We start from the raw sequence: 62,011 nt of genomic DNA on the forward strand, positions 1-62,011 counted from the left end.
CTTCTCTGCACTCTTTCTAGAGCTTCAACATCTTTTTTTTTTAATATCATGACGACCAAAGCTGAATGCAATCTTCTGAGTGGGGTCTTGCCAAGGCTTCCCTCTTCTTCCACCCCACAACGGAGAAATTTCAGAGGTTTCTCTACGTGGGTTTTCAAAGTCTCTTTGCTCTCCTCTGAAATGGCTTCCTTACACCGCCGCTGCAAGCAACTGAGCACATTTCGAGTTGTTACACAATCACATCTTACCGGAAAAATAAAAGAGGTTGCTCAGGAAATCCACTTTCGGGAATCAAGCGAGAAACGGTGGCTGTTCCTGCCCCTGGAAGGCAACTTCGTGGGCGAATGGAAAACAGCCAGTACACCTCCCCCCTGAGCTTAACCTGAATTCATTAATCGGGCGAACAGGATGATAATTACGTGTCCACCAAGCGTCGGTTAGGTGCTTGTTTTCACAGTGGTGCTCGGAAAATAATTTTATCCACCTGGATACCATCTATTAAACCTTCACACCTCTTGACAGCCAGCAAGGAGACAAAGCTGGACTTCAGCATCGGAGTTGGCTCCAAGCTCTTGGATTGGTCGAGGGGGTTAAGGAAGAGGAAGGCTCCATCCGCAAACCATCAACCTGTCGCTCCGAATGCTGGTGTGGGAGATCTACTGCATATCTTCTATGGGAGAAGGAGTCACACGCAATCTCATTTCTCCCTCCTGAAGGTGAAACGGGTAAGAGAGGAACTTTTACAAGGCAGCCAGGAACAGAAGGAAAACTAAGGAGGTCTTCTAGTCCAACCCCCTGCTCAGGCAGGAAACCCTCTACCCTTTCAGACAAATGGCTGTCCAGTCTCTTCTTAAAAACTTCCAGTGTTGGAGCATTCACCGCTTCTGGAGGCAAGGAGTTCCACTGGTTAATTGTTCTGTCAGTAAATTTCTCCTTAGTTCCAGGTTGCTTCTCTCCTCTATTAGTTTCCATCCGTTGCTTCTTGTCCTGCCTTCAGGTGCTTTGGAGAACAGCTTGACTCTCTCTTCTTTGGGGCAGCCCCTGAGATATTGGAAGACTGCTATCATGTCCCCCCTCATCCTTCTCTTCATTAGACTAGACATCCCCAATTCCAGCCACCGTTCCTTATATGTTTTAGCCTCCAGTCCCCAGATCATCTTTGCTGCTCTTCTCTGCCCTCTTTCTAAAGTCTAGAAAGTTGAGTTTTGTTTAATTTGAAGATCACTATCAACACATGGACAAAGCTAAGATAGAACATGCAACTGATCCAATAGTCACAAAACACCAAGCTGGGTTTCTTACAGTGTCCTCAGCCTACAGCTCTTCTAGGCTGGGCTGGCCCCACCAGAATTAAGCCACTCCGGTTGTTCTCCCCAGCGCTGGAAGCTGGTTTTTCAAGTCACCAAAAAGATTTCGCTGCCATTGAAGTTCAGAATCTGAATCTACATGAAAAAAAGGTCCCTGTGGGAGAAAGTTGGGCCTTTTCTCCATCCTGGTTTGTTTGGGGTTTTTTTTGTGCTCAGCAGCCCAGGCAGAAGAAAGAAAAATCAAGTGGTATGAAGCGTTCTCTTCCCGGTTATCAGTTCTCACCAATCCAGTGATTTGACTCTCACTCTGTTGTCCTGAAGGGACGCGGTGGCTCAGTGGGTTAGGACGCTGAGCTTGTCGATCAGAAGGTCGGCAGTTTGGCGGGTCGAATCCCGAGTGCCGCGTAACAGAGTAAGTGCCTGTTACTCGTCCCAGCTCCTGCCAACCTAGCAGTTCGAAAGCACGTAAAAATGCAAGTAGAAAAATAGGGACCGCTACGGTGGGAAGGTAACAGCATTCCGTGCGCCTTTGGCGTCTAGTCATGCCGGCCACATGACCACGGAGACGTCCTCGGACAAGCGCTGGCTCTTCGGCTATGAAACGGAGACGAGCACCGGCCCCTAGAGTCGGAAACGACTAGCACGCGTGTGCGGGGGAACCTTTACCTTTTTACCTTTTACTGTTGTCCTATTAGAAGCCAAGCTCATTGAATGTCCTTGATAAGAGATCTCACAGCGGTCAGGCTATTTCATAATCCTTTCACGGTCCTTCCTAAATCCACCCACGAAGCTTACCAAACTCCACTTTTATTATCTCCAGGCTATCCATCTGCCCTGTATCAAGTTCCCTAATCACAGAACACCCCGTGGAATTCGAACCGCGGTTACCAAGATTAGCCCGGAAAAAACCTACCTTACTTTCCTGTCTTCACCCTCGCTCCAGATTGCAGCAATGAAGTTATTCAAATATTTACCTTTGATTTTTAGCCTATTATGCACTACCCATCTCTCCATTAGCCTTTTCAGAAACCAGGCACTGTCCTAGCTCTGCTGCAAAGCCAGATTGCAGCTTCTAGAGAGGAGGGGAGGGGTGGGGGCAGGAAGAAACATCTGGCCCCACCACCGAATAGAGCAGGGGTGTCAAACTCAATTTCATTGAGGGCTGCATCAGCATTGCGGTTGCCCTCAAGGGGCCGGGTGGGTATGGCCAGGATGGGCGTGGCCTACTGGGTGGGCGTGGCTAGAGTGCCTATGGCCTACTGGGTGGGCATGGCCTACATCGTTCGCATCAAGGGTGCCTATGGGGGCCCGGGCAGGAGTGGGACAGATCTGAGGGTCTCTGGTGAAAGGAGGGTCTCTGGGCCAGAGCCAAGGTAGTGGGGGCTGTTCCCTCACTGTTTCCAGGATGGCTTCGCGGGCCACATGAAACCACTTCGCGGGCCAGATCCGGCCCCCAGGCCTTGTGTTTGACATGTCTGGAATAGAGGGAAGTGTAAAGGAAAGGTGATGTTTGCAAGCGATCCATCGTTGTTCAACTTACATTGTGGTTCCCTGGGATGCTTGTTCCTGGAATCTGAATTCTGCGGCATATTGAGGGACTATCCAAAGTCTAATGGCTCCTGGTGACCCAAACAATGAATGGTGGAGCACAGAAATGGATAAGTAGGGAGGGAAGAAGGGGAACAAGATTGCACCTCACCATCAATGCTTTGCCATACGTTCTCATCAAAGAACTGCCAGCCTAAACGTAGAGGAAGATTAAACCAAAGGATCAACAAAACACTGTGTTTTCCTTACATTTTATTGCTGAGGGTGAACTTCTGGTGTGGGAGAGGAAGTGTAGGAGATGACCAGGCTGAGCCCGAAGGAGGGATCAAACGCGTCATCAGTCTTGAGTCCCTTCATGCCCACAAGAGATCTAAGTCCCACTCACCTTGAATTCCACTGACTCTTATCTAGCATCAATTTGCTTTGACCATTAGTAGTTCAGATTCTCGTAGAGAGCTTAAGCTGGCAATCAACCCTTATATTCATTTGAATTGTCTGGATTTCCTGATTTCTCACACATGACAGGAAGGCAACACTTGCAGCAATGAACAATGGACATTTGTAGCACAGATGATGTTACCTAGTTGAGTAATGAAACATCTACAAGAACACAGCCAAACTCAGACAACACTAAGAACTCCACACTGACACCACCAATCTCCAGACTTTCTGAAGACATAGATATGGTGGTTCTGTCTTAAAATGATGCATGAAAAACTCACCGGTGAATTTTATCTCCTTTGCCTTCAACATTTCCTCCAAAGACTTGAACATCTGAGTTCAAGGCTATAAAATATCCACCACTGATAACTGATTTTTCTCCTCAGCTGCTCAGAAAAAGAACACAACTAGGAGATTTGGAGGGGAGAAGCAGAGATCCCATTTCATCTGAAGTCCAGCTGGAGAAGCAACAGAACCAGTGGAGGAATAGCCATTTCCAGTGGTGGCTTCAAGGGCAGAACCTGGACAGAAACCCAGAGTCCCCAGCCACAGAAGGACTAGGAGAGCCCCAGAATTGCAGGGTTGGCTTAACAGATCTTGAAGTAAGAGAAGACCAGACATTATAATACCTCCATGCAATTATCTGAATGGGTTCCCATTACATTATTAAATTCAATCCTAAATGAACTTAATATCCTTGTAAACCTTGGCTAATATGGTGCCCTCCAAAGAGTTTGGAACTACAACTCCCAGAATTCCAGAATTTCAGCTTAGCAAAAGTAAAGGAATACATTTCTATCAGCTTCTCTTGAGAGTAACCAGTGTAAATAGATTCAGGTAAACCCATCAGTGTTCAATATATTCTGCCTTAGAACGGACACCTGGTCATTCACACCCTTCCTTTTTGCTCTTCTCACCTACTTCATCTTTACTTACCTCTTCCCATTGATGAATGTACCGTATGAGCCTAGACAGTCTCAGGAGTCTCAAGAGGCTGAGGATTTTGGTAAAACGGACAATCCGCAGAGCTCGGGCTGTCTTATAGACCTCCGAATCGATGCGGGTCTCCACAATCAGGAAAATATAGTCTACTGGGATGGATGAGATAAAATCCACCACAAACCAGCTTTTGAGATACTTCATCTTAATCCTCTGGGGGTCAAGGATGATCTCCGTGTTGTCTTCCACCACAATCCCCGTGCGGAAATTGAGGACCAAGTCAATGAGGAAGAAGGTGTCTGAGACCACGTTGAAGACAATCCATGGGGTGGTGTTCTCATCCTTGAAGAAGGTGATGCCTACCGGGATGATGATCAGATTTCCAACCATGAGGAGCAACATGGTGAGGTCCCAATAGAATCTAAAGAGGAAGATAGAGATCTGGGTCAAACGGAAAGAAATGGTTGCATTGCTAATATCTCTGCACTGAAAGTCAGAAGACACTTTTGTTATATTTGTTTGATGTATATTTTTGTCATTTTTAACTTGTTTTGTCATTCCATTTCCTTTTTTCCCTTTATGTTGGTTTGTATTTTAATGTTTGATGATGAAATCTAATAATGAGATTCTTTTAATAAATGCATATAAGCTATATCTAAGCTATAGAGCAATATGGGTCAAAACAAACATTTCCTATTGAGTTATCGGGGCCTGCTAGATATTTTTTGTGTGTTCATCTACAAAGGATCTGTGTAGCTGCAAATGAAAGAATAATGCAGGACATTATTCAGAACATTTTGTCCCAATTTTTAACATTGCTTTTCCATTGTTTTGCTTGCTTACTTCCCCAGATAAAAACCCACAGACATTTACATCATTCCTTAATATTGAAAAAGGAGATTAAAATTGGAATATTTCTTCCAAATAAAAAGAAATTACAAACGGCGATTTAACTTTTAATGCAACAAAAAGGCTCCTTATTTTTTTTTTAGAAAAAGGACTTTTGTTTCTTAATTTGCTCCCAATTTATAATTATCTCTATATAAATCTTTGTTAGCAAGTATTTCTTCAATGTTTTACAACCAGTGAGAGCTCTACAGATTTATCTTCGGCCATGTCAAAAGGCAACACTCTGAAATGTTAATTAACAGTCACAAAAGCCACATTAATTCCAGGTAATCTGGAGTGTGCAGCTGGATGATTTTTATTATTATTATTATTATTATTATTATTATTATTATTATTATTATTATTATTATTATTATTATTATTATTATTATTATTATTATTATTATTATTATTTTGGTAGGGCTGAAATGGAGTCTCTGGGGAAGCTAAAAAGTCTTTCTTTCCCCCCGGAATCAACCTCTTCATGCACTTTTCTTTCATCATTTACTGAAGTTTCTTCTGCTTATTTTGGACTGAATTTTAATGCAACATCATAGAGCCAAATTTGGTTACAATCATACCAGTAACCAATTTAGTATGAGATTAATTCTCTCTCTTGCTCTTTTTCGCTCCTTCCTTCCTTCCTTCCTTCCTTCCTTCCTTCCTTCCTTCCTTCCTTCCTTCCTTCCTTCCCTCCCTCCCTCCTTCTTTCTATCTTTCCTTCTTTCCTTTCCCCTCTTTCTCCCTCCCTCCCTTCTTCCCTTTCTCTCTTCTCCATTTTCCTTCCTTCCTTCCTTCCTTCCTTCCCTCCCTCCTTCTTTCTATCTTTCCTTCTTTCCTTTCCCCTCTTTCTCCCTCCCTCCCTTCTTCCCTTTCTCTCTTCTCCATTTTCCTTCCTTCCTTCCTTCCTTCCTTCCTTCCTTCCTTCCTTCCTTCCTTCCTTCCTTCCTTCCTTCCCTGCTTGTATTCATGGTGGCGGTTTCTATCTTATGGTTCTCGCGGGGTCCTTTGTCCAGCCCAACTGGTCAAATTTTTTTAAAAAAAAAACAACCAGTCTTGAAAGCTACATGGGAAAAGTGATATTCTCTCTTTTCTTCTCATTAATAATCTCTCGACTTGTTAGAGCATGACCATATTCCCAGGAGCTTTGCCCAGAGACATTCTTACATAAATGTACAGTAAATAGTCCAGAAGGTTTGGGAAACCACATTTCTGACATCAAAGCAAGAGCTGGTGTGATGGGCTACAGTGCAGTGGCAGTTTTCCCAGCACCCGCCAAGGTGGGGGATGAGACAAGAGACGGCCCAGCCCAGACCTGGATAGGAGAAAGAGGAAGGAAAGGAACCACTCTGTAGAATCTCCAGAAATCTATCTTTTAGAGTGAGAATTTGTTGTTGTTGTTGTTAGTTGTGAAGTCTCATCTGACCCATTGCAACCCCATGGGCAACATGTGAGAATAACAAAGGTTTAGTCCAGCAAGAATCGGTCTGTTGTTTGTAAGCCAAGAACGGAGCTTTGGATTGTTTTTAGGCCATTCTTGGGCTACGCCTGACACACATTTCCCAATTCAGAGAGAAATACCATCCAGCAACTCAATTCTCAGGTTTAAATGCCAACAGGAAGCCAGTTTCCAAGGATCATTAAAGCCCTACCGACATTTTTCTCCTTAACTTCTTGTAGACGCTTTCTCTGACACCTTCCAAGTCACTTAGGCCCAATCATTCCCACCCAGCGTGGATGATGGTTGCTGCTGTCCATCCCCCAGAAATCAAGATGGGAGACCAGTGGGGGCCCTTCATAGCTACTCGTCCTCCACTCTTAAAGGAAACCCGGGAGCTGTAAGTGCACAAACATCCGAAGGACCACAGACGGTGGTCCCTTCACCGGAAGAGCATCGTCGTGTCCTGAAAGACGCACTCAACTCCCTTTCACTTTCGGCTCATCTGCTTTAATGCTCTAGGACAGATAGGAGCTGCATTAAATCCCTGGGCTCGGCTATCAATTAGTCATGGACCACATTTGGCAACATCGCCTTCAATTCTTTCCGAAGCCGTTCTCATCATAAAAGAGAAAGCCTCTTCAAAGAGATGGTCCTTTTGTATTCTTTTGGTTTTTGTGCCAAGAAAGAAAACAAAAAACCCACAGAGCAACTGCTAGGCTTCTTTCTAAGGAATTCCAGACCGGACTTGCGGGATTGTTTGTGGTTTTTTTTTCCACTTGACTAGATTTAATTCCATCCTCACAACTTTTAAGAACAACCTTCTTCATCTCCCCCCTGCACTTACTCAAACACTAAGGAAGGCCAAGAAAGTGTAGCTAGTTAGTTAGTTAGTCCTTAACTCTCTCCATGCACGGTATATTTCATTAACACTTTGTCTTTGATGATAGATCTCCTCTGTACAGAAAAGCACCTGATTTTTCTAGAACTAAGAAGAAACCTCTTGACAGTTAGCACAATTAATCGGTGGAACTACTTGCCTCCAGAAGTTGTGGATGCTCCAACATCAGAGATTTTAAAGAAGAGATTGGATCTGAAATGGGATAGGGTCTCCTGCCTGAGCAGGGGGTTGGACTAGAAGACCTCCAAGGTCCCTTCCAACTCTGTAATTCTGTTATCCTTCCTTCCTTCCTTCCTTCCTTCCTTCCTTCCTTCCTTCCTTCCTTCCCTCCCTCCCTCCTTTCTTCCTTCCTTCCCTCCTCCCTCCCTCCCTCCCTCCCTCCCTCCCAGATTGGACAGCCATTCATCCAAAATGGCATAGGGTCTCCTTCCTGAGCAGGGGGTTAGACTAGAAGACCTCCAAGGTCCCTTCCAACTCTGTGATTCTGTTATTCTGTTAATGCCAGCCTTCTCATATAACCTGATGAGTTAATTCTATTTTATTGTAGGTCTACATTAAGGGAATCTTAATTTTATTGTTAAGTCTGAACATTGTTAAGTCTGAACACCTTTCCCCCCCCCCATCTCCTATACAGCTTGAGAAGCTAGGGAGGGTCCCTCCTCCATCTCTTTCTCCACCCTTTATGCAAGCTGTCTCTTCTCTGACCATCCCCTAGACAGCATCTAATCTCCTGCATCTCCCAAATTCATTCCCACCTGCCACGACATCTAAAACATACACATCTGGATAATTATGGATCACCTCTTCAGCTGCTTTAATATAATTCTGCTCAAAAACTAGATCCCGTGCTTAGTTCCAGTGAAGGGGCCGGCTGGGAGGAGAGGCCCAAGTCAGCAAAAAAGAGTGACGCACGCTACAGATTTTGCAGTCCGCTGGAAATTTTTGCAACCGTAGGAAGGTTTTAACCGAAATAAAGCCTTGCAAACATTTCACAAAATTCATCCTGGATTGCTTTCTTCAGCATTTGATGATACTGTAATCCTTTCATGGAAGCACGCCTAGTATATCTTCCTCCATTGCAAGGAACCACGGACAATGTCAACCAGAGCCTGTCACGTCAAGCCATCATTTCCGTAAAGCCAACCACAGCTGGAGTTTGAGGATTATCAGATCAACGAGCCGTTGCACTTTCTTGCGTTCCTAACCTCAGGTCTTCTGAAAATGCTGACCGTAGGACACATGTAGTCCTCAGCTTACGACCAGAATTGGGCCCAAAATTTACGTTCTTAAGTGAGACATTTGTTCAGTGAGTTTCCCCCCATCTTCCAACCTTTCTTCCCACGGTTGCTTAAGCGAATCACTGCTGCAGTGGTTACATTAGTGGCCCGGTTGTTCAGTGAATCTGGCTTTCTCCATTGACACTGCTTGTCATGAGGTCACAGAACAAAGGGGATCGGATGACAACACACACACACACACCTGGGACAATGCAACCATCATAAATATGAATCAGTTGCCAAGCGACCGAATTTTGATCAGGTGACCACGAGGATGCCACAACGGTCGTAAGTGTGAGCCACATTTTTTTTCCAGTGCCGTTGTAACTTTGAACAGTCAGTAAACGAGTTGTAATTCAAGGACTACCTGTGTAACCACAGAATCTTAAAAGCCTGTTCAGGTTTATTTCTGGCTCATCTTACTCTTTAATAAAATCAAGGTGGGTTATTTTGAGTTCCCATTTCATGCTCCTGTAATTCAAGAGAGGTTGCTCTTCACGTCCTACCTTCACGTCTTTTCCATACCAAGCTGCTCTTTCTTTCTTTTCCCCCAAAATTACCTTTTAGGAACACTTTTCCCCAGAGGTCCAATTCCCCAACACCACACAACTTGCTGATTTTGCTAAAAAAAAACAAAAACCAACCAGCGCTGTTCTGCCAAGCTTTTCAAAATTAAGTGGCATTCGAAATGCTTCCTATTGGATTTTGGTGCCTTGCTTTAATATTAGTATTGGAGAAGTACAGTCATTTTTAATTAGTAGAGTTTGAATTTTTTAGGAGGTTGAGACCTTTTCATTGCATGCTTTATGCACTAGAGGTTCGGGGCTGGCGGAATGCACCTTTAGGGAATAAATAAAGGAATAAATCAATTTCCCCCCCCCCCTTTTCCCCCTTCTTAATCTGTGTTGCTTCCTATTCTGCAATCACATTGCATGTCACATTTGCAGCAGAGATGGGAGTTTGACGAAAAGCAGCTGTGCATCTTTGATTCCTATCACAAAGACTTCCAAGTTCTGGACAACGGTGAGGGCTCCCCTTCTAAATGACACAATTAAACCCACCGCAATGCAAAACAAACACTTGGAAACAACAACAACTGCATGAGCAAAGCGGGAGCTTGACGCTGAGACATGTGTAGGCGGTATTGTATCTTGGCAATTGTTGCCCAAATATTGAGTAATGCATGTGGGACTGGTTTGCTGAACTATTCCTGGAGAAGTCTGGAGAAGCTGTCTCCAGATTCGTTCAAGATTGCCAAGTTGGGTTAGTTTAGCGGCCATTATTTGTGGTGTTAGTCAACCTAGCAACACATTTTCTTTCATGGATCATCTTTTTTTGAAGCATCCTACATAGCATCAAGGGATGCGGTGGCTCAGTGGGTTAGGACACTGAGCTTGTCAATCAAAAGGTCAGCAGTTTGGCAGGTCGAATCCCGAGTGCCGCATAACAGAGTGAGCGCCTGTTACTCGTCCCAGCTTCTGCCAACCTAGCAGTTCGAAAGCACGTAAAAATGCAAGTAGAAAAATAGGGACCACTGCGGTGGGAAGGTAACAGCGTTCCGTGTGCCTTTGGCATCTAGTCATGCCGGCCACATGACCACGGAGACGTCCTCAGACAAGCGCTGGCTCTTCGGCTTTGAAATGGAGATGAGCACCGGCCCCTAGAGTCGGAAACAACTAGCACGCATGTGCGGGGGAACCTTTACCTTTACCTTTAGATAGCATCAGGCCAATATGCTTCATCCCAGTTTCTTCGATCTCAATCTCGCAAACTTCTCAAAGCTTTTCTGAGGGACAGATGGAAAACGTGATTGAAGGGCAGAAGGACAACTTGCAAAATGAAGAAGTCTTCGGGAGGAAGAATCACTATGATCTCTGGCTGAAGTAGAGAAGCTTTCACAACTAACACCACAGGGCGTCTTACAGAAAGTCGACCAGCATGGAATGGAGGTGCCAAATACGACACCGTTGGATTCTATTTTATTAAGACTTTAAAAATGACTCCCACCGTCAATGTTGGAGATAAAGGACCACAGGTTCAAATTTAGTTAAACGTGAGGAAGTAGACCAAATCAATGGCGAGATGAGGTGAACATCAACGCATTTGAGAATCCACCTTTCTTTGAAGCTGGAAGTTTTCCTCTGCCAACATCCTAAACCAGGGTCCCCAACCCCCGGTCTTTGGACCAGTACCAGCCTGCGGCATGCCAGCAACCGGTCTGCACAAACAAGCAAAGGCCCATCTGTGGGATGCAGGCAGCACACAAAACCATGCACACTCCGGTCCACAGAAAAACCTCTCTCCACAGAACCAGTCCCCGGTGCCCAAAAGGTTGGGGACCTCTGGGCTAAACCTTTTTAAGCTAGCTAGCAGGGGGTTTTCCTTGTGGCCTTCATGTTTCCAGAGACACATCAACGGAAAGCCCAAAATAAGACTGAGGCAAGATGTCAAGGTAGCTATAATTCACAACTGGGGATTGGATTAACAGGCAGATTTACATGAGTTTGCTTAGGAAAACATAGGGCTGGATTCACTGAGGCTTACTCTCCAGTAAGTCAGTAAAGAATGACTGCCTTTGCAATCTTTTAAGGAGAAAACAAATAAAACTTTGATCTTTCTGGATAACCACGATCGGGATGCTTCCCCAACCTTCTGCCCTTGGCTTGTATCTTTGATAAGCCAGCTTTTCCATGGCAGCTTGTTCCCAGCCAGGTTTCCATGCCCCACCTTGTTTAATGGGATTCCTCACAGCAGATTCGCTCACAAAGGCAACGTGCGGCCGCCGACAGAAACATTTCGACGTGAAATGCAACAGCTGCCAGTTCTGTAGGTTGTACTGCCACCCGGCTGGCACCAGATTGACAGGCAAATCTGTATTTTCCACTGGCCAAATTAGGAAGAAATAGGACAGTTTCAGCCAAAGGAAGAGATTGATGGGGGACAAATCGAAAAGCAGAGATTAGGAACCCACAGTTTGAATTCCTACCAAGAGAGATGCTAGCATTTCCTTTACCCATTCGTGGCTTTTCTTTGCCTTGGGGCCAATGTGCATTTAAATCACATTTTAAAGCGTGCTGAGGTTGGTAGGAAAAGAACAGAAAAGGAGGGAATTTAGCTTTAGATCGAAGGCAGAAGTTAACTCTACATTCTTCTCGGAAGCTTTTACTACTGCTTCTCCTTGGCTTCTCTCAACCCACAGAAGGCCGCTTGTGTTGCACGATTGGGAAGGCCTCATCTGGGCAAACAGAAGCCACAGAAGGACAGCTAGGCCAAGCCAGAAGGAAACACATGGCTACGTTTGTGAAAGCTGGCACGGGGAAAAATATGTCTCCTCATTAACATCAGGGCACATGGTGGGTTCCTCCGCAGTCAACAAACATCCTTTGTTTAGCCATTCGGAAGCCAAAGAAAGGCAGAAACAAAAGCCAGTAAGATCTGGAAGTTCTTCTCCAGCTTGGAGGTTTTAGAGAATAAGGAAGATGACCTCGCTGTTGACTGGACAAAGAGTGTCTCAAGTCCAGAATGTCCAGAGAGCACGTTGAGAAGCATCTCAGGCAGATAACTTCCTAATTCAATCATCGAGAAGGAAACCCAAAAATTATTTTTGCAAGAGACAACTGGACTTTTTGGGGGGGTTTTGCCTTGAAGATGTTTTACTCCTCATCCAAGAAGGTTCTTCAATTCTGACTGAATAGTGGGAAATGGATTCCATTCCCCAGTCAAAATCAATCCTTCCTTCCTTCCCTCTTTCCCTCCCTCCCTCCCTCCTTCCTTCATTCCTCTCCCTCTCCTTCCCCTCCCTCCCCTCTTTTCTTCGTTCCTTCCTTCCCTTCTCTCTATCTCCCTCCATCTTCCATCTTTCCTTCCTCCCTCCCTTCCCTTCTTTCTCCCTCCCTCCCTCCCTCCCTTCCTTCCTTCCTTCCTTCCCTCTTTCCCTCCCTCCCTCCCTCCTTCCTTCATTCCTCTCCCTCCTTCCCCTCCCTCCCCTCTTTTCTTCGTTCCTTCCTTCCCTTCTCTCTATCTCCCTCCATCTTCCGCTTTCCTTCCTCCCTCCCTTCCCTTCTTTCTCCCTCCCTCCCTTCCTCCCTTCCTTCCTTCCTTCCTTCCTTCCTTCCTTCCTTCCTTCCTTCCTTCCTTCCTTCCCCTCTCTCTGTCTCCCTCCATCTTCCATCTTTCCTTCCTTCCCTTGCTAAAGTCTCTACATCCCTCAATTTAAGAAAATAAAAATTGTGGGCAATCCCAACGACATGAGCTATTAAATTATTTGAAGTCAAATATCGGGGGCTGCCAAGTGCAATCCCAACCGCCAGCCAGGTCAGGGCGGCAAGGAGAGAAGTCACCTTGCTAGGGAACTGGGAGTGCTAAGAAATCAGGGCTGTTAGGAGGGAGACAACAAGTCTTGAGAATGTGGCTTTATCAGCTGGCGGAAGATAAAGCTTTCCCCATTTAGAGGATCTGGGAAGCATTCCGGGACCACCTCGGCAGAGGCTATCAGGACGTGTGAGTGTATTGACCAAATATGCAGAGTGTGAAAATTTAAAGAGCAGATATGAGGTCTGAAGAACAGCCCCGTCTAAGCTCTGCCTACCAGCAGGGTCTCCGAGGGTGGGGGAGGGCTTTGTGACTCCCATTGTGCCCAGACAAACATAGTTATGGAAGAGAGCTGGAATCTGGCCCGGCGTGGCTTCGGTTCCCAACATAGATGGTGGGCCCCCAATTGCATATTTAAGCCTGCTGTCTGGAGATCAGGGCCTCTACAGTAGGAAGCAGGGAATTTCTTTCACCTTGGGGTCCACACTGCGACTTGGGCTGAACTGTGAGCAGCCTTCCAATATCTCAGGGTCTGCCCCAAAGAAGAGGGAGTCAAGCTATTCTCCAAAGCGCCTGAAGGCAGGACAAGAAGCAACGGAGGGAAAGTAACCCAAGAGAGAAGCCACCTAGAACTAAGGAGAAATTTCCTGACAGTGAGAACAATTCACCAGTGGAACGACTTGCTTCCAGAAGCTGTGAATGCTCCAACACTGGATGTTTTTTAAAGAGGAGACTGGGCAACAACTTATCTGAAATGGTATAGAGTTTCCTGCCTGAGCAGGGGGTTGAACTAGATGACCTCCAAGGTCCCTTCCAACTCTGTTGTTCTGTTATCCTATGGTTCCACTCTCCATAACATCTAGGCTTCGATTTTCATTTTGGAGGGCCTGGGTGGGTTTAAGGACTCAATATAATCTAGGTTCCTATTTTCTCCACCTGTCCATTAGAAACCAAGAAAAGCTATCCTAGATTTTAAAGGGGTGCAGCGAAGGCCTTCAGCTCCTGAGAAGCTTAAGTTCTTCCTTTTTATTCAAACGCTCGCCAGCCCTTCAACCCTGACAATACCTAGCTGACTTTAGCTGATCTCCAAAATCTAAGCAAGGTCTGACCTGGTTAGTACTTAGATGGGAGACTGCCAGAAAAATTCCAAACTTGAAAAACACTCTGGGAAAAGTTAGCCGCAAAACATCTCCTTGCTGCTGCCAAGAAAACCACATCAAAGTGTCCCTGAAGTCATCCAGAATCAAATCCCTCAAAGATGTTAACACCGTCAATCAGTGCAACATATTGTCTACTCAAACTTCCTTCCTTCCCTCCCCTTCCTTCCTTCCTTCCTTCCTTCCCTACCCTCTCTACATCCCTCCACTCTCTTCTCCACCTCCTTCCTTCCTTCCTTCCTTCCTTCCTTCCTTCCTTCCTTCCTTCCCTCCTTCCTTCCTTCCCTCCCTCTCTCCCTCCCTCCTTTCTTCCCCTTCCTTCCTTCCCTTCCCTCCTTCCTTCCCTCCGTCCCTCCTTTCTTTTCCTTCCTTCCTTCCTTCCTTCCTTCCTTCCTTCCTTCCTTCCTTCCTTCCTTCCTTCCTTCCTTCCTTCCTCCCTCCCTCCCTCCCTCCCTCCCTCCCTTCCTTCCTTCCTTCCTTCCTCCCTCCCTCCCTTCCCTCCCCTCCCTCCCTCCCTCCCTCCCTTCCTTCCTTCCTTCCTTCCTTGCATGGATAAGGAGGCCCTTGAAGTCAGAGTCTCCCACTTTCTAGCCCGCTGCCTTCCCCGTCTCCACCTGCTGTGACATTTTGAACACGACTCTTTCCCCAAAGGAAAGCGGATGATCCGATGCAACTTGGCTGTGTGAGAGAGAAGGCATGCCCAAGAGCTGTATCCCAAATGCGAAAAACAGAGAGATTAATTTCAATTCAATTTAAACTAGATAAATGATATATACTTTCCAAAATTCTCCACGGGGACACTCAGTTAATGAAAGCAACTCTAACTGCCGATTTAAAGCGTCAACTTGGGAGTCTCCTAAAAATAATAAGAAGAATAACAATAATCTACCCAGAAACGTTGCATACACTCCATTCTGGATCACATGAGCCAACAGAAGGGAGGGGGCTGGGATGGAGCGGCCACTCGTATTCCAAGCTCACGGGTCCCCTCAATCCTAGAGATACAGGGGGTGGAGGGGTGGAGGACATCTGACCCACTTTCAGATCTGAACTTTCATCTCTGTCTTCTTCTACAGTACCAATTTTAGTCTCATCCCATTCAGCTTCCAGAATTGATCGCGCTGATGGAGAGACACCGATTGTTGAGGGATCCTGATCTTCAGGACTTCCAACAGTTCTTCATCATTGCTGTCGCTGGGTCCCTCCACATGCTACAGGTTGTCCTCTTCTTCTCTCCTCCCCCCCCCACGGTCCACAACCTTAGAGTCTTCTCCAGAGAGGTAGAACTAGAAGGAGACAAGGTCGACCTGCTTTGCCCCACAGACACCCTTCCAGTGTTGTAGGTAGAGAGCTGGGTGAATCTAGGGTAACCCCAAATGGAGAGTCTAGGAGGCATCTTTTCCAGCTAACCCATTTTATTAAAACACATAAGCTTCCTTGAGCTTTTAATACAACTTCTGAGTTGAAAAATGTGCTAGTAGACTTCCGATTATGGGCTGTCCTTCCAGGGGGTCACAGAGATTACTCCTAGGGCATAGCTATGGGTCCTATTAGTATTGGGCACTCTGGGTTGCTTCCAATACGTCTCAAGTTGGGGTTACATCTTTGATCCTTTTGGTCCGTCAAAACGGAGGAGGAAAGCTTTGCAATATTAAGATGTTCTGTCATTCTCAGTAACTAACTAGACATTTCCAGGAGGACTTCAAAGGCTCCCTGTTAGGCAACTAGCAACATTCAGAGACCTGCTGAATATGCATGATCTTTTTTGCTCTGGGGCTGCTAACAACTGATGGTGATTAATATCCCTTATGAATGTGACCTATTTGCCTTTTAAATTCTCACCAAATGACTGTGGGAAGTAAGTAAAGGACGGAGGGAGGGAAGAAAGAAGGAAGGAAGGAAGAAAGGAAAGATAGAAGGAAGGGAGGGAGGGAAGGAGGGAGGGAGGGAGGAAGGATGGCAGGGGAGGAAGGGAGGGAGGGAGGAAAGAAGGAAGGAAGGAAAAATAGAAGGAAGGAAGGGAGGGAAGGAGGGAGGGAGGGAGGATGGCAGGGGAGGGAGGGAGGGAGGGAGGAAAGAAGGAAGAAAGGAAAGGAAAGGAAAGGAAAAGAAAGGAAAGGAGAGGAGAGAGGAAGGAGGGGGAAGGAAGGAAAGAAAGGAAAGGAAAGGAAAAGAAAGGAAAGGAGGGAGGAAGGATGGGAGGGGAGGGGAGGGGAGGAAGGGAGGAAGGAAAGGAGGAAGGAAGGAAGGAAGGAAGGAAGGAAGGAAGGAAGGAAGATGGAAGGAAGGAAGGAGATGAAAGATGGAAGGAAGAAGAGGCATTTTATTCACTTCTGACAGAGCAACCCAGAAAAGCAGCCCAGGTTCATAGCTGACCACTCCACAGTCCAGCTTCAGAATTTTTCCCACGGTAGTGGTCACACCCTGACCCAGAACAAGGCAATGAGAAAACTTTCAAGTTTCGTTTTACTACTGTTTGGGACAGGTTGCACCCAGGAAGTGAGACAAGGAAGGCTGCGGAACAAAGGGGATTGTCTCTTCCTACACAACTCACGCCGGTTGTGGAGACGGTTGGTGGGAAAAAGAATATTAAATGGCCTTTGCAGATAAGGGGAGTTGTCCAATTTGATGGGCATTACAGATTAAGGCATTTATAATCACTCCTGGAAGAACAGGAGAGCAAGCCACATCATCCTCATGAATTTCCCAGGTGGAAAAGACAATCCTCCTCCGTGACTAGCTTCCCCGGGACAAATATTTTAAGGTACACTGCTGCAGAAGATGGAGGCTTTGCTTAACTACAGTCATGTGCCTACTAATACAGGCGTCTTCCATCGTTTTCGTCATCCTTCCAAAAACCCACGGCAACTTTGAGCCCCTCCCAGTCCAGAGGAGAGCAGAAACTCCTCAATTCTTTCTGCCTGACCTAACCGATTCCATCGTTCCCACATTTCTGACACACACTTATGACTGTTATGGAGGGGCTGGGGGTGGGGGGCAGAATGCCCATTGCTAAGCAAGGTGCCCGCTTTTATGACCTTTTCGCCACGGTTGTTATACGAATCACTGCAGCTGTTAAGCAAATGACCCAAGGGCAGTTGTAAGTCAAAGATGACCTGTCTGAAATGGGCAATCCTGGTTGAAAGCAAGCGAGCAGCAAAGCTGAAGGAATCCATCAAATACTTTCCCTAATACGTGCTTCGCTTCGTTTCTTAAACCTGAAAAGCATCTCCCCCTCCTCCAGCCGATATATTAAAAGCCCCAGACGCCCGCCTCTTTAATTTCTACAAAGTTGTGGCATAAGCCGATTGTAATTAAAATCAACACCACAGGGCTCTTGATTGCACGCTAAACCATCTCTTAAGGCCTGGAAAGTTGGACTGCACAGCAAAGATTGCTTTGCAACCAATTAATTCTACTTTTTTTTTAACCTAACCCCTCCTAGGTGTCCTGGGGTTCAAACAATGAATGGGGGGGGGGAAGGAGAGGGGGAAAAACCACACCAAAGTTAATTTTGCCCACTACTTTCCCTTTAACTTCTCATCTCGTAGAATTCTGACAGTCTGTTGAGCAAAAAAAAACCTGCCTTAAATACAGATAGCCCTTGGCTTACAACAAGAACTGGGGGGCAGTGTTTCCATTGTTAAGAAAGGCAGTTACGTGGATCTTGACCTCTTTGTCACAGTTGTGAGGTGAGCTGTGTGGTAGTCAAGCAAATCCAGCAGGAGAGCTGAATTTTTATACTTGAAGGAACCAAATATATTGGGCAAGTGGAAGGAAGGAAGATTCACTAGGTCTTATTGGATGTGTGGATGTCAACTCCCAGAGTTCCCCAGCCACCGCGGGGCATTTCCCTCCCAGGAATTCTGGGAGTTGAAGTCCACGCGTCTCAAAGTTGCCAAGATTGAGAAACATTGATGGATAAAGGTAAAGGTAAAGGTTCCCCCGCACATGCGTGCTAGTCGTTTCCGACTCTAGGGGCCGGTGCTCATCTCCGTTTCAAAGCCGAAGAGCCAGCGCTTGTCCGAGGACGTCTCCGTGGTCATGTGGCCGGCATGACTAGACGCCAAAGGCACACGGAACGCTGTTACCTTCCCACCGTAGTGGTCCCTATTTTTCTACTTGCGTTTTTACGTGCTTTCAAACTGCTAGGTTGGCAGAAGCTGGGATGAGTAACAGGCGCTCACTCTGTTACGCAGCACTTGGGATTCGACCCACCAAACTGCCGACCTTCTGATTGACAAGCTCAGTGTCCTGCCTTGCATAAAAGAATCGCACCCCACCGTTGTCGCCATCCCTCTGGTTTATCCCTCTGGCTGTCTTTCTTCTCCTCCCCAAGGCCTTTTTCCTTGTCCCCCAACCACCCACTTTTCACTAGAGGAACCCAGAGGCGACCCTCCTGCACCGAATTCAGTTTTCCACTGGGATTAAAGGATTCCTTTTGATGGGAGAACCCAACTCAAGTCCTTTCCCCCATCTCCCTTGTGGGGATCACTCCCTCTCATGGCCCAACCCACCTTGTGGGATTTTTAGGAAGATAATGTTCACCCCAGACTCACTCAGCTCCCCCCTTCCGAGTTATGGGTGGAATATATATCCCACCTAATCGAGCCATGTTAAGTCTCCGGTGGCCCAAACTCCAGAATCAGGGGGATCCCCCCCTTTCCCGGCGAATCACTTTAACGAAAAGGGGGTACCCTTTCAGGAGCTTTTCGTAGGAAAAAGGGCCCTCGGATTCCTGATTTCTGGCACGGATCCCCAGGGCCCGCCAGACAGAGAGACAGGCTCGCAGGAAGGCCGTCAAGAAAGCGGGAGACCACGGAAAGCGCCGGCAGCTCCAGACGCGCCGTTTCCCGCCGGCAGCTCCAATCTGGATTGACGCCGCCTCGGGTACCTGAAATCGCTGTAAGGGTGGATGATCCAGAAGCCGGCCGTCTTGACTCTCTCCTGCTCCCGCTCCACCGCCTTCTGGCTGCCGAACATCCGCAGGGAGAATTTGTTCACGCCGGGCTGCAGCAGAGCGCCGAACTGCCGCTGCATGAAGCCGGCTTGGTCCAGCCGCTGCTCGTCGTCCGGGCTGATCTGGTCGCCCGACGCCCCGACGCCCTCCAGCTTGACGAAGGCCGCGGCCGCCGCCGGCTCCTGGCGGGGGGCGTCGGCCGCCGGGGGCGAGGAAGAGGAGGCGGCGGCGTCGGCGGCGTCCGGGCCGTCTGCGAGGCCCCAGGGGCTCCGCTCGTCGCCCGGGGAGGCGGCCTCGCCTTCGTGGCCGATCAGCCGGCGACCCTCGCCCGAGTCGTGCGGGTGGCGGCCGGCCAGCGAGGAGCGGCTGCCCTTCAGACGCCGACAGTCGCCGTTGGTGCTACTTTTGGGGCCCGGCCGGCCGGCCCCGCCGCCCCCCGCCGCCTCTCCCCCGTCCGCAAGGCCGCCTTCGGAGGCTCTGGAGCCCGGCCCGGGCTTCGACGGCTCCGCGGGAGCTCCTGCCGGGGCGCCGGGGACGGCCGAGGGCGAGAGCGGTTGCAGGCGGATGCTCTTGCGCCGCGCGTCCTTGCAGCCGCCGCCGCCCCCTCCTGCCAGGTCGCCCCCCGCGTCCTCCTCCTCCTCCTCGTCCACCAGCGAGGCTTTGGGCGCGATCTGCGGCGGGAGGCTGTAGAGCCGCTTGCGCATCGACGGCGGCAGCCGGTCCATGGCCGGATCCCGAAGGGCGAGCGCGGAAGGGTCGGGCGAGCCCCCGGCGGCGGCAGCCGCGGCTTGGAGGGCGGCGAGCACGCGGAGGGGAGCCCCGGCTGCGCCCTCTTCCTCCTCCTCTTCCTCTTCCTCCTGCTTCTCCCCGCCGGCGGGCCGCCCCCCCCCTGGCGCCAGGCTCAGGGGGCGGCCGCCAGCTGCCCGGACGCCGCGCCGGTCATCTCCTTGCTGGCTGGGGGTGGTGGTCTAGTTCGAGGGGGGGGGCCCAGCGGAGCCCTGCAGAGAAGCCGCCCCTTCCTCTCCCGGCGAGGTGCGAGGCGGGGACGCCCCCCCCCGCCCGGCTAGCAGTGGTGGGGCTGGGCCGCCGCCGAGGCCGCCGGACGGGCCCACCGGAGCAGCGGGCCGAGCGGCTTCAGGAGGCGAAGGAGCCGGGGGCACCGCCGGAACATCTGGGCCGGGAGGCTCCCCGAGGGCCAGCCGGGAGCCGCGCCTGCTTCTTCCCGAAAGGCGACATCGTCGCAACGAAGCGGCTCGGGATGAGGGCGAGAAGCGGGCAAACCCCCCACCCGCCCCCCGGCGGCGGCTCTGCTCCGAAGCGGCGGCGAAGCTTCTGGGAAGCCGGCGGTCACCGGGACTTGCGCGCCCCGGCTGGGGTTACATCACTGCTGCTGTTTGCTCCCATCTCTCCGGCTTCAGGCAGCAACTCCGGAGCCTGGGAATCTTCAGGAAGGCGGCGGATCCGATTGGCTGGCCACTGGAGTCCCCGCGTCCAATCGGCTGGGTCTACCTGAGCCGGCGCCCGGCTTCTTAAAGGGGCGACACCTGGGGAGGGGGGCGCTCGGCCCCCGGGGAGGGCAGGGGGGAACCACCGAGGCGAGAGCGAGAGAGGAGAAAGGAGGGAGAGAGAGAGAGAGAGAAAGAGAATGAGGCAGAGAAAGAGAGGATGAAAGAGAGAGAGAATGAGACACACAAAGAGAGAGAGAGAAAGGAGAAAGGCAGGAGAGAGAGAGAGAGAATGAGGGAGAGAAAGAGAGTGAGAGAATGGGAGAGAGAGAATGAAAGAGACACAAAGAGAGAGAGAGAGAGAATGAGGAAGAGAAAGAGAGTGAGAGAATGGGAGAGAGAATGAAAGAGACACAAAGAGAGAGAGAGAAAGGCGGGAGAGAGAGAGAGAGAATGAGGGAGAGAAAGAGGGAGAGAATGGGAGAGAGAGAATGAAAGAAACACAAAGAGAGAGAGAGAAAGGCGGGAGAGAAAGAGAGAGGATGAGGGAGAGAGAGGATGAAAGAGAGAGAGAGAATGAAAGAGACACACAAAGAGAGAGAGAGAAAGGAGAAAGGCGGGAGAGAGAGAGAAAGAGAGAATGAAAGAGAATGGGAGAGAGAGAATGAAAGAGACACAAAGAGAGAGAGGGAGGGAGAGAGAGAGAGAGAGAGAGAGAGCGAAAGAGAAATGGCCAGAATCAAAAGACAAAAAGCTGGCCAAGCTTCACCCAACACTCCAAAGGTCTAGATTGTCCTTTAGGTGCCCATTTTAACCCAACCCTCTCTTTGCCTCTCCAGGCTTTAGAAAACACCCATTCCTGGTCGCAGGGGAAGGAAGGGGTCTCTGTTCAGCCCTCCCACAAAGGTTTCAGGGATCCCGGCCACCGTTGGAGGTTGTTTAAAAGAAATCCCTGGGCTGGCCTTCTTAAAAGAAAAACCTCAAACGGGTTGTGAGAGGTCCAGATCCCTCCCGCCTGGCCAAAGAAGCTGTTGTTTCCTTACAGCGTATATTTCCAGCAAGCTCTTTCCCAGTTTTTCTCCAGAACAATAACCCTGCGAGGTAGGTTGGGCTGAGAGAGATTGGCTCAAGGGCATTCAGCTCAATTCCTTCATTTACCTTCAAACCCGTCACGCCTGCAGGATAGTGACCAGAATGGATATAAAAATGGAAGTCTCTGCTGAGCAGTCCTTGCCACCGTCACTGGAGATTTTTAAAAAGAGGCTAGACAGTCGCTTGTCTGAGATGGTATAGGTTCTCCTGCTTCAGCAGGGGGCTGGACTAGAAGACCTCCAAGGTCCCTTCCAGCTTCTATTCTATTCTATTCTGTTCTGTTCTATCCTCAATAAAGATTTCTATTCTATTCTGTTCTGTTCTGTTCTGTTCTATTCTCAATAAAGATTTCTATTCTATTCTATTCTGTTCTGTTCTGTTCTGTTCTATTCTCAATAAGATTTCTATTCTATTCTATTCTGTTTTGTTCTGTTCTGTTCTATTCTCAATAAAGATTTCTGTTCTGTTCTGTTCTGTTCTATTCTATCCTGTTCTGTTCTGTTCTGTTCTGTTCTGTTCTATTCTCAATAAAGATTTCTATTCTATTCTATTCTATTCTATTCTATTCTATTCTATTCTATTCTATTCTATTCTATTCTATTCTATTCTATTCTATTCTATTCTATTCTATTCTATTCTATTCTATTCTATTCTATTCTATTCTATTCTGTTGATTTTTTTTGACAGCCCCTCCAGTTACTCTAGGAAAACCCCTGGAATTGCAAAAGGCTTGTTGTTGTTATTGTTTTTTAACTATGGCCAAGTGGGAGCAAACTGGTTTAACAAGGAGTGCTCGGCTTACACTAAACCACCTGTTTAGTGTCTGAAGTTACAATGGCACTGACAAAATTGACTTACAACCAATCCTGGCAGTTAACAACTGTTCCAAGACTCCCCAAGGTCACGTGGTCAAAATTCAGGCCCTTGGCAACCAGCATGAATGGTTGCAGCAACCTGTGTGATCACTGTTAGTGATTTCTCAGCCGGCTTCGGACAAAGAAAATCAATGGGGGAAGATTAGATTCAGTTAATGACCACATGGTTTACTTAACAACCGCACAGATTAGTTTAACAAAAAGATCCTCAAATCAGGGTGTGACTTAACAACTGCCTTGCTTAGCAATGGAAGTTCTGGTCCCGATAAGTGATTGTAAGTCAAAAACGACCTGTACGAGCTTTTGCAAGAGTTTGAATCTGGACCCATTTCTCCACCTGTCTGTCTGGTTCAGGATGACCCATATTTTGCCCAAAGTGTAGGACAATTAATAAAAAGGATAGTGGCCTCTTAGGGACATCTCTGTTGTGGATGATTTATGAACTTCCTTTTCCTGATGTCCAATTGGCAAAGGAATGCCAACTTGAACAGAATCCTGACAGCAATCTATATAATTGATTGCTGTATAATCTATATAATCGTACATAATTTATCCACTATTACTTTAGTACCTGGCATTTGAACCACCCGATAGCCTCCTTTCTGGACAAACTGTAGGACTTAGATGAAATTACCAACTGAACGACAAGACGGTAATTCTATATAAATTGTTGGAGAGGTTATTTAGTACCTTTTCACGCACTCTGTGGCAAGCAGTTAGAAAAGAGAAGCCAGGACAACAATTCAAATGGAAAAAGTAGGATATTAAAAATACATTCCAAAGTCATTTACCTTCCAATGTCCAGGTAAGGGAAAAAAAAATAGAACATTTGGCCAGATCATGAATCTACTCTTAGGTGATAGCGCTGATGATGCTACCTAGTTGGGTAATGAAACATCTGCAAGAAAACAATGGAGGAGGGGGAGGAGGAGGGGGGAAAGCACCAAAGACCTCACTTATCAAATTGATGTTCAGGACCATGGAGAGCTCCATATAAGGTTGAGTTGCCAGACCACAAAGGAAGACATTTGAAGTGTTTCCATTCTAGGCTGGAGGCTGTGTGTGTGTGTGTGTGTGTGTGTGTATGTGGAGATGAAGAGGGATGGTGACTATTAAACAGATCTGCAGCTTCTCAGTTTCTCACTTGATCTGTTTGGGCAGAAGGGGAGTCTTCTTTTGTTTCTATTTATGAAATGGATTCACTCCCCCAGTTTTGGTTCGATTCTAGGCAGTTCAGAAGTCTAAAAACACATCGACAACAACAGAACACTGTCACAACAGAAACTGTAGCACAATAAAACAAGCCAACAGAGCTAAAGTTGGGACTGATGGCTCCGCAAATCAGACGCTAAAGCTTATGTCTCCGGAAGAGCTGAACAGAGTTGATCTTTTTGGCACATCCATTCATAAAGACTTATGCAAGATCATACCGACCAAATTTGCCTGGTGATTTACTTGTGTGACGTGTTTGGGACATGGTTTGCTAAAGTCACTCTCTAATATTAGAGATATTTGGGGAGAGGGGAGAGCAAATGCATGAAAGAAGAAGAGAAAATCACATGGGAAATTCTCATTGCTTTGAGTCTTTGCTTACCGTGAATATAAGAGCCCATTTTATAAGAACACAACATGAACATTAACAGAATGGCCAATCTGAGTGGCTGGAAAGGAAATGAGATTCATCAATCTGTTTTTCTCTCTAGTCTAAAAAAAGAGCAGAGGCTCCATCTGGTAATCTCAAAACAGTATCCGAGCATCTGATACTGTTTTGTAAAAACGGTGTTTCTTCCCTTCCAAATATTTTTTCATTTCATTTTGTTTTACATGTCCCTCAAAGTTTCTGATGGTTGTAGGGTGAGAGATATCTGGTATCTGAACTCTTTAAGAAGGAGGTAAGATGGTCGCAATCTTCTTAAAAACAAAATCTCCTTTGATTCCTTCTACCTTAATTTGGAAGTTCTGGTCTCCAAAAAAAAAGGTGAAGATCTAAACTGTACAAGATCAAAGTCCATGGTGTATTCCTGGGGTTGAATTATAACTGATTTTGCCCTGTTCCTAAGAAAAGTATTTGGGGTCCCACTTGAAGTGAATCTAGGCTGTGAGTTCTAGACTTGTCTTAGGCAGAATGTCAGTTGGACAACCAAGGAAGTGAGGTTTTATGTAACTTTATATTAATAATATAGAATGGAATGGAATGGAATGGAATGGAATGGAATGGAATGGAATAGAATAGAATAGAATAGAATAGAATAGAATAGAATAGAATAGAATAGAATAGAATAGAATAGAATAGAATAGAATAGAATCTGAAAGGGACCTTGGAGGTCTTCTAGTCCAGCCCCCTGCTCAAGCAGGAGAACCTATACCATTTCGGACAAGTGACTGTCTAGTCTCTTCTTAAAAAACCACATTACATTTCAAATATTAGCAGATGCTCAGGAGGTTAAGATATCAAGGTGGCATCACCAAACATGTTTTGAAGCTCAGCTCATCCCACCAGTCTCTTATGGTGGGGAAAAATGGAGAAAAGAGTGCTGTGAAAGCTTATGGAAAAACAATAAATAAATGACTCAGTTTGAAATTAGATCCCAACTTTTTTTTAAAAAAAAGATACCTTAAAAGAGAGCGAAAGAGCAGCTACCATTCCTAGCTAATGTCTTAATGGGCTTCGGGTTATTTTTCCGCACTCCAGCATATAATAGATGTTTGAGATGAGGTTACTTGGAGGAAAAAAATGAGTATTTTTTCAAGCTCTCCATCAATTTGAATTTCCCAGAGGGAGGAAGATGCACGAAACATCAGACAAAGAAAATTGTATGAGTTATGAGTACTAATTCTTTTGCCCTATGAATGTGAATCTGTCTGATGCAACTAATATAAACTATTTAAAATTCAGGGTGGGGATGAGGTGGTGTGGATTTTAACGAAGACCAATAAAATGAAGGAGTGGATTCCATTTAGCCTGTCCCTGGCACTTTTTATAATCAGCAGCATGGCTATATCTGAAATAAATTTTTAGCAAAGCCCGATTAGGCATCCCATCTGAAATTGCTGATAGAAGAAAAGGGGAATTTATATTTTTTATGGCAGGTTATTTTCTAAAAACCTTTCTTCCTTACCTTTATTTAAAAACAAAACAATTGGGTCAATAAAGTCCACAACATTCTCTTAAAGAAATAACCGAAGTAAAATAAATTAGAGGGAGCAAAGAGATTACCAATAGTAATAGGAGCCTTGAGTGAAAATCCAAAATCCAAAATAACTGAAAGAGAAACCCCATTGGCGTTGACAAAAATCACCCTCGGTCAATTGCAAAAGGCAGCTTTATTTGGAATAGCTTACATCCTGTGAGAACACCACCATCAAACAACAACCTATCCCAGGTCTTTGAAAAGAACTCAATGGGTGGATAAAAATGCCAAAACCAATCTAAACATCTGGCTAAGTGTTCAGCCCATCATAATAGTCCCTTGATGTGATTGTGGGGCTTACATGGTCTGAGGAAGATGAGAGCTAGGCCAGAGGTTCAACCATACTAAACAGGTCTCACCAGAAGATCTAGAGAAAGAGCATCTGTCCCATAAACAATATGGGGAAATGTAATTGACAGAAACTCATATCACATTGGTTGCATGGGGATCAACAAGGTCCATGCTAGGTGTCACTTAGACATCTGGTGACGAGTGGGCTACAGGACTCAAGACTGTTGGCTGACCAGCTTCAGGACTACAGGAAGAAAAGTGGAAAAGACTAATGGAAGAAGACTCTCAACGTGGCTAACCAATGTTGTAGCTGATGCAGACCAACATCTGGTTGAAAACAAGCACCTCTCTACCTGAGTAGAAAGGAAACAGCTGAGTAAGCCTCCATGAACAACTAAGGGGCAAAACCTTGCTGTCACTGACCTTGAATCATCTTGGAAAAAGCAAAAAAAATGTTTTCTGGATGGATAGGCTAGATGGGGAAGTTGAAAAAAAAGTCCTTGGAAGAAGACAAGGGATGATCGTTTCCACGAAAACAAGCTAGATGTACTCACGAAGCCACCAGGACAGAGGACCCCTTAGAGGTGCAACATTGTTTAGCATGGGTTAGATGCCACTGCAAAGTAGCTTTTGAAACTAGATTTTAAAAAATCCATATTTTAATGATGCAATCTATTCTATCTATTGATTTCCTAAGGCTTTATAGAAACAGCACCGTATACACACACACTGTACCAGGTTTTTCATATTTCAATTGTTCAAAAGTCCACAGCAAAACAGTTACTGGGGATCAAGCCAGGAAGAAAAAGATAATTTGGAGTGACTTTCCATTTTAAATGTTTTCTTCTGAGCGTTGCTTTCTGACACTTGCCTCAAACAAGGCCTTTTCCTCTCATATTCAACATTGATTTTTCAATCCTGTGCATTAGAGACAAAAATGGTTTTTTTTCCTCACTTGTCTGCAATGTTGTTGTTGTTAGTTGCGAAGTCGTGTCTGACCCATCGCGACCCTATGGACAACGTTCCTCCAGGCCTTCCTGTCCTCTATCATCTTCTGGAGTCCACTTAAGCTCAAGCCTACCGCTTCAGTGACTCCATCCAGCCACCTCGTTCTCTGTCATCCCCTTCTTCTCTTGCCCTCAGCCTTTCCCAGCATGAGGCTCTTCTCCAGTGAGTCCTTCCTTCTCATTAGGTGGCCAAAGGATTTGAGTTTTAGCTTCAGGATCTGGCCTTCTAAAGAGCTGCAATAGGCATGTTCAATTCTCCTCTCCTATAACAATGTTGGTGTTTGCAAAGCTTGACGTGATCATGAAAAGCAAGACACGGGGCTAACCAGATCAGCACTCTGTGCCAACCACAAAGACGCCAAGTGTCAGAGCTGGGCTAACTCAGCTACAAAATCTTTATCTGGGCTACTCAAGCACACCAAGTGAACATCATCATTGATCGACCCAGTTAAGAAACGGGGAAACTTCCCTGAAGAAAAGATGCATCAGGGAGAGAGGATGAAAAGAGAGCATTGACTCACCTCTGGGAAACTTCAGCCCACATGAGCCAGATTTCCACAAGGGCATAAATTACAAGTTTAAGCTGAACTGCCTGGTGTCAGAGCGAGCTTTATTTCGGTGGAATCAGACCGTCCTCTGCAAGGGGGGCTTTCCAAGGTGTTTCTACTTTGGTTTGGTTTTTTGCAAAAAGGGAAGTGAAGAGGAGATGAGATAGGATATATATATATATATATATATATATATATATATATATATATATATATATATATATATATATAGATAGATAGATAGATAGATAGATAGATAGATAGATAGATAGATAGATAGATAGATAGATAATGATAGATAGATAGATAGATGGATAGATGGAGATAGATAGATAGATAGATAGATAGATAGATAGATAGATACAGATAGATAGATAGATAGATAGATAGATAGATAGATAGATAGATAGATAGATGAGAGAGAGAGAGAGATAGAAGGATAGATAGATGGATAGAGATAGATAGATAGATAGATAGATAGATAGATAGATAGATAGATAGATAGATAGATAGACAGATAGGTAGATAGATAGATAGAAGATAGAAGATAGATAGAAGATAGATAGAAGATAGATAGACAGAGAGAGAGAGAGAGAGAGAGAGAAGGAAAGAAGGAAGGAAGGAAGGAAGGAAGGAAGGAAGGAAGGAAGGAAGGAAGGAAAAAAGGAAAAAAGGAACAAAGGAAGGAGAGAGGGAAGGAGAGAGGGAAGACTGCAAGGGAAATCCTGCAAGTGCAAGAGCCTGCTTTAAAAGCACCCATGACTTTGGAACAGGAACAGAAAACTCAGAGATTTTATATATATATATAAAATATCTTGGAGCGACTATTACTGTCCTTATTATCCACAGCAACGGAGCGCACAAAGGTTCTGTGTGCTTGTCCAGGTAGAAGTAATCAGATGGTTGGGTTGCTCGGAGTGCTTCTGCATGTGTGTTTTTAGGTTGGGGGGGAGGGAAGAATTGCCACCTCCTGGAGTATGAAGCTCCCCTCCCCCCCCCCGAGTATTTTGACCTCCACGTTTCTCCAGACACACACACACAGGCACAGTGTCACGTAGTGATCTTACTAAGTCAGTCCACGTCCATTGTCCACGCTTCCTTCTCTGGCTCTTCAGGGGAGAGCAGAAGAGAACACAACTTTGTGTGGGATGTCTGAAAATCAAGGGCTCACATTGCTAAGCAACAAGAAAAGTAGGAGCCAAGGAGAGACTTGCAAAAATGGAATAATATATTTTTTTAAAAAAAACAACAACACAACAAATCCCCCCAAACCCAAAAATACTGCGTCAGTTATCATTATCAGCAAAAGTCATCTGAACTGGAAATTTAGCCCTCTTTTCCAATGCATATTTTTTTTCTACCACTAAAAGTTGCCTGCAGAAGTAAAGTGTGGAGGATTTTCATACCAGCCTTTCACGTTTTCCTGGGAGATGTGACAGCGCCACCTAGTGGGGAAGGATGGTTCTGTCCTCGTCTTCTCCTGATTAGGCCAGGCAAAACACGCAGAGAAATGTCAAATTTGTGCCTTTGGGTAACATAATGAACAAAGATTCTTCCCCCCCCACCCCACCCCTATTCTTTTCAGTAATCTCTGCCACGAGGACAATTGGACAAGCGATATTGAAAAGGTCAAGAGGGTGGCCTGACCTCCTGAATTGTTGAACGTGAACAAGTCCAAATGCAGGCTTCTCGCGGTTCCACTTTGAGCAAAGCGCAGAGAAGAGCAACTCGGATGATTAAAAGCCGGAGGACAAAAACTTACGAAGAACGGTTGCAGGATTTGAGTTTGGCTAGTCTAGAGAAAAAGAAAGACTGGGGGGAGGGGGCATGATAACAGTGTTCCAGTATCGGAGGGGCTGCCACCGAGAAGAGGGGCTCAACTTGTTTTCCAAAGCACCAGAAGGCAAGATAAGAAGCAACGGATGGAAACTAACCAAGGAGAGAAACAACCTAGAACTAAGGAGAAACTTCCCAACAGTGAGAACAATTAACCAGTGGAACAGCTTGCCACCAGAAGTTGTGGGTGCTCCATCACTGGAGGCCTTTAAGAAGAGACTGGAGGGCCTGGCTGGGTTTAAGGACACAATATAATCTAGGTTCCTATTTTGCCCGCCCGTCCATTAGAAACCAAGAAATGCTATCCTAGATTTTAAAGGGGTGCAGCGAAGGCCTTCAGCTCCTGGGAAGCTTAAATTCTTAATATATCCATACTCTACTGGCCTGTTTTCCCTTCTGTCATTCCTGCCAGGTAGTGCAGGCAAGAAACACCAACCATGAATACTACGGCTACCTTTATGGTACGGTCACAACAGCGGAAAGCTCTCTGAAATCTCACTGATTAGAGAAACGCAAGTGCATTTTGATAAAAACACCCGTCCTCTCAGCGTTTGGTTATCTCCGCACCGATGCAAGAGTGATTCTGGGTGATCCAGTTTGTTGTTGTTTTTTGTAAGCAGAATTTGATCTTATTCACAGGTCTTCTATTTTTTTCCTCGCAAGTTTTAAATGTATATTCCACTCATCTTTTTTATTTTCTTGTATTAGAGGAAGGAAGGAAGGAAGGAAGGAAGGAAGGAAGGAAGGAAGGAAGGAAGGAAGGAAGGAAGGAAGGGAGGGAGGGAGGGAGGGAGGGAAGGAGGGAGGAAGAAGAAAAGGAGGGAGGGAGGGAGGAAGGAAGAAGGAAGGAAAGGAGGGAGAGAGGAAGGGAGGGAGGAGAGACAGAAGGAAGGAAGGAAGGAAGGAAGGAAGGAAGGAAGGAAGGAAGAAAAAGAGGAGGGAAGGAAGAAAGGAAGAAGAAAAAGAGAAAGAAAGAAAGAAAGAAAGAAAGAAAGAAAGAAAGAAAGAAAGAAAGAAAGAAAGAAAGGGGAGGGAAGGAAGAAAGCAAGAAGAAAAAGAGAAAGAAAGAAAGAAAGAAAGAAAGGAAGGAAGGAAGGAAGAAAAAGAAAGAAAAGGAAGGAAGGAAGGAAGGAAAGGAGGGAGGGAGGAAGAAGAAAAGGAGGGAGGGAGGGAGGAGACAGAAGGAAGGAAAGGGAGGAAGGAAGGAAGGAGAGAAGGAAAGGAGGGAGGGAGGAAGCCAACATTAGACATGCAGCAAATAATGTTCTATTATGGCATATTTTATGGTGGCCTTGGCTTTTCAAACGTCCCTGGAAATACCCAGAATAGATGTTTCATCTTAATGCATGCTGAGTATATTCAAAAAGACGAGAGGCGAGCTGTCATCTGCTACAAAGGCAGAGGGAAAGTTTCCAATGCAGCTTGGAAGAGGCTGCTCAACACGGCCCCAGGGATCCCTCAGCGGCGAGAAACGGGACAAAGTCACAGCAGGGAACGACAAAACACGCCACGCAAAGGGCAAGGCAAGGTCTCGCCTGGAAAAGGAGCAAGGTGCAGCCATCGGGAGGCAGAACCGGAGAAGGGAAGATGCCATTTTAACGTGGACTTATTAGACAATAACCCCTCTTAGATGGAAAATGTGTGTGTTTGTGTGAAGAGAAATGGAATGTAAATATGCATTCCCCACAATCCTTCCGTTCTTGATTTTTTTTTCTTTTATCCAGCTTTTATTCAATTTATATGCTGCCCACCTGACATTTTCAAAGGTAAGAGTCTGACTTTATACCGTAACGTACGTCATACTCCTACCTCCTTCCGATCCGGTGAGGTAGGTTGGACCGAGAGTGGGAGGCTGGCCCCAAGTCACCCAGCAGGCTTGGCCCAAGGCAGACCTAGAACTTGCCAACTTCTGGTTTCTAGGCCAAGCCCTTCACCGCTACACCAAACTGGCTCCCGATGTATTTTTTTTAAAAAAATTATCATATTGTAACCATAATCCTGGGTGGCACGCAAGCCAATAAAAACACCCTTCCCCACAAACCATCAGAAGCAAGGCCGGAAGGAAGGGTGTCTAGGGCCAGCCTCTCCCATACAGCCTTGTGCCGTCTTCTGGGCTCCAGTCTCATCCCAGCCCGGCCCTCGTGGGGAAGACCAGCTCTTCAAGGGGTTCTGGAAGGAAAGGAGGTGGAGGGCCTGCTTGGATCTCAGGGGGGAGGGGGTTCCACAGGGCAGGGGCAAGTTACAAGTTCTCCTAGATGGCACCAGGAGTGCCCCCACCATGTCTGACCTGGTGGGATAGATAAGTAGCCTCCAGATCCCAGAACCATATCTGATGGCGAGGTGTTACGAATAGAATTAAAATTAGAATGGAATGGAATGGAATGGAATGGAATAGAATAGAATAGAATAGAATAGAATAGAATAGAATAGAATAGAATAGAATAGAATAGAATAGAATAGAATAGAATAGAATAGAATATGGGATGGAATAAGAATAGAATAGAATAGAATAGAATAGAATAGAATAGAATATGGGATGGAATAGAATAGAATAGAATAGAATAGAATCTGGAAGGGACCTTGGAGGTCTTCTAGTCCAGCCCCCCCCACTCACACAGGAGAACCCACACCAGTGATGGCGAACCTTTTAAAGACAGAGTGCCCAACCTGCAACCCGAAAACCAATTATTTATTGCAGTGCCAGGGTTGCATCAGCCTTGTGGTGTCCTCGGAGTGTGTGTGTGGCCCATTGGGTGGGCGTGGCTGTGGTGATCAGGGCAGACGGGGTGGGCATGGCAGGGGTGGGCATGGCCACCTCAATGTTGATCGTGGGGTGGGGGGGAACGCCTGTGGGGGCCAGGCAGGGTTGGGGAGGATCCAGGGGGTCTCTGGCGGATGGGGCAGAGGGATTTAGGCCGTGTGTCCTTGAGATCTTCCTTGCATTTGTAGACAGGGTGGAGAAGTAGATGAAACGCTACAAGGTTTTGAGAACAGCCGAGCATCCTACGTATAACCTCGAGGAACGGGACTGTCACGCAGCTGTTTGAGGAGACAGTAAAGGACCGACGATGACACGAAGCCACCTCATTTGACCACGATTCAAGAACATTCCAGTTTAAAAATGGTCCCAGAGCTAGGGCTTTATTTAGGCTTTATTTTTAAAAACAGTGGAATCTCTTTTGTACATTATCTTTGCACTTCAACAATATACACACCACAAGTTTCATGCATCTACAGGTACGCCCATAATCTAAGAACCCTGTAATGTCTGTGGTTCTACAGTCATCCTAAATCAATGTGAATTGGTGTCAAAACTGAAACAAAAAGAGTTGCATAGAGTATCACCATGCCGTGATGCTGTTTCAACATCATTAAAACAAACAAAAAGAGAGGAGAAATTATAAAATTCGGCCTGAATTGAATATACAAGACTGTGAACCCATCAGTGCAAAAAAGATGAGAAATATACATGATTTAAGGGTGGGGGGAATTAAAGCCATTATAATATGTATATAAACAAAAGTGTCTCACTGTATTTCACCATCATTGTCTTCTGGGTTAGACCACATCCTGCATTCTATAATTATAGGATATCTCAATTCTTTCTGTACAGATTGAGCCCTTAGGACAAATGTGTTTACACTATTCCTCCTACATACTGGACATAATTCTCTCAGACATACAATATAAGGAATGAATTCAGCAGCTTAAAAATCAAATACTCACTGTAGTTTGGTTCCCCCACTCTCCAAATATAAATATATACTGTATATATTTTAGGTTTTGCTGTACTTTACAAAAGGTTTTCACTAGATGTCAGCAGGTGCATTTCAGCGCTCATTTTTAACGGCTACGTTAAGTTAAAAAAAAAAATTTGCTGCATGCATGATTGGACTTCTTACTTGTAATACTTAAGTGTTCTCAAAGGAAAAAAAAAGCAACATTCCCACAGCATATCAAGCCCAGAATAGTTTTACATCTTCTATTCTGAAGCATTAGTAAAAGTATCGGCTAAATAAGGCATGCTTGAGACGGTCACCGTTGCTCACTTCAAAGAAAAGCATCAGAGAAAAATGGAGCTTGTAAATCCACCTTCGGAATTCAGTCTAGCAAGTGGCGTTTCTGTCGGTCTCTCAAACGTAAAGCTCTGGGAAAAAAACCCCAAACAATTAGCCATTACTGAAATGCCTAATTTCAATAAGCTAGAACAAAACTGTAGGGCTACACACTTTCTCAGAGATAAGCAAAAGTGAGTACTAGGGGGCTTGCTTCTAAACACAAATACAGTATAGAGATGGCAGAATATAAAAACTTTTTGTTACAAGTTGTTTATTGTCAGGAAAGCTGTGTACGTGTTTATAAAAACCATAAAAACTGGGTTTTCTTTGTTGAAATGAAAACAGGTAGAATCATTGTGCTGTTTTGTGTTTTTTAAAAAGGCTTACCAATTTTTTTTAAAGAGCCACACCACAGTGGATCATTATAATCCCGTATAAACGTGGCCCATCTGTGTGTGATGTGGGTCCGATTTCTATTGTCCTACTAGCCAAAAATGTGTTTAAAAAATATTCAGGAGTAGGGCTGGCTCTGTTCAGTGTTAGTGCAGCTTAACCTGCAAATAATTTCTTATACACAGATGACTCAGTCTTATGCAATTATGTTCAGCCCCTCTGCATTTTCAAAAACCCAAATAGATAAGTAAATCAATAAATATGAAAACACGGTTTTGAGGAACATTTTATACAAACTTACATAAGCACTGCTTTTAATTTGTATTTCTCTGACGTAGATTTTTATCTTTATGGTTGTTTGTGGAATTAGTTTTCCTACAAAAACAAAATGACATCCAAATTTAAGTTGAGAAAAAAACTGAAGTTATGAACAAAATATATTTACCATATGATGAGATGAAGGGAAGGGAAGGGGCCGTGTTTTTGAATCTCAGCAATTTTAAGATGGGGAATTCTGGGAGTTAAACCCATATATGTTCAAGTTGCTGAGGGTGAGAAGCACTGATATAAACCATTGTAAAAATCTTGTGGACAAAACAGAGATGACTTTCCAGAACAATCATTTTAGTGGCAGCTGAATGCATTATTTACATTCACTTGTGTACAATGCACTGGTTTCTATTTAATATACTGTTTGTTATACTGTTATTTTTAAAAGTACCTCTCTCTCTGGGGAAGGATTCGTTCTATGTAATTTTTCTTTCCCCAAATAACTCTGTTCAAGATAGCAATTCCACTAACATCACCACTTCTATTCCTCCTCCCTTTTCTGATAGTTAATTCAATAAACGTAAACTTAATTGCATGCAAAAATATCTCGACTGATCTACAATGAGATTTAAAAGGCCAGAGTAAACAAACGAACAACAACAACAAAAATCCACATGACAGGTTCTTGATCGTCACACCCCTTCTGGGAGTTGAAGTCCACGTATCTTAAAATTGCTAAGATTGAGAAGCAATGCCTTGGATGACACCAGGGAGTTTTCTATGCAACATGGAAGGGTTCACTATATGCTAACTCTTGAAAGAACCACCCTTCATTGCCTTGAAATATTTTGCTTTACATTCATATGTATACTTGCCTGAAAGACGGAGCATTTAGAGCACAAAATAGTCTGAGATAGGAATATCAGGTCCATGAAATACTTACATTGGGCCAGCTGGTTCATCATCTGCAAGAGGATGGTTTGTGATCCAATGAAGGAGAGAGAGAAAGAAAAAAGGCTCTTAGGTTCTGTGATAAACTTTGGAGGGATAGTACAAAATATTGTCTACCAATAGCTTTATCTAAAGGCCATTCCATTTGAAATTGCAAAGATTTCATGAAGGGATATTTTTCCCCCCTGGATTTGAGTTTAGATGACAAAGTAGGCTGTTCAAAATCATTTCAGTCAACTCTTTTTGAATGCTTATCATGAAAAACTGCAACTGTTAAGTGGACAGATTCTTGCAAATGTGGATATGCTCATCTTATCCCCAAATTCCAGTGGTTCAATCTTACAAGAGAGATGAGAAGACAAACCAACATTTCAGTTGTAAAATCCTGCTGTTTGTTTCTAAAATCAATGCTTTCCCCCCCCATCTTAGCTCTCCACAGAAACGCTTGCTACATGATTTTCATGTGTATCCTGTCTCTTTTTCCAAAGTCATCTTTCAGACATTTTGCTCGAAGTTCTGAATAAAATATTTCAGAAGGTGGTAGATATAATTTTGATTGACACAAAACAGCCCCTCCAAAAGCAGCAAGCTTTTTGTTGTGATTACATACACAAATGATATTACTCAGCTAATACACATCACAGACACTTCAGCTTGTTACCTGGGAGGGCCAGAAATTTGTCCCTTTATAATTTTAGAAGATTAGCAAAAAAAAATAATAATCATCATCAACGTGTCCCTTTTCATGTAGTCTTCTTTAGGATCAACTTGACTTTTCGATTGTACTTTACCTTACACGGAGTAAAGAAGAGAGGCACATTTTAAGCAATAAAAAACCGAATCCATAACATGTGCTGTAGAACACCTTCAGCTGGCAACCTGTTCTGCATTACATCACTATTTTATTTATTGATAGTTGGCAAGCTAAAAAAAAAAGTTTTCTTGTAAAAAGTTTTCTTGTGGTTTGGATACAAACTCAGCAGGATTCCACAAGGGGACTTAAGGCACACAAAGCATTTATGGAAACTACAGTCTTTAACAGTGTAAGCAACTGCATGAGCACACACTAGGAGTAATGTTGGTCCAAGCTGAACATTACTCCATCAGTACCTTTGAGGCAACGGAGCGGCTAAGCCACTGCCAGCACAGTTACCAGAACGTAAAAAAAGGAAGAACGAAAGAAAAAAAAAAAGAGCTAACCACAAACTTAACAGCTGGACAGCCAAAATAACACACCAGTGTCCACAGAAGTCTGCTACTCACAGCAAACTATCAGAACAAGGTACAGAGAACTAGGACTAGTAAGGACAATCAGACATCAACGTGCTGTATATACAGTGGAGATATACAGAGAGACATCGGGTTTGGAAACATGGAAGCACATTACGATAAAACTAAGCTTCCCCTCCGACAAACATCTTTCAAATCCCCCGAAGCTCTCAAAGGCAGCCTAAGCTAGAGACGGTTCTATTATAGAAGCTTTGCTGGTGCTGACGTTGAGGAAAAGTCTCAGTTTTCATGTCCCAGGAATTAGCAGGGTTAGTCGTGGCTTGTTCAAAACCGGCATTCTGCTCGAAACCTCGCTTCAATCACAGCAGCCCGAAACAAGGGGTTTGAGGCGGGGGGGGGGGGGAAGCGTTTGGCTAACGCATTCTGAGCAAAGCTCCAACTTATGCCACCTGAGATAAACCGGTCCTCAAACACGGAGGTGGAACAAGAATGAGCTTACAAATGGAACAAAACTGAGCTTGGATTTTTACATGAGGAAGCAAGATGGATGCTCTAACATGAATGCATTAAGTGGCAGAGCTCGGGGAGGTACGGTCGACATGCAACTCTGTCGTGGACTGCCAAGATGGCCATTTCTCCTTTCTATGCCCAGTCAAGTCAAGCGTGGCTGTTATAGAAAGCCTTTGTCGGTCAATTAGCTCCTGGGTCAGACCCTGCGCCTTTATACCAAAAATCGATCCCACCATATACAGGATGTGACAAGACAAAAAAAAGGACCACAACCCCTAGAGAAGTTGACCAGTAAAGGGGAGAAACAGAAGTGTAGGAAAGGAAAAGAAAAAAAAGAATGGAACAAATAAGGGGGGGAGAATGGAGGGTTCGATAGCAAACTGAAGCCCAAATTAGTGGTGGATGGGAATGAGGAAAACTAAGGAAAAGTGTTAACGTCATGAACTGTGCATCGTATAAGACTGAAGCGGAGAAGAAACAAACTCCAAAGCATGCAAGCTCTCACTTACCACCATTTTTAAAGGAATGATGCAATTGAAAGGGGGAAAAAAAGAAGTCATAGTAACTGACAAATAACAGTATTACTCAGCACTCAGTTCTAGTAATTCTCTAGTTCGCTAGCATTGGAGCCGGAGGTCAATTAAGGGAGGGCCGTGGGCTCCACCTGGCTACAGTGTTCAGACTACAGTTGCCTCTTGCATTCCACTGAGGTCATCAAGTTAAGACTCCCAACTTCTCGTTTTTTACACGTTGGCGCTAGGGCACAAAAAATTAGTCCGCCACCAAAAACGCAGAAACTCTGAAGAGTACACGCATGTAGAAAAAAGCACGGCCTCTTTGAAGCCTTCCAAGCAGCCGTCTCAGTTTTGCTTTTTTAAAATCGCAAGCTGAATTTTACAAAGGCATCCCCTTCCAAAATTGGCAAGCATAAATCCTACGTGCTCTATGTAAAAATATGGGACATTCCTTTTTATTTTTTTGAAATGAGGTTTAGGAACTTTGTTTAGGGGCAGAGGGAGGCGGAAGAGGTTTAAGAACAGGCTAATCAGCAAGTCGATTGTAAACCCGGGCTTTTGTTTTCTCTCTCTGCCAAAGCAAAACAGAATGGCTTATAAAGTGGGCATCTGTGATCGGGAGTCGCACCTTCATCTTCTTCCTTAGCACAGAGGAAGGCAAGCACACGTGTACAGATGTTCTAAGAGACCTGGGTTTGGAAATCTCCCCCACACCTCGCTACAATCTAGATCTAGGTCTCTTCTTTCTGACCTGTCACAACCTGACAAGGAAAGAGCAAAATAAAAATTGGAAACAAGGGGAAAGTGAAGGCAGGAGCCTCTTTCTTCCATTGGCAACTTGATCCCGATGAAAGAGTTAAGGGAGGAAAGAGAAGGAAACAAATGCCGCCCCCCACTTTTTTTTTCTCCCCCAACCAGGATTAGCACAAGGAATAGAGGCCACGCATTGCATGCATTTGCTAAGGAGCAATCTGTGGATCTTCTTGCAGAGGTCCATAAATCGATGCGAACTAGGATCCCCACTAGTACAGGCAGTGCTGGTTTAGTGGCTGCCTCATTTAGCAACTCTTCAGTGTTATGACAGTGATGAAAAAGTAATTTTAGGACCAATCTTTATTTATGACCTTTGCAGGTGTACATAGCAAAAGGAAGCAGAAGTCAGATTGTAAACACAGATTGCGGTTTCACTGAGTGAACACTGTACTTAACAACGAAGTTGCTGATCTCAAGTGTCGTCGCTAAGCAAGGACTATGTGTAAAAAAACAAATCTACAGAAGAGTATGCTATCATCTGAAGTTGGATACGATTGTTTAAAGGGAGGAACACCCAACAGATAGCTATTTCAGAGAAAACTATTGTAAAAGCCAAGAAAATTTGAAACAATTATGATTAACCTGATTAACCTTTCAACAGCCCCAAATGCCCGGAACAATAAACATACTTTAAAAAAAAACTTGGGGAGGCATTTCCCATAAAGAACCCAATTACATGCTACAATGCACATACCTGCAACATGTTAAAACCTTTACAGAAACCTGCCTGTGGGGGCAGTGAAGACATTACTGATATTTAACGATAGCAGCAAGATTTGGCTATAATCAATCCAAGTGGCTGGAAAGAGCATCTATAAAAATTGATGCCTGGGATAAAGGACAAAGCTACTCATTAACCCTGGCTTTTTGTACGTTCTGCAGACAAGAAAACCTCAGTTGTAAGCAACAATTCCTTTGCTTTCAGGCAAGCAAAGCACACTTCTTGCTAAGGAGGTTAGATGAGTGTGGAATTGACAAGGAAGGAAGGAAGGAAGGAAGGAAAAGAGGAATGTTTAAATTGCTTTCTTCACATTATTATTTATAACCAGGGTCAAGCCAAGAAAATCAGTATTAGAACAAAGTGCAATAAAAATAGGGCAGCTGCCCTGCCAAGGAAAGAAAAATCATGCATTCTTTATTTTATTCCAAACTGCAAAACAATTCAAACAGGAAAATGACATGGTACCGTACCTTAAGCTAAAATTAGCTCAGAGGAGCTGGAAGTAAACCAGCTGAAAGTTTTTACTTCTTACTTCAAGACCCACATCTTCTAGAAAAGTATGTGTTTGTTGATTTATCACTAATCCAATAGAAAGATTTTCCCACCTCCAAGGAAGCCATCATACACTAGACTTGATATAATGAAATAATAATTGTTTTGAATGAAGACGGGAGCAGGGCCACTCAAGTAACCCGCTTGAGTGTAACACGAAAACACGTCTCTGTTTGTGTAACAAAAGCTACGGCCCCAATGAGTTATTGAAAACTAGCCCAAAGACCTCCTCTGCAATGATTGCAGAAATTCATTTCTGCTTTTTTTAAACTCCAGCACAACATAGCAAAAGTGCCCACTGCGCATGTGGCATATACATCAAAATTTGCAGGATATGTCTCTCTCTGAATCAGTGGCTGTTGATTTGAACATAAAATAGTAAAGAAGGCAGGTTCTCAGCACAGCTCCAAGGAACGCCGAAGGACGTTGGAAAGTCAAGGTTAAAAGTGATCAGCTGTTTTCATGTAGGGAACACCAGCTACGCTGAGAATACCCAGGTAATAAAAGGATGTCTCAGATATATCTGGACCAATTTGGTCTGCCCTGGCATTGGGAGTACAAAAGGAATCCGGTGATGCTAGCCTGATTCACACAACCATCAGAACTGAGTTAAATCGAAGAACACTCTCCACACACAGCATGCAACTGTCTCACCAAGAGAAAAGAAGGCACAAATATGTCAACAATGAAGTCAAACCTTCCTTTTGAATACAGCAACCTTATATTTTTATGCTGATGAGGTGCCTTTGGACAGCTGCCTTGAGCTCAAAATAGAGTTACAGTCAAGCCCTGGCCATTTCTATAGGGAAATTATGATATATTTGTTTTCCAGCAGGTTAGCTGGGAATTTCTGAGGATGCAGAAGCTCGCAGGGAAGACATAGGTGCAATAAATTGATTAAACCAAGAGACTAACCTCACACCCTTGGAATCACTAATACGTCACTAAATTATCTGTTTAATTGCACTTTCAAATACAGGTAGTCCTCGACTTAGGATCACAATTGAGCCCAAAATTTCTGTGGCTAAGTAAAACATTTGTTAAGTGAGTTTGCCCCATTTTATGACCTTCCTGGCCACAGCTGTTAAGTGAATCACTGCAGCGGCTAAATGGGTCAAATAGTTGTTAAATGAATCTGGCTTCCCCACTGACTTTGCTTGTCAAAAGGTCACAAAAGGGGATCACACTGTGACCGTCATAAATACGAGTCAGTTACCAGGTGCTTGAATTCTGATCACGTGACCATGGGGGATGCTGCAACCATCGCAAGTACGGAAACTGGTCATAAGTCACTTTTTCCAACGCAGTTGTAACTTTGAACGGTCAATAAACGGGCTTTTGATAAGTCGAGGACTAGCTGTAGGTGCCGCCTAGCTTTCCTGTTCTTGCTTTTGGTGCTCAAAATGGGATCCTACGGGCAACGAAGATGGCAGGCCTGGGCCTGATATCAGTTGCTCACTGTGACAAAACAAAAGACTGAGCTATGCGTAACTGTTAATTCACGAATAATTTCTGTTAAGCATGTGTGCCCACATCCGTGCAGGAGGTGCCCAGTTCAGATATCCTCCGCTGCAGCTGGCAGACAGAAAGGAGAAAAATTATCAGGTGTCGTCCTGTCAATCAAGCTTCTCTGAATTAAAATTACTTATCAATTTAAGACAACACAAAGTTGTGCATATTTGTCTCGGATTCTTTGTTCTGTGTTCACCTGCTAGTTGGAATTTGCTTTCCACAAGGGACTCAAACCCCCTAAGGACGCGTTGTGGCCCTAAACGTGAAGCACACCCACTGATCAGGCAGGAAGGCCTTTAGGCTTTAAGCCCTCCTTCAGCATTTTATGGCTGGGAGTACTGACCCAGCGGCTTCTTCAGAGTGGTAGTATATTCTGTGTGGTTCCCCCCCCCCCTTCTCCAACAGGAAACAGCCATTCGTTCCTGAGAGACAGGAAGGCTTGAAATTTAAGTTCTTCAGAAAATAAGGAATTTCCCGTAAGCTCCGATGCTTGAAAGGAAGCTTCAATTGCAAAGGCGTCCTTAAGGGTATCCCCATTGTCCACTGCCAGATCCCATCATAGTCAGGAAGCAAACTCTCGAGCCATTGAGAAGCCAAAGGGATTCTCAAGAATGTGTCTACACACATTCCTGGCACATGCATCTGTCTAGAAATGTGTTCAAATGAGGAAGACCAGTCCAGCATCAGCAAAGGCTTATCCAAGCAAAACAAAACAATCTCTTCAAAAGGAGACCGTGCACGACTGCTTTCATGCCAAATTTAAAGCTGGCGCCAACCCAATTCCCTTTGCATCTTGTTAGAAGTGAAGAGCTTAGCAACCCACCCACCCACCCACCCACTCCCACCCCACCCACTATCCTTTCTTATCAAGAAGCTGCCTGCCCAGGAAAATGCAGCAGAAACAGACAATCTTTTCTACCTCCTTTGGCTGAATGGAAAGAACTTGCATTGGTCCATGGTAGTACGCAAACGTACAAGCAAGCCATTTTCCTTGAGCCACTGTACAGCTGTCATGGTTAGCGGTTAATGCTACTGCTGGATGAACCCGAGAAGCAGAACAAACAATAAAATAAAAAGGGGATTTTTTAAAAAGGGGGGAACTGTTTAAAAGATTCGACTTGTATATTTCTGGATATAGACTATATTCCAGTTGACCTGGAATATAAAATTTAAATATAAAATTAAGTATTTATATTAAATATTTCAATGTAAAAGCTAAAATTAATGCCCAAGCCAGAATAGATGCATGTGTATTTGGAAACTGGAAGAACAAAAACTGCCATTACTGTTTGTGTGTGCGTGTGTGTTATTGTCCTTTTTTTACTTTGTGTTTTTATTGCTTGTAAACCTAGAGTTGCTGTGAGCGAGTAGGCAGCTATATAAGTTTCCTAAATAAATTATTAGATTTTATGCATATAATAAAAATGCTAGCCCATCTCTACACAAACTTTCCAAAGCAGCTTTTCCTTTGACCTGCTCATTCGCAAAGGCTAAACATTTTGCCAAGGCAGCTGTGCAAAAACAGGGCTGTCAGATGGAATCCATTATGATACCTTGAGCATTTGTTATGGGCAGGGCCACCCTTTAAAAAAAATTTCTTATCTTACGTGGCTGGTCCAGAATTATCACACTGTTTAGGCAGTGTTCGTTTCTGTATCGTTGCAATTTAATGTGCTTTATTGTCTACACGAGGCAGTCTCCTTATCTCATGAAACACAGTTATCTTATTCAAGGTGTTAGATGGGGGTTGCCAACAATTTATTTCTAAAATAACTTCCCCATTTAAAAGGAGGATAGCATTTATTTTCAGTTCATGTTCATGGTTTTCTATTGGTTCTCATAAATTAATATTTCACACACAGACCGACAAACCCTCAATTGTGAACCATCTCTCTATGGCTTGTCATATAGACAGGTCCATCCAGGTAGCTAGCCATTAGCTAGGAGTGTTTCTACACCTTAGTCCACCTATCTGATTGCTGCTAAGATGGAGAAACACTGAGTTATAAGACAGAATAGACCACTGTCTCCTCACAATTAATAACAGGAAAGAAACAGCCATATTGAGAAGCACGGGCTTCATGCAGTGGGGAAAGAAAATTAAGGTTAAAGCTTCACTCCTGCCAAGGTGTCTTAAGCAGAAGATTACGAGATGGTTATGGGATGCCTGTGGGGTTCAGTGAACAATTTCAAAAGGCTACCCATCTCTACCATTTAAAATGCAAGTTATGAGCAAAAGCTTTCCATTACGATGTGTTTTAGTTGCGTGAAGCATTAGATCGTTATTCATGCAAAAAGCAGGCTGCGCGTTATCTGCGATCATGAGGTCTTAAAACACGTATCAATTAGTTTGGAAAAAAATCCTCTTTCTTTTCCTCCAGAAAGACAGCATAGTATGGTCTCCCGTCAAAGCTGCATTTAGGCATGGTGAATTTAGTAACAAGCAACCTTGTCTTTAAAATGTCTCGCTCGCTAGGAAGAAGTCTGGAGGACATGACCAGGCTGAGCCCGAGGGAGGGAGGGGTCAAACGCGTCGTCAATCTGGAGTCCCTGTGTGCCCACAAGAGATCTCAGCCCACCTTGGATTCCTTCTATTCTTAATTCCCGCTAATTTCCCCTGACCGCTAGTAGTTCAGAATCTTGCAGAGATCATCAGCTCCCGATAAACCTTTATATTCGTTTGAACTGCCTGGACTTCCTGGTTTTCCCTCGCTTGACAAGTCTTTTTTAAAGATGAAAATATTTTCAGTATTGTCTCTGTCAAGGCCTCTCCAATTGCGAGGACTGAGGGACAAGGATTTTCCAGCAGTCTTCAGCAGCCTGAAATTTGGCACTATGGATGGATAGCGCCCCCTTTTTAAAAGGAAGGCTCCCCAAGGAAGGACCTGGCTCCCGGTAAACATAGCGGTGTGGAAGAAACTTACCATCTGGAACCTCATCCGGGCGCTTCCTTTTCTCGTAGACCACTATGATAACCACGAGAATGATGATCTCTGCCAGAATTCCCAGGAAGGGCCAGAGAGGAGCCAAGTGGCTGCGTACACGCAGGATGGTGATTTCAGTGGCCGTGCCCACAGGGCTTGTGGCATTGCATTCATAAACACCAGGATCTTCGTTGATCTGGAGGTTCACAATACTGAGTTCGGTGTAGTTCTCTTTGTTGGTAATGAAGAAGCGACCGGAAGAGTTGTCAATACTCTGATGAGAAAAGGGTAAGCCACAGCAAAATTACCAAGCATTCCAATTATCCTGCTATGTGCCCACATCCCATCGTTTGAACAAGCTTTAACGTTCTTCATTCCAAAAGCTTGGTAAGCTGGGCAATGAGGGAAGCGTGGCAAACTCAGTACCATAACCGCTCGCCTTGCTGAGGTCCTCCTGCCTTTTAGAACCTCTTTAAATTCATCTGTGGTGGGAGATGAGAAGTATATAGGTACGTCCTCGACTTACGGACAAAATTGAGCCTCTGTGGCTAAGCGAGACAGCTGAGTTTTGCCCCATTTTACAATCTTTCTTACCACCGTTAAGTGAATCACTGCAGTTGTGAAGTTAATGACATGGCTGTTAAGTGAATCTGGCTTCCCCCGTTGACTTGGCTTGTCCGGAGGTTGCAAAAGGGGATGATCCCAGGACCCTGCAACCGTCATAAATATGAGTCGGCTGCCAAGCGTCTGAATTTTGAACACGTAACTATGGGGATGCTGCAAAACGGCCATAAGTCATTTTTTTTAGTATCGTCGTAACTTCGAACAGTCACTAAACGTACTGTTGTAAGTCAAGGATTACCTGAATTTCAAATAGCCATGGAGGAACAGTTCTGAGGGGAAAGCAAGGTTAGGTTAGGTTAGTCAGAAAAGGATGCAGGAAGTTTGAGGAAAACCATATGCAATTGGATGTTTAGATTCTTGTTTTGCATTAGAAAGCAGAATCACCGGCAAGAGATTTGCTGCCTAGAAGGAACATTTTTTTAGCATCTGGTGCAGGGACCACGCCTGGTTTTGCTCTTAAGAAGTTTCCAGTTTTGATCTTCACATCTCAAGTTTAACGAATAAACAGAAAGCTTCCCCACCCCCCACCCCACCCAAAAAAACCATATGCAGAACAAGAGGGAATTATCTGTCATTAGAAGGCAACAATACTGGAATAGCTTCATTCCCTGAGCTTACCTAGTGGAGCTCGACCTTCTACTCACCACAGACATCCCGTTGACTTTTTTGTACCACGCCCAGTCTGGATGTGGGTAGCCAACAGACTTGCAATACATCAATGCCTCTTGCCCTTCGTTCTTGTTCTCACTTCGCTTATGCCCAGTAATATCGGGAGATGCTAACAGGGAACAAAAAAGGGGGGGAAAAGGGGGGGGGAAAGAGAGAGCGGTCTATCATTCAATCCATTTCCTCTATAGAACTGGCACAACCCTATATAATGAAATTCAAAATCGTCACCTGCTGTTCAAAACTCAAGAAAGCCCAGCGGTGGGCCTTTCGCTGGCTTAATTATAGTCAGTTTTCCACTGGTTAGTTATTTAGAGCTTCCTTCCATTTTATACTGAACGATTATGTAAGGGAGAGTCTGCAGAGTATTCGTGTCCAATTCTGGATTCTGTTTTTAAAGTCTTGCACCTCACTGAGTAACCCCATCAGTGTCTAGAAAAGTCTGGGGGAAAGCTGTCAGATGTGGACTTAGATTGTACTGAACGGTAGAACAGCATGGAGCAATAAACTAAAGGCAGGAATACATGCTCTCATTCTTCAATGAAAGATAATTCCACACCGTCTCCTGAGCAGAAAATCCTAAACAATTTAGGACTTGGCTGGAAGACACAGCATTTATGCCTACAGGAAAACACTTCGTCTTCGAGAAAGTTGCAGCAGGGATACTTTTTTTGATAGCAGCGTCAAAAGATCCGTTAGAACATGGCCAAGTAGCTCAGTAAGCAGAATGAAAACCTACAGAGAGAAGGCATAGTACTGATGTATCTAGAAAAGAGTTTACATTTTCTATATTTGGTTTTGGCATTTTGGAGATAAACAATTTCTCAGAAGTTCCTGAGGATGGATGAGTGCTCGTAATATGTGAAGACTGGAAGCACTAAATAAAATCAAATAAAATGTTCCACGAGGAATGGCAGAAGGAGAATTTTAGAAGCTAAGGCTTAAAGAGAGGAAGACAAAGGAAATGAATTAAAAAATTATGGGTACCTTTCACTTCTATTGTAGCATTTGCTGAGGGGGAGCCAGCGAATACAAACACACACCAGTATTCGCCTGAATCGTCAGCTCTAGGCTTTGAGATTCTGCAAAGAAAAAAAAAGAACCATGGATCAGAAGAGCAGAATAGGTGACAAATTAGCCAGGTTTACGAAGCCACAAATGCTCAGTTGTTTTATTTGCTGGAAAATGTCCACACCTATAAATGCAATGCTAACCACCTATATAAGGGATGTGGTGGCTCAGTGGGTTAGGATGCTGAGCTTGTCGATCAGATGGTCGGCAGTTTGGCGGGTCGAATCCCGAGTGCTGCGTAACAGAGTGAGCGCCTGTTACTCGTCCCAGCTTCTGCCAACCTAGCAGTTCGAAAGCACGTAAAAAATGCAAGTAGAAAAATAGGGACCACTACGGTGGGAAGGTAACAGCGTTCCGTGCGCCTTTGGCGTCTAGTCATGCCGGCCACATGACCACGGAGATGTCCTCGGACAAGCGCTGGCTCTTCGGCTTTGAAACGGAGATGAGCACCGGCCCCTAGAGTCGGAAACGACTAGCACGCATGTGCGGGGGAACCTTTACCTTTATCTTTAACCACCTATATAAGAAATCCTGAAAAGAGCACTTTCCCCAATAGTCTACAGAGCCAATGGGGATTCTAAATAGGGCCTTCCCTCTTTAAAACTGAAGTTCTGAACTATTTTAAACTATGTTTTTTCTTAAAAAAACAAAGCTGTGTTAAAACAATCAAATTATCACGTATACTTTAAAGAGGACAATTAACCAGTGGGACAGAAGTTGCCACCAGAAATCGTGGGCGCTCCATCACTGGAGAGTTTTAAGAAGAGGCTAGACAGTCACTTGTCTGAGATGGTCTAGGTTCTCCTGCTTGAGCAGGGGGCTGGACTAGAAGACCTCCAAGGTCCCTTCCAGCTCTCTTCTGTTCTAAAGTGAGTGTATCACTTTTTGCAACCTTCTGACGAGCAGAGTCCATGGGGAAGCCCAGATTCACATTAACAACCATGCTAAGCTATCAACTACAGTGATTTACTTAACAACTGTGGCACAAAAGGTTGTAAAACGGGGCAAAAAAACTCACTTGACAACTGTCTCACTTAAAAACAGAAATGTTGGGCTCAATTGCGGCTGTAAGTCGAGGACTACCTGCGTTCTGCTGGTTAATGGACAAAGAAACAAAACAACGCATGGCACCAAGCCCACCTCTTGACCAACGGTATTCGTAAAGTTTTGGATATTATTCCTTCGTGCCATCCTACAGAAGACTTGAGGACTGGACATGCACAGTATCTAAATCTCCTTAGCTAAAGGTGCTTGTTTCGATCATTAAGAGCTGTTCAGCTACCAACAGGTCCTTCGGCCACTTCAGCAGAAATGAAAATTACTTTTGAGACTTACCTGTACTCTGTCGTGTTTGAATTCTTTATGGTACTTGGCATCTCTTCTCCATTTTTTACCCAATAGCTGTGAACGAGGGGGTTGGGACTAGTTGTGAGGTTGCACTGTAGGAGGATAGGAATTGTAGAGGAAGTAATGGTCACCTCATTACTGGAATTGATCCTGGGCTCTAGAGGAAAGTGACACATTAAAAGAGCTGTCAGTTTTCACCCGACTCAAATGTCCTACCTGGCACAATGAAAAGGCAGAGCAATTGGGAGAGGAAAAGAACTAGACATAGAAAACAACTTTATTTTATTTTATTTATTTATTTATTATTGGGACTTACATGCCGCCCTATCTCCCGAAGGACTCAGGGTGGCTAACAACAATAAAACACAATAATACAAATGTTAAAAAAAAGATTAAACTAACAAGCCCCAGTGATAAAATATTAGAAACATTTTTTTAAAAAAAAACCCTAGCTCAGATGGCATACAATGAACAGCTGACCAGCAGAGGGAAAACAAACAAACAAGGACTAGTCTACTGATACAAAAGGGAAAAGAAAGAAAGAAAGAAAGAAAGAAAGAAAGAAAGAAAGAAAGAAAGAAAGAAAGAAAGAAAGAAAGAAAAAAGGAATATATTTTGGTATTCTTTTGTTTTTAGCCTAAGGGGAAATTAAAAATAAATAGCACAAGAACATATATAGCAAGCATTCAGTCTAATCCATTTTAAAAATAAAATCTTTGGGTGCTTTCACATATCGTTCTAGGTTGAAGGATCTTGCTGCAAGAGAAACACATCTAACAGAACATAATATGCAAATTTTTTTGCCCTCAAACTGGTGTTAGCAGGCCAGTCTTCTAATGAAGCGAGCAAAGACAATCGTGCCACACCCTTCAGTGTCTCAACAATGGAAGACAATTTCACATCGCCAATTGCATAATGCGGATTTTAAGCTATAATGAAACAGATAAGAAAACAAAAGTTTATTTGGCTAGCACCCCAAAGTAGAGCTGGCACCATTTTGGAATCAGCAGCAACCATGGAAGTTTTGCAGCAAATCTACTCTTCCCGTTTTCTATGGTACAGAGGACGACCTATGTAAGATGATTACTGAGGAACACCCTACCCCCTCCTCCCCTTTCTCAGAGTTTGCCTTGCCCCACAGCATTAACTTCTTAGAGCCCTGTTGTGTTCCTTCGGATCCCTTTTCTACCAACCCTTTTACCTAAAAAAAACAAAAGAGAGAGAGAGAGAAGAAGTTGAAACCTTTCCCCCAATTAACGTAAGGATTTTCCTGTGATCAGACTGCATAAAGTATTTGAAAGAGGAACTGCACAGAGAACAAAAACACACAATTTACATGTTCAAATCCTGAGAGTAGCAAGGTCTTCTGCAAGGGTTGGGCAGAGGTTCCCGGCTTTTCACTTGGGCTTACATGCACAGCCACTTTGCCTTACTAGGTAGGTAGACAGTGGTCATGTTCCCAATGTATTGCTATTCCTTGCCCTCCAACTAAGGAATGTGCCTTGTCCTGACACAGTCCCACACGAATCCCTCTGAGGCAAGAACATTTCACTGTGCAGGTCAAAACGCACCTATGTATATAAGGCTATGCCGTCTTTTATCCTTCCTTTATATTTACGCTGTGTTTTATACTTTAGACCTTTGGAATCCGTCCAATCCAACAGTATAATCTTTGTTCTGCAATTACATGTGTTCAAGCACAGACTGCAGGATTAAACCAAGTACTGGTAGAGCAAAAATATCTGAACATCCTTTTTTTTTTAAAAAAAAAGACCCATTGCTAAGCATTTATTCCATGCCAGTGTCTCAGATGATGTAGTACAAAGCCATACCACCCGATTTTAAAATAATTGCGTAAAGAAATAGTGCAAGAATTTGAAAAGACTTGTCATGATTCGCTTCTGGCACAGAATGCTTTGCAAACACATTTGATTTTATGGGTGGTCCTGACACATATTATTTTCAGGAAGAGAAAAGAGTGGCGGGATAAACATGCTGGTTACTGTAATAGAGAACAGGAGAGATTTAGACACGTCTTGTTAGTAGCATATGACTGTACTAGCTACCTGTATGACTAAATCCATGAAAATCTTTATCTACTAATACTCTAAAATGAGAAGTATGCCAGTGACCTCCACAAATATAAGCTATATTCAGATTTAGCATGGCTTTATTCTAGACTGAAAAATCAGCAAGTTTGATTAAATCATAGAATGTTCAGCTGCAGCTCTCCAATTAGTCCACAAAAGGGAAACCTAATTTTCAAGTTGCCCATGTGGAACACTTAATACTGCGTTCATGCCTTTGCTCTCGTTGCAGCCTGAAGACTAGGAAATCTCACACTCAGTGGAAAACATTACTAGCCAGAGTTCCTCCCAAATTTATTTGGAAAGTTCCATTACTTTACCACTGATGAGTTAAAACATTTCCTCATAAACCCACCATACAGATGAAACAAAATTAAATGAGTGCGCAAGAGGCACCTGATGAAAAGCAATATGGCAATATGAAATGCTGCACTAATAATATTTGTCAAGAACACAAACAACTCCACCCAACACAGAAATTTATAAATCAGCCTTGCATTCTCTAATTTGATGCCAAGAGCTATGCTGGTTAGAAATTCTGAGGATTATAATCCAAATATATTTGAAGGGCGTCAGACTGGGTAAGACTGATATTATCTTTTCCTACCAGTTGTTAAACTAAAGAGTTAGAAAAAAGGCAAAAGGAAGTAAAAATGGGAAAATACTACGTAAGACTTTGGGAGCAGAGAGAATCTCCTAGAAATGGGTAATACAAGCAGTTGTATTTTCAAGAATTCTGGGTTTCAAAAGTTTATTCTGCTATATTATAAAAAAATGCTTTCAGAATACTAGTTTTTAGATTGCATGCCGTTTAATGCAATTTAATTTTAGCAAAATGGCAATATAAAACTGATAGTAAGACAAGCATGCAACCACTACTGGAAAATCAAACTGACCATCCAGTATTTCTCTTAGTTGTTAAAAAAAATGTATCATAATGCTTGTGTATAATGTACATGTCAGCATAACGCATAACTGATTCTTGCTTTTTATAAAATAATCCTCTGCTGTTAGCTGTTCTTACGGCCAATTTCTAACTAGAGAAGCATTAACTCATGAAAAAAGTTTTGTATGCTTTCCCCATGGTAGTCATATACCACAGGAAGTTCTTTAAGTCTTCTATAATAGGAGCTTGTATGCTGTGTAAACAAAGTAACACAGGCTTGCTTTCTATATCCTAATAAATGTATACTTTGTACTGTTCTGTTTACACAGAAAACATTTACGGTGCAGCACTATGATCAAAAATCCAGACTGCCAGATTTATTTTCACGGCATGGCCCAGGAGAAGGCTATAAGCCACAACAAATAAGGAAAAAAAATGATTTCCACCTTATTTCTGAATATTTCACATTCCTCATATACTGTGTGAGCAATTTTTTTCTCACACATCAGTCTGGTACACTGTAACACTTTGATATACTGTAACACTCCATTTTGATACAGATACAGTAAAAATAAAATAAATAAATTGGACCCCTCTAGTCAAGCATTTGGGAAGCTTACAGTCCTGTTAAGAGGAAATAGTTTTCCTTCGATCGTTGGCCTCCCAGGTTCCAATATTTAGGATAAATTAACTATGAATCAGGAAGTAATCCATTTGCATTAGTAGATATTAATGGCCTATTCCCCCAAGAAGTTGTCCAATCTTTCCTTAAAGTGAAACTTACTGTATACCAGATATTCATTTTTATTTTAAGAATTTATACGCCACCTTTCAAAATAAAAAAAAATCCTCCTGTGACGGTACGTGTTAACTCTTTCATTGCCGCTTGCTTCATAATGCAGTGCAATTCATTGGCCTGTTCTCTGTGCGATGGGGCCGTTAAAGATCCACCTCAGACATTTTAGAATGTAATCGTGGTTTCTAAGGCATTTGATATAATCAATGGCTTAATAAACAAGTCGGTTACGCGCAGTTTGGCTTTGCATGTGAGGATACATAACTGAGTGTTAAAGGAAGGGGATGAGAAAGAAAAAGGCTTTTGACTGCCTCTTTTGTACTGTAGGTAACCAGCAGCTTCAGATGCACCAAGGAAAGTACTATAAGCAGAGACTCAACATCTGGGAAGTTTCAGTATGTGTTGTATGTATAAAAAGCAACTTCTGACTAGCTTTGAAGGGAAAAATCCAACCTTTTTCGGATAATAAAAGATGCAGACAAGAGTCTATGGACTTAAAACCACGAGGAAAAGGAAGGCAATTCCACGATTTCCCAATAAATGAAATTTATTAAAAAAAAAGAAATTGTTAGGTTAAGAATTAACACAGAGTAGAAAAGGCACTCACGGAGAAACTAGGAGAGCACAAAGCCTACTATAAAAAGTTTTTTAAAATAAAGAAAAGAATAAAAGCAAAAGGAAACAAACATTCCAATACCATCTCGTTTTCAGAGGACCTAGAAGAGTTTCACAGATTCTCCTCAATACTTCTGATCCTAGGAAGGAGGAGACACATTAAGAAGGTGACAAAGACACACTGACACGGCACAAATAAAGAAATCAACATACCTTCCCAGCCAGCCCCCCCAACAAAGACAATCGGTGGGTGATACTAAGGGGTCACAAGAGAGGGGGTGAGGATCACTGGGAGTGCCTCTAGAGACTACAGCACTACTGCTCTGAGGAACTGAACTCACTCTGAAGGACGCTTATAGTAGCCTGGGCTCGTATCCACGTTATGGCAGGATTTTGCCTCAAGTCATTCCTTCTGGGATCGTTGCTCGCCCTGCACTCATATGTCCCAGAGTCTTCCAAGGTAAGACGAGTGATTCTCAGCACGCTCACGCCATTCACCCCGTAGGCCGTGTTAATGGTGACACGGCGCTTTCGAGCACCGTCCCACAGCTGTTTGAAAGATTCAGCCCGGTTGACTTCAGCGTACCACCACTGGATCTCTGGGGTGGGGTGCCCAACCACGTCACAATACAGTTCAAAGGCGTCCCCTGTGAGTTTAGTCTCTGACATAGGCGACTTGACAAACCCAGCTAGAAAGGAAAGGGGCAGCAGAAATGCCATGACGGATGAACAGGGGAGGGAAAAAAAAACAGATCTTATAAAGAAAGCAAATGAAATTGCAGAAACACACACACACGCACAAAAAAACCGAAACAAAAAGAGAGACATGCCCATCAAAAACAGTGGTTATAGTGTGAGTTCAAAAGAAGAAAAGTGAGACTGGCAAAAAGCCAGCTTTAGGGGAGACAAGGCATCAGATTTTACAGATTTATAGCTTGGGACAGAAAGAGACTGCGTCTATTTATTTTTCTCTTCGTTCCATCGAATAATAATAGCTCCAAGGAAGGAGGTAAAAACTGGGTTGACATCTTAGTCCTATCAGGAATTCCTTTTGTTTAAACTTCAATAATTCTCCTTTATTATCTCCTTTGGATTTAACATTGGGATTAGGAAAAAGCTCTCTATTATAACCAGCGCTTCACTATGCTTGTGGTTTGATCTCCTATTTCAAGCCCAGAGGGTTGTATGATAAATTGTCCTAAACATCTTATAGCAGTCAACAGTTAAAGAATTCTTATGTTGCAATAGTCGCTGTATTACTATAAACATAAGCTGATTAAAAACAAATGGATCCACAAAGATGTAAAAATTAGGCAAACAATCATGCTACTGTTATAGTCACACACCAAATAATTATCACGTGCCATGTAGATCTCTATTTTCCCCAAGCATTTCCTCAGAACTGAATCAGCATTTCCACTTCCTTTAAATTGGTATCTTTCAAGCTTCTGGAACCAAAATAGTATAAGTGGGATATGTGGTTTTCATAATGACTAGGGATTCGTTTGTTCTCAATCCCATGTCCAAGTACATGTGGGCTAGCTTTGTGCCCAAGGCAAGATGAGATTATTGGTTTCTACCCTAATGCCTTAACCACTACATTTAACTGGCTCTCACTAGATCTAATTATCTAGATTACCAATTACCTAAAGTTATAAGATTACTTTTCTGTTAGTCAAACAATGCCTAACCTAGATTGCAAAATATTTTCAAGATAACGTAGAAGGTTACCTGCTTGTTTACACACTGAGTCACCTGGAGAGTTAGAGACAGCCATTTCCCTCATATTCCAATATGCATTCAATCATGAAGTAAGCCAACTAATGTTGGAAGTCAATACAGTATAAATCAGCAAAGGAAGAACTCAGTTTTTTGCCTCCAATTTGACAAAGCACCTCAGTATGAGATCAGGAGCCATTGTTGTCACACCTTCCAGTTTCAAATTTGGTGGCAAGAAAAGTATAAAAGATTTGCTGATTTAACTCTACACTGCTGATTATTTCTTAATAACGTAGCTAATGTAAAGTTTCTGGTCTTCTAAATACTGAAGAAAGGATGGGGCATTTACGCTCTTAAAAAATTACAGTAAAACTTTGGAACTACATTTTCAATTCTAATTTGGCAAAAACTCAACTAGCACAGCTATACATATATATGCATTGTGCTGTACTATTCTATAGCTGCCACATTTTTTTTGCTTTCACAGTTCTGGAACCCCACGATAAGAGTCTTCTGATAAAAAAAAGAAACTCTGCCAAACACGACTGAACAGGATGTCTGCAAAACTAGTTAGGGTAAGGCTTCTGACTACTGCTATAATCTTGACTAGTGCTATACCTACTTATAAATTTTGAATACACTGGACGTTTTGTACAATCAGCTTCGGTTGGTTTCTTCACGATTGGTGGCAAATAATTTCTACAAGCAGAAAGGCGTTCTAAAAAAGCCTCTTTAACAAAAAAATCCGAATCCAAACATTACGTATCTTAATGTAGTTTTGTCGGCAGGTTCCATGCAGCAAGTCACGGAATGGGCCATAATTAGAATAAATTATTAATGGGACCAAAAGGCATGGCCTCACTAAAAGCTCTGCTGGATAATGATGTTGCAGAATCATAATACAGGCTTGTGCGTAAGCTATACTATCCTGCAGAGCCAAGCTCCCTTCTGTTCTGACAGGACTGCTAAAATATACATAGCCTCAATAAAAATGCAAGCAGAATCCCTCCTTTGCTTTGTGCATCCTACACCAGTTCGCAGGAAGTGGAGTTGTTCAAAATGAGTTCTGCTTGAGTGACCTTTGTATTGCCAACCTTTTGGGTTCCATCTAGGAGGCTAATCCTTTAATATGGTTTCACAGGGAAGCCAAGAGCAATATATGCATTTAGTGCTTATGAACAGGCTCAACTGAAATATAAGTCAGGTAATGAATAGAGCTTATCTTTAACCACATCGAGAAACTTCTGTGAAATGTGAACAATAAATTTACATTACTTAGCAAACCTCTTAATTTAAATGTATTTTTGCCCCAGACCACTTCAATTTGTATAGTAGCTACTAGACTCAAGACAATAGATTTTAATTTTAGTAGCAATCCTCTGTAATACAATGACCAGAATGGAGATCTTTATTCTTTTCAACATTAGCACTACCCACACTAATATTTTCAAGGTCAAATAAATGCATGGAAAGAAAACCTTGTCTCACTTTCATAAGTCAGTTATTATTCTGAAGATACCTGATCATTACCATTAGCTTTTGGAGTCTGTTTCATCCTATCAAAGCCAGTTATTGTCACATGTTACTAAAGAGTAGAAGTCTGAATATTTCTACTGTAAAGGATTTAAAACAATCCTTGTTTACACTGCCAAATTTAGGCAAACTAGACAAACCAGCTTCTTGTTTTGATCTGCCAGAAAGTTGGAATATATATCCAAAGTCTGTAAGTGATCTGTCACATAAAGCTGTTCAATGAATTTCTAGACCACGATTTTAAGACTTAACCACTTACTCTACAATTCTGTTACTAATTTTGCTTTAATTCAGATTTGGCACGATAGCACACAATATAAACAGTCCAAACTGGTTCTTTGCAAGTACTGCAGGTTTTACTCTTATTTGTAATTTGTTTTCTAGTCAACTTGACTTAAAGCAGTTCAAATTTTGATATAATTTTACAAATTGCTAAAATCACAAGAAAAAAATGAAAGCCACACACAAAATTCTCCCTTCAATTTCTTGTTTAAAATTAAGAATTCAGAAATCAATGTTCTATCATTTTCAGAACTGTCTTTCTGAGAATACTGGTCATGCTGGGAAGAAAGTAAAGGAAGAAAAAAAACACCATATAATTTTGATATCAAAATAACAAATCAATTTCCTACTACAGCGTTCAATTGTGATATTGCTCCAAAGTGCCCGTCTTTTACCTCAAAAATCCTTCCTAGATCTTTTTTTGGACACGCTGAGCTTTTCTGTATTCATTTTATACTCTCTCTACTGACAATCATCACTCACTCCGATGCAAACTCATGTTTCTTACAGTTCTCTGGAGCAGAAAAGATTTTCCATGATAGACCTATCAGAAGAACACTCTTGTGTTGTGAAGGAGCACAAGGCATACAGATGTTCTATCTGATCAAACAGAATGCACCCATTATTCAAAAGAGCAGTGACATAGACTCCTTTAGGAATCCCATTAACAACAGTAACAAAGCATGCTTTTGTCTTACAAAGCAGACGTCTCTAAACATTTTCATTGTCATGTTTCTTTGCTTTATACTTAAGCTATTCTTAGGCATTCTGGGGGAAAAATACTTGGGAATGAACAGAAAGGCTGCAGAAAAGCTATAACATACTCATTAAAATGGACCAATTTCCTCCTGGTTAAACAACTGAAGGCAGAAGGATTGTCTGTCTGCCTGGAAAGGGCCATAGGAGAATACATTTTTTCTCTTGGTAGATCCTTTTTAAACCTTTTGGTCCTCCACGAGCAGTACAGTTTTCTCCAAAATTTTCAGCTGACAACTATATATTTTGTGTGTTCTAGATTCTTGACCCTCTGCTCCTGATTTGTCCTTTCCTTGCTGCCACCTACCCATATTATTAAACCTCTTGTTAATTTAAATTAATTGTCTTCTCTTGATACTGCCACAGATTTTTATCTATCATTTATTGCCTTCCTTCCATCAGCTTCTAGGAACATTCTAAGCTAGATCAGCCATTTTAAGGTTAATAAGTCAGCTTTGTGGCAATGCAGAGATCTGGACCTAGCCTGCAGAGTTAACAGCCAATCTTGCACTTTTGGACCATGCTAGGAATTTGAGGGACTGCAGTTCTAACACATCTAGGACATACTTAGTTGGGAAACTGTTTTATGTATTGCCCTGTAGCAAATTTTAGCAAGTACATCTGATTTCCACATGCTTCTTGCATTTCAGGTCAAACATTTTGATCACCTCTACAGATAGTTCAAGTAATGTTGTATTTTTATATTAAAGACATACTACATGCAGGGCAGTTATCAATCAAATTGCAGACTATCACTAAAAGCAATATACTAATATTGTTTCCTAATCCTATAGCAATAAATGCCATTGGGTTTTTGGTTATCAGGGCTTATTGCCAATGATCCAAGAGCAGTTTCCCTAATAAAGCCAACTTATGTTCACCACAGTACTCGGCCCCTCTTCTCCATTCTTGCTTCTGTATTCCTCATCCCTTTAATCTTCTCCCAGCTAATAAGCAATGATGCAAACAATGAACCGGAGTACCTTAAAGGCAATTTACTCTTGCATCCATTTCCAATGCCACTAGTCCCCAACCTATTTTATCCGGGCGTGTTGGCACTACAATTCCCAGAATTCTTAGCTCTTAGCTGTGCAGCCTGGAGGTTCTCGCGTCTGCACATCTGGAGGGCTTGGATTAGGGCAGGCTAATGCAGACAAATGCAGACATCCGACAACAGGGCCTGTGACTCCCCAAACCTGGCTACGCTTCAAGAAGGGCATTGTTTCTCCCCTGCTCCCTGCCCAGACCCTGAGCACGTTTGTCCCTTTGACCCTTCCGTGCCTTTGGCTGCCACCGATCCACCCTCCGCAATGCCTCAGGCGGGGAAAGGGCGAGCGGGGTGGCAAAGCCGCCTTCCCTGGCTAACCTCCCCGCGGCTTTTCCTGCCGCTGCCTCCCTCCGAGTTCTCTTTCCCTTTTCCAAACTAGGGAGCTTGGGATTTCCCGGTGGTCTCCCGTCCCAGACCCAAGCACGATCCGCCCTGGCTCGCCCTGCCGGAGACGAGCCGCGAGGCGGGATTCCTTCCGCCCTCCTGGCCCCGCCCACCCCCGCCCCACCTGAGGCGCCCCGCCCTCCTCGGCCCCGCCCCCTGTCAATCGCCGCCTCAGGTCGGCTCCCGGCCCCCTCAGGGCTTCCCCCGCCGCCGAGGCCGCCTTCCCTCACCGTTCTGCGCGCCGACCGGCGTCGGCCAGAGGCTCCCCGCCGTGGCCAGGAGGAGCGAGAGGGCCGCGGGCAGGGAGGAGGAGCCCCGCAGCATCGTCCCGGTGGCTCCGCGATGGGAGGAGGAGGAGGAGGAGGAGGAAGGGCGGGCAGGGGGCGCGGGGGCGGCCGATGAGGGAGGTGAGGCGAGGGAAGGGGAGACGAGAGAGAGGAGGAGGAGGAGGAGGAGGAGGAGGAAGGAAGGAGGATGAGGCGGGCGACAGAGGCTCGGGCGCCCTTCGGCGTCGCCTTCGCCTGCCTTTTTCCCTCAGCGCGGCGGAGCGGCTCCTTCTGCTGCAGCGCCGGCACTCTCGCGAGACCTGCGCTCTCACTTCTCGCGGGAGCCAGCCGACCGGAGGGGGCCGCCGAGAGCGCAGAGCGTACAAAGGCGAGGGCGAGGAGGAGGAGGAGCCAGCAAGCACCGCCCACCCGGCTCTCGCGTGGCAACGTCACGGAGAGGGCGTGGCTTCCTCCTCCTCTTTCCCCCTCCTCCTCCTCCTCCTCCTCCTTCTCCCGCTGTTCCGAGAAGGGACCGCCTCCCTGCGGGTTTCCCCAGGCAGCGCAGTGAGGCTTTCGGGGGTTGTGAGAATGCGAGGGATGCTGTGGGACTTGCGTGCAAGCGTGGTGGCGTGGATAAGGTGCGAGAAGGAGGCCCTGGTGTGGTTTGGGGGCTCAGCCTGTGCTGTGAAGGGCTGAGTCGGCGTGGTTTCTCCACCGTGGTTTTGCTGGTCTTGGGAATGCGGCCACTTGCGAGTTAACCCCCGGGGACCTCTGGACAGCGGAAGCCAACAAGTCTATTCACTCGGGCATCCTTGGAAGGATGCTGGCTCCAGTCTTTCTCTCAATCTTGGCCATTTTAAGCCTTGTGGACTTCTCTTTCTTTCCAAAAGAAATCTAAATGTGTGGTTTTGGGCTGGCAGTTGTGCCTCTTCCTGCCCTTGGAGTTCAGAAGCGGTTGTCATATTTCCAAATGTGAATTGCACTTAAAACCTACATCTGCAGCAAGATTACTATATGCTTAAAAATCTGAAAAGCTCAGCATTTTAGGGATGGCTAAATTTCATCTCTTTTGATGAAAGAAAAGGCAGCGTTTATATGTATGGCTGATCGACGGACATCTTGCATGAAACAGGAAAAAAATGTACTTGTGGCTTTGATGTTTAGAAAATAAAAATAGGTAATAGAAAAAAATGAGCTTCTTTTTTTAACCATAGAGTAAGAAATAACCTGGTGATTATACTTGTCTTCGTGGCAAAGAAATTGGAATCCGTTTTCTAATTTTATTCCTTGTTTCTGCACCTTTGTCTTTTTCTCTTTTTTCTTTGCTTCTTTGTTTTGTATTATCTTTGCTTCATTTTTATACTTTATATCCTTTTAAAAATAAAACTGATATTAAAAAGCGAGAGTGAGAAAGAAATTGTACCTAAAACCTCTCATCTTGTGTCAAGAACAAGCTAAAATCAGCTTTAGGAGGGGGAGAAATACCTGTTCTGTGCCAGGCCTAGTTGGTTTGCCTGGGATTTAGCCACTTGTGAATTGGCAAAGAAAGTAAATAAATGCAACTCAAAAGAAGAGACAGGTTTGCATAAATTCTGTATATATTAATTAACAAGCACAGGTGCTTGTTTAGAAATGATTCAGGTTTTCAATACAGTCTCACTAGAGGTTGTGACTGGGTGATCACCGTGGAATAATCTAAACAGTCCATTAAATCTTTGTTTGTTTTAAATATTTACACATTGCCCTTCAGAATGAATTCCAAAAGAGTCGGCAACTATTAAAAACCCAACATCCAATTAAAAATGCATTACTGACAAGCGGGAGGTTAAAAAAATGGAATAAACAGTATTTAAAATGGCAAAGTGAACGTTGCAACTCCCAGTGCTTATTAAGATGGATTGGCTCATTAGAAGTTCGTTAAAAGCTAATAAAAAACCCAAATACAATGAAATTGGGAGGTGGGGAGAAGGAGGTTAAATGAGAGGAATTGGGGTGTTACTGGAATCATCAACTTGGTCCAGTTTGATCAAACCATAAGCCACATAAATTAAATTGCTTGACTAGAGAAGTAGCAATAACTATTTTTAGAAAACTCTGGAAACCATTTATGAACTTTTTGCTGGATAAAAATGAATTGGTGATCTCTGGATTTACTGGCTATAAAGGACTGTGTATGAGAAGGGAACCATAATATATTATTTGGGAGGGCAGAAATGGTAATTATATTTCTAACCACTGCAAAGAAAATAGGAAAACGCTTTAATTTTTCTCTCTCCCTTATTCTGGACCTTTACAGTGCTGTAGTTCACTTCTCCCTCTATTTTTCTTCTCTACCTCTCTTTTTATGTCCAAGCCATGTTGGAGGAGGAAGAGGCGTTTGTTAAGTAAATTGCACCTGTTTCTACAACCTTTTTTTTGCCATGGGTTGTTAAGCAATTCTCTACAGTCGTTCAATGAATCAAGCAGTCGTTAAGTGAATCTGATTTCTCCCATTGACTTTGCTTGTCTGAAGCCGGAAATGGTGATCCTATGATCCAGGATGCTGCAATGGTTGTAAATACATATCAGTGGCCAAGCACCCTGAATCTTGATCCTGTTAACATGGGGATGTTACAACAGTCTTTAAGTGCAAGGAATGATGGTTGTATGTCATTTTTTTCCGGGCTGGACAATTTTGAACACTTTTGTGCCCAGTCGCAGCAAACAATATATCAGCTTGCAAGGTCTTCTCTAGAATGAGCGCATCTTCCCGGCCTTTGCCATTCCAAGCTGGGTGGACTTCAGCTCCCAGAATCCATTAGCAATGCCCATGCTGCCTGGGGAATTCTGGGATTTGAAGTCCGCACCTCTTAAAGCAGCTGAGGTTGAGAAATGCAGATCTCAAGGGCCACCCGATGATGGATTCAGCGGCTCGCGGGAGTCCACTAAACGAATGGTTCTAAGTCAGGGACTCTGTAGTACACACGGAATACGGTACTGTTGGAAACACAAAATGCTCCATGTTAAATGTCTATGGAGATTCTCAGCCATCCAGGTCAGTTATCCCAAAGATGCTTTTTCATAAGGCAACTGGGACTTTCTTGTTTTCCTTTTGAAGATGTTTCGCTTCTCATCCAAGAGGCTTCTTCCATTCCCCGCCATCCAGTCAGAGCTGAAGAAGCTTCCTGGATGAGAAGCGAAACGTCTTCGAAGAACAAGTCCAGTTGTCTCGTGTAGAAGCACCCTTGGGACTCCATGTTCAATCAAAGCCCAGCCCTGCACACAGACACTCTGGAATCCAAGATAGAATGTTGATTTATTTATCAGCCAGCTTCCGTGACCCTGTAGTGTCCTCCGCGTGCTCTTCTTTTCTCAGAAGTCAACCAGCCCACGACTCAGACTAGGTTTTGCAAAAAGGGAATACAATTTCTCTCCAGTGCTGCTAAATTTAGTTTGTAGTTCAGTCCCAGACAGGCAATAATACCCAGTAGGCACCCTACGGTCATGTGGTTGGCACAAATGAGTTGTTGGATTGGTGCCAGAGTTGTTTCAAACTTTTCCATTCATGCTGTCCCTTCCTTCCTCCCTTCTTCCATTCCTTTCTTCGTCTGCTAAGCCACCAGGATACGGAGAAGAGGAAAGGCATCTAACCACAGAGGCACGTATATGCCCACCTTGCCATTTCCTCCAAGGTAAACAATGTTGTGCAGTCCCAGTTGCTAAGATGCAGCAAACAACACGTCAAGGTCGCCTTCGCCTCTCCGAGCTGGGTGGACTTCAGCTCCCAGAATCCTTAGCAATGCCCATTGCTGCCTGAGGAATCCTGGGAGTTGAAGTCCACACCTTTTCAAGCGCCCGAAGGGTTGAGAAACGCCGATCCCAGGACGGGGTTCAGCAGCTCGCGCGAGTCCAGCCCTCCCCGCTTTGCACGGCAAAAACCCTAAGCTGCTAATCAAGCGTGTTCAGTGCAACGTGTGGATGGGGATCCAGGTGGTGGGAAGTCGGGTTCTGTCTTTAAGAGGCTTTTCATTTTCCCGGTGGGAAGCATTGA

General features: G+C 44.1%; 2 protein-coding genes across 7 annotated transcripts in view; both read right to left on the bottom strand.

The window, feature by feature from the left end:
- Nucleotides 1–19,892, bottom strand: part of HCN4 (hyperpolarization activated cyclic nucleotide gated potassium channel 4) — a gene marked incomplete at both ends in the record, with an annotated part of 43,102 nt that extends 23,210 nt beyond the window's left edge. The window contains 2 exons of the mRNA XM_081337051.1: nucleotides 4,233–4,656; nucleotides 19,102–19,892. Coding sequence (XP_081193177.1) covers nucleotides 4,233–4,656; nucleotides 19,102–19,892 — 1,215 coding nt within the window. The remainder of the gene's footprint in view (nucleotides 1–4,232; nucleotides 4,657–19,101) is intronic.
- Nucleotides 19,893–32,586: 12,694 nt separating this feature from the next.
- On the bottom strand, nucleotides 32,587–58,459 carry NPTN (neuroplastin). Of its 6 annotated transcripts, none has more exons than XR_014027647.1 (10): nucleotides 57,946–58,459; nucleotides 52,335–52,682; nucleotides 47,598–47,766; nucleotides 46,179–46,273; nucleotides 45,170–45,303; nucleotides 43,902–44,175; nucleotides 35,786–35,915; nucleotides 35,117–35,138; nucleotides 34,205–34,278; nucleotides 32,587–33,599 (listed from the first exon to the last, which is right to left on the bottom strand). XR_014027647.1 is itself a non-coding variant. In XM_081337077.1 (9 exons), exons 1-8 carry the CDS (start codon nucleotides 58,037–58,039, stop codon nucleotides 34,218–34,220), a joined length of 1,197 nt encoding a protein of 398 aa, XP_081193203.1. In that variant the 5' UTR covers nucleotides 58,040–58,316; the 3' UTR covers nucleotides 32,587–33,599; nucleotides 34,205–34,217. The 6 variants fall into 6 exon arrangements, 3 of the variants coding, with proteins under 3 accessions (XP_081193203.1, XP_081193204.1, XP_081193202.1); XR_014027648.1 differs by lacking the exon at nucleotides 57,946–58,459 and adding an exon at nucleotides 53,340–53,592; XR_014027649.1 differs by lacking the exon at nucleotides 57,946–58,459 and having other exon boundaries at nucleotides 52,335–52,974.
- Nucleotides 58,460–62,011: the final 3,552 nt, after the last annotated feature.

The sequence above is a fragment of the Vipera berus genome (genome assembly GCF_964194415.1).
Source record: "Vipera berus genome assembly, chromosome: 12".
Taxonomy (NCBI): domain Eukaryota; kingdom Metazoa; phylum Chordata; class Lepidosauria; order Squamata; family Viperidae; genus Vipera; species Vipera berus.

Coding starts and splice junctions, on each gene's coding strand:
- NPTN (XM_081337076.1), bottom strand. CDS start 52,827: ATGGGCATGTCTCTCTTTTTGTTTCGGTTTTTTTGTGCGTGTGTGTGT. Junction 47,767..52,334: donor TACTATAAGCGTCCTTCAGA/GTGAGTTCAGTT, acceptor ACTTTCCTCTAG/AGCCCAGGATCAATTCCAGT. Junction 45,304..46,178: donor TGCTACAATAGAAGTGAAAG/GTACCCATAATT, acceptor GTTCCCTGTTAG/CATCTCCCGATATTACTGGG.